The following is a 72,089-nucleotide window of genomic DNA, read 5'->3' as shown; positions in this document are numbered from 1 at the left end:
TTTCCTTGGTAATTTCCTCAATAGTCGGTTCATCAGCATGGCTTTCTTGAGGGATTTCCTCAGCATGAGCAGTTTCATCAGCTGGTTCTCCAATCAGAGGCTGAGGAGTTGGTACTGGAGGGACAACCTTCTTGTTGTAATCATCAACTGCGTCAGTGGAAAAATTGATGAAGGTGTTTTTGAGACTTTGACGATCAGAAAGCTTAGAGTACTTGTCAGTCAAAGTCTTCAATTCAGCCTGTGTTGACACAAGGGCATCAGGCGTCAGGTTGAGGAGATTCTGGCTGAGGAATTTCTCCTTTTTGAGCTTTCCAACCTTGGCCTGTTTGGCTTGCTGCTCCATCCACTTGGCCTCATTGATGATTGTGGCCACCATGTGGCTGATGCCTGGGGGAAGCTTCAAATCATCAATTGGAGTGTTGAGGCCCTCATACCAGATGTTTATGTAATCCAGGAGGAGTTTTGGGTCCATGGCCAGAGGAATGGAACTTCCAGAAGCTTGACCTACCCTCTCTTGCTTGTTTCTGATGATGGCTTGCAGAGTGTCATCATCAAATTCATCACTACCTTCTGATGCAGAAGGGACCTTGATGATTTTGCTTGGGCTTGGTCTTATTCCTCTCCCAGTAGTGACCTTAGTCTTCAGGGCAGTCGGTGAAGAGTTTGTCTCAGAGCTTGTTGCAGACGGGACTGAGGAGCTGGAGACAGCGGACAGTTGCTTCACTATTGGCTTCTGTTCAGGCTTATAAGGCTTTGGTGGTGCTGAGGGTTTTGGTGCTGAGGGTTTTGGTGCTCATGATGGCGGAGTTTTCTGAGGCATTTTCTCTTGAGGCTTTGAAGCCTTTGGTTTTAATGGCACAAACTTTATTTTAGGAATGGTCGTACTAGAAGTCTCAGCTGCAGAGGAAGTGGCGGCAGTTGCAGCAGCAGCAGATTCTTCATTGAACTTCCTCACAGCAGCTTCTTCTTGCTTCTGAAGCTTTGACAAGTGTTTTGACTTTTCCTCAGGATAGTCATCAATTGTCTTGAGGCTTGAGGGATGTGCTTCATGATAATCCTCAAGTGGAGGCCGTTTGCCAAGAGGCTTCAGAGCGAATTTCTTTGCATATTTGGGAGTGACGAATGTGTACTCTTTCCACTCCTTAGCCCATCGGCGTTCTATCTTTTGAAGCCTGATCTTTCTATTGGGCATAGATTCTTGTTCATCAGGAGTGCAGTATTGCAAGTATATATCCTCAGGGATATCTATGGCAGTGTTCTGCTTGAGTTTCTTGCCACCCTTTTGCTTCCTTTAATCCTCCATTTTGTTCAGCTGAGGCTTTTGTTGAGGAAATTGAACTCTTGAGGATTCTGATGAAACTTGCAGATTTTCTTCAAGAAATGCTGCAAATGTGTTAAGTTCATGAGAACCTAGAGATTCATCAGCTCACATGTTTGTACCTGTGAACAGAGTATAGTTGCGAGGAATTTGGAGAGGTCATTTGCGTTCTCAGATTTGATGAAATGAAACAATTTGACAGTTGAGGAATTTGACCAGTGGTTGAGGAATTCGTCTAAGCATACTGTTCTTGGGTTCCAGAGTTGTACTGATCCGAAAATTCGCACAACTGAGGAATCTCGTGAAAATCTTAGATGCTTAGTGAAGTTCATCAATAGTTGGGTGATAGGCAGTGTTTGAGGAAAAATAAACTGATGGATACTTGAGGAAAAACGGATTTCACATCTCTAAGGTAAAATAGTAGATCAAGCGAGCTGTAAAAATAGGGTTTTTATTTACCCTAGATGGCGTGCACGAAGAACACAGAAGGAGTAGCAGTAGATGGAGCAATAGGTTGGAGCGAAGTCATCAGCATAGTCATCAGTCGAGATGGTGTTATCATTTTCTTCAAGGTTGAAGATGGACTTGCTGACGAATGTGGTTGCAAGTGCAAGGCTAGCCTGTGCAGATTCTGAGTCTTCATCAGAACCCTCCCCTTCATCACATTCCTCGGATTCTGCCTAGGAATCCATTTCCTTGCCAATAAGTGCCCGAGCCTTTCTGAAACTTGTCTTCTTGTGCGATGAGGACATTGAAGATGAGTATTTTGAAGGTTTCTTCTTTTTCTTTGAGTCATCAGAACTTTCATCCTTGTATTTCTTTTTCTTTGATTCCTTTCCCCAACGAGTACAATCAGCAATGTAGTGACCTGATTTCTTGCATTTGTGGCAGTTCTTTTCTTGTAGTCCTCAGATGAAGATTCTGATTTCCTCATATCTCTTCTTGAAGATTTACCGAACTGGCCATGTCGTGTAAACCTCTGGAATTTCCTCACGAGCATTGCAAGCTCCTATCCAAATTCTTCAGGATCACCAATGCTACCATCCGAGTCTTCTTCTTCAGATGAGGAAATTGGTTTGGCCTTCAGTGCACGTGGTCTAGAATAGCTTGGTCCATATAGATCTCTCTATTCTTCTTGTTGGAATTCACGAGTATTGAGTCTTTCGAGTATATTAGCTGGATCAAGCATCTTGTAGTTTGGTCTTTCTTGAATCATCAGAACTAAAGTATCAAATGAAGTATCCAAAGATCTTAGCAGTTTCTTCACAACTTCGTGATCTGTAATGTCTCGAGCTCCTAGTGCTTGCAGTTCATTTGATATGTTAGTGAGGCGATCAAAGGTATCTTGGCAGCTTTCATTGTAAAACCTCTTGAAGCGATTAAAGCGATTGCGAAGAACATCAACACGAGAATCACGCTGGGTTGATACTCCTTCATTAACTTTGGATAGCTGTCGGGACCCCGATCCTAAGCCATAGGAATCCAGCCTGTAACACATCGCATCTCTTTGTGGTCTCACGCACGGTTAACTCCACGGCTGCAGCCTTACCTTAGCCGGGACCGTTTGCGTCTCTTGACTCACGTATGCGATAGTGTCGCTAGCAATCCAATGTCAAAGAACCCGGATCAACATGTCTAGTCATAAACCAAAGTGGCAGTACCGCACAAGGACAGGCATACATGACCCAACAAAGCAGGTGTCGGTCATCAGCGAATGTAGACAAGTCGTAGCAAGCTACGAGGACTCCATTACATCGCGTGACATTTCCCCAAAGGGGACAGACACAGCAGCAAAGAAGGACACATGCCGGTCAACCAATGTGTCCGGAGCAGTAGCGGACTACCAAGGCTCGTTGGATCACAAAGGGGCATTTCCATGTAAGGAGTGCTACTAAAGTTCACGACTAGGTAATCGAACCCCATACATATCAAGTAAGACACACGTAAGCATGGCATACCAATATGTATAGATACATCGATGGCATCACAACATAACCATAAACATACAACCTTTATTTAAGAGGATCGGAAGAGCCACACACATAATATTACACATTAAGGTCTCTCGACCCATAATAGCAGTCATACAAATACAAGCCAGCGAAAGAGTTATAAACTGTCTGGGTACAGATAGGGCAACTAGTAGGCACGTCGCCTGACTATACTACAGAGCCGACGTAGGGCCAGATCGTAGCTGGGACACCAACTACTCGTCGTCGTCGATATTTACGAAGAACCCTCCGTTAGGGTCATTAGCAACCTCTGCAACATTTATTAAGCAAACATGAGTACGAAGGTACTCAGGAAGACTTTAGGAGAACTAACTACTCATGCAAGGTATCAAAAGGTATTGTGGGGTTTGAGGCGGAAAGCCAGCATTTGACTCGTGGCTAGACAACTTGCATTTTGAAATTAGTTTTGACAACTTGATTTCTCGCACACGAGTCCACTAACACCACAACAATACACTATCGTGGAATTATTCCGTCTCCATACGGAAATGCCGTCCACGACACTCACGCTTATCTTGACAATTTTATGAGTAGCCATTGAAGTTATCTATGAACAACATATGTCTCCAAGTAGTCCATATCCGCGGACGCGGCTATTCGAATAGATCATAACCCTGCAGGGGTGTACCTCGTCACACACGCTCTCGCCACTTATCGCCATGTGCACGTCATGCACCTCGGCAACCTTCAAGCGGAAGCCCAGCGAGGGAGTTGGCCACGACCGTTAACCACACTAGTACCTAGTCCAGGTTTATCGCCTATCTGAGAGTAACCCGTACGGAAGTCCGGCCGGGGTTTCCGCCACGGCCTCAAACGATGTGCTCAGGGTTCCCAAGCCCACCATCCGGGTGCCACTTGGTACACCGTGCCACTGCCTACCGCATCACAGCCCACCTCTCAGGTCAGCACCATGCACGGCCTCCAACATTACTATAAACACCGGAAACTACTTGCAACTCCTGGACCGAGTACTACGCGATTAATAGGCCGAGCGGGGTCATTTTTCAGGGCCCAGCATGTGGTAGTATCTAGTCTTGGATTACATACACGGAACTCAGTTCCTAAGGACGGTTCCAATGAAACAACCCGCCATGTACTCCTACACAGCCTTTCACCGGTACCTTTACCAAATCAAGTTCAACACACAACCTTTGCTCATCAAACACATTTCACAATTCTATTCATCTCCCAGATGACAGACCATACACAACTCTAAGCATAGCATGCATAGCAGGATAAGGCACATCATAGCTCAAGCTACTACCAGGTATTCTAGGTTGCAAGGTTTGGCTATTTACTGTGACAAGGTTAAGTCATGCAAAGGAAGTGGGTTCAACTATCATGGCAAAAGCAGTTGAAGCATTTGATCTTAAATGCAATAAATAGGTGCGGGAGCAAGAACATGGGATTTATCGGGATGATCAAAAGGGTTGCTTGCCTTGTTGCTCAGAGGAGGAACGATATCCGTCAGACGGATATTCGGTGGAATCCGGGGGTGCGGAGCCTACCGAAATGAATGGCAACATTCAATAACAATCATATGCACTCAAAATGATGCATGAGCATGGCATGAGAATGCACGGTGATAAGTTATTATTTTCAACATGTAATAGGTTTAGAGTTGATTTGAATCACATACGAATAGCAATTCAAACGGGTATTCTCGGATACCGGTTTAATAGATTCGACCTGATGCTCGGTTCATCTTGATGTTAACATGCATGAATTGTCATGTTATGATACTGATTTATAATTAGGGCAGTGTGTGATCATTGCAAATATAATGAAATTTGAATATTTTTGCAAATTCCATTTATAAGGTGATTAAAAGAATTGAATTATTCCTTATTTCACAATTTAGGGTTCTGTAACTTCTTCAAACATAGTTGAAAATATCATAATCAGAATCCTTGAATTTTTCTGATACTTTTTCATATATAAATTATTTTCATTGGAGGTACAGATTAATTTCTATGATTTTTACAATTTTTAGCAATATCCTGAATTAGTTTTAAACTGGAAATTCTATTTATTGCATCAGGCTGACGTCAGCAGGTCAGCCGACCTGTGCAGGTCAAACCTGACAGGGGGGCCCCACTGGTTAGCCTCTCTGGGACTAATCCCGCGCTGACCAGCCCCTAATTGGGGTTTGACCAGGCGTGGGGCCCTCTGGCAGCGACTGAGGGGAGGGCGATTACGCCCTAATGGTCGGCCACGTCAGCGGCCACCGGAGGGTGGTCGCCGGCGACCAGACCCGCGGCGGAGGGCTCGCCGGAGGCGACCTAGACGGCGCTGCACAGCACCAAAACGCACGCGGTTTGCAGCTACACCATGCTCGCGAAGTGGCCGATCTGGCAGGACCATCTGGGAGGCTAGGGTCACCGGAAGAGGCGTCGGCGACGAGCCGGAGCGGCGGCCGAAGCTTGGGCGTCATCGGGGGCTTTGAATCAGAGGGATCTACGCTCGGTTCTTAGCTGCTACGGCATCTACGCGTCGTCCTGGAGCTGCTGGTGGCCTCGGAAGGACGAGCTGATCATCGGAGGGCTACCGGCGACGAGCGGCAGCAGCGGTCCTCGTCGGGCTCCGGTGAAACTAGAGCTAGAGGAGAGGATCTACGGGGAAAACTTAGGGGAAACGACCGCATGCTCACGGGAGTGCAGAGCAGAGCTTAGACGGCTCGGGGAAGGCCTGGGGGCGACGAATCGACGGGAGAGGTCCGGCGGCCGGAGGTGGAAGACGACGGAGTTGCGGGCGTTGCAGGGCTCGAGGAAGCTTCGGCTTCTGCAGAGATGACCAGGGCGACGAGGCGGAGCCAATGGCGTGCTCTGGGAGGGAAACCTATGGCCAGGGGCACGGGCAGCTCGAGCTCGAGCTCGGCTCTAATGGCGGCAGCAAGTAGGGGGAGGAGATCCGGGAGGAGGAGGAGAACCGAGGCGGGGAATGGATAGGGGAGGCTCTCGGAAGCTTATCCCCGTCGTCGCCAGCGCGAGGCGGCGGCCAGGCAGGCACGCAGGTGCGTGGCCGCGCCGGAGGAGGCGGCGGCCACCTCCTGCTGCCTACTGGCGCGAGGGAGGGGACCAGCGGGGAGATGGGCCGGGCCAGGCTTGGGCGACAGGTAAGCTTTTTCCCATTTTCTCTGTTTTTGTTTTTCTGTTTTGCTAATTATTGTATTGCTAATTAATTCAGCTCCAAAACAAAAAGTAAGAACTATTTTAGACCTCCTGAAATATTTGTTATAATATCCCCACTCATTTCCAAGGTTTTCAACATTTTTGGAAAATTATAGTTTCTGATTTCAATTTTTAAATTTGAAACCAGTGGCTTTTGCATTTATTTAAAATACTTAAAGTGTCAGGAAAATAGTTTTCTCCAATGCCCATTTACTTTCATGATTTATCAGAAAGTTTGAACATTTCTTGAGGCCATTTTGGGTTCATTGATTTTGAACTAGTTTGAGATTTCCTTTAAATGAAATGGTGGCTAGGGTTTTGAGTTTTTCCTTTGCCACTTTGTTGTTTTTGTTGAAACTTCTTAGATGCAAATGCAAAGAAGACATGAGCACAATGCTATCTTGCTTAAGGGTTAGGGATGTGACAACTCACCCCCACTCAAAAGAATCTCGTCCCGAGATTTAGAAGTCGTCGGGAATAACGCAGGATACTCAAGTCGGAGACGATCCTCTCTTTCCCAAGTTGCCTCCTTTTTAGAATGATTTGACCATTGAACTTTAAGAAACTTGAGGTTTCGACGTCGAGTGGTACGCTCAGCTTGATCAAGAATACGCACGGGGTATTCTCGGTAAGAAAGGTTATCTTGTAGATCAAGAGTTTCGTGGTCCACTTCACGGATAGGATCCGAAAAGCAACGCCTGAGTTGCGAGACGTGGAAAACGTCATGAACCTTGGAAAGATGCGGAGGAAGTTCCAACTGGTAGGCAACTTCTCCTCGTTTGGCAAGAATGCGAAAAGGACCAATGTAACGAGGAGCCAATTTGCCCTTGATACCGAATCGATGGGTACCCTTCAAAGGTGTAACCCGAAGGTAAGCTTTCTCGTCAACTTCAAAGGTCATAGCCTTATGATGACGATCATATTGGGTCTTTTGACGAGACTGGGCTGTTTTCAACTTTTCACGAATAATGCGAACCTGCTCTTCTGCATCCTGGATCATATCCGGGCCAAAGAGTTGCCTCTCTCCGGTTTCTGACCAATTAAGAGGGGTTCGACATCTTCGTCCATAGAGAACTTAAAAAGGAGCTTTGCCCAAGCTTGATTGATAACTATTGTTATAAGCGAATTCAGCGAATGGAAGGCACTTCTCCCAGTTCATACCGAATGAAATAACACAGGCTCGGAGCATATCTTCTAGGATTTGATTCACTCTTTCTACTTGACCACTTGATTGAGGATGGAAAGCAGTGCTAAAAGATAAGTGAGTCCCCATGGCATTCTGAAAACTTTCCCAGAAGCGAGAAGTAAAGATACTTCCACGGTCCGAGTTAATTTCTAGGGGAACACCATGAAGAGACACTATTCGAGAGATATATAACTCTGCTAGTTAGCTAGCTGTTATACTCTCACGAACAGGAAGAAAATGAGCCACTTTGGAAAGACGGTCAATGACCACAAAGATAGAATTATTTCCTTTCTTGGTCTTGGGAAATCCGGTAATGAAATCCATGCTAACTTTATCCCATTTCCATTCAGGAATAGCTAAAGGTTGAAGGGTGCCAGCAGGCCTTTGATGTTCTGCCTTAACTCGGCGACAAACGTCGCAGTTAGCAACGAACTCAACAATTTCTCTCTTCATCCTAGTCCACCAGAACCTCTGGCGTAGGTCCTGACACATCTTAGTACTACCGGGATGAATGGTGAGAGGAGAATCATGAGCCCCCTTAAGGATTAACTGCCTTAGCTGTGGGTTCTTAGGAACCACTAAACGATTCTGGAAGAACAGAACACCTTGATCATTCATGGAGAATTCTTTAGCGTTTCCGCTAAAAATATTCTCCTTGATCCGTGATATACCCTTGTCACGCTTTTGGCCAGCTATAATTTGATCCTTAAGAGTAGGCTTCGCCACCAGGGTGGAAAGGAATCCTTGAGGAACAATATGAAGATTCAACTTCCGAAAGTCCTCATGGAGATGTGGTTGACTTTGTTGTAGCATCAAATTGTTACAATAAGATTTACGACTTAGTGCATCGGCCATAACATTGGCCTTCCCCGGGGTGTAAGTTATCCCTAAGTCGTAATCTGAGATCAACTCAACCCACCGTCTTTGCCTGAGATTCAAATCCGGCTGGGTGAAGATATACTTCAGACTTTGGTGATCAGTGAATATTTCGCAACGATTACCCAAAAGGTAATGTCGCCAGGTTTTTAGTGCATGGACCACAGCTGCAAGCTCAAGGTCATGTGTGGGATAATTATCCTCATGTGGACGCAACTGTCGAGATGCGTATGCGATCACATGACGATCTTGCATGAGAATGCAACCTAATCCTTGTCGCGAGGAGTCGCAATAGATAACAAAGTCCTTAGAAAAATCTGGTGGTAGCAACACAGGTGCGGAAGTCAGGCGTCTTTTCAGTTCCTGAAAACTATGCTCAGACTATGGTGTCCACTTGAACCTTTTATCCTTCTTGAGGAGTTCGGTTAGAGGCTTTGCAACCTTGGAGAAATTCTCGACGAAGCGGCGACAATAGCTCGCTAGACCAAGAAAACTCCTAACTTGCTTAACCGATTCAGGTTGAGTCCAATCAAGGACAGCTTGAACTCTCAAGGGATTGACAGCAATACCCTTACCAGAGATTACGTGGCCTAGATAGGTCACTTCTGGTAACACGAATTCACATTTTGAAAATTTGGCATAAAGGCGATGCTCTCGAAGTTTCATCAATACCAGCCTTAGATGCTCGGCATGTTCTTGTTCATTCTTCGAGTAGATGAGAATATCATCGAGGTATACCACGACGAATTTATCCAAATACTCCATGAAGATTGAGTTCATCAGCCGAGAGAAGGTGGCTGGGGCATTGGTTAAACCGAAGGACATAACGGTGTACTCATATTAGCCATAAAGAGTAACGAAAGCCGTTTTTGGAATGTCCCTGTTCTTAATCTTGATTTGATGGTATCCCAACCTCAAGTCCATTTTGGAGAAGACTGAGGATCCAGCGAGCTGATCGTACAGATCGTTGATCCTGGGGAGCGGATACTTGTTCTTAATGGTGACCAGATTAACTGGTCGGTAATCTACAACCATCCGATCCGTTCCGTCTTTCTTCTTGACAAAGAGGACGGGACAAGCCCAAGGAGAAGAGCTAGGACGAATGAAACCCTTGCTCAAGGCCTCATCTAATTGCTTCTTAAGTTCGGCTAGCTCTAGGGGTGCCATCTTATAAGGTCTTCTGGCTATTGGGACAGTTCCCGGAACAAGATCTATCACAAACTCTACATCTTTGTCAGGTGGAATTCCTGGCAGTTCCTCTAGAAAAACATCCGGGAAGTCACGGACTACCGGAATGTCTTCAAGTTCCGGAAGAGGGTTGGCATTTAAGGAGTAGAGCTGGCATTTAAGGAGTAGAGACATTTACTATCTCACCCGAGGAATGGGTAAGCTGGACATTTCTAGATTGAGTATCAATCTTGGCATAGTGAGCTGACATCCAGTCCATGCCCAAGATGATATTAATATCCGAAGATTTCAATGCTATCAATGAGGCTAGAAAAACTAGCCTGTCTACTAGAATTTCATTGTCATAGGTTATCCTAGAGGTTTGCCATTTACTACCAGGGGTTTGAACAACCAATGGAATTGGCATATCACAAAAAGACATGTTATGCAACTGTGCATAACTTTCTGAAATGAAGGAATGAGAAGACCCAGTGTCAAAGAGAACGGACGCTGGGTGATGATTAACAAGAAGCGTACCCAGCATGACGTCGGGATCCTGTGCACCTTCTTCTGCTGACACATAGTTCACACGGCCACGTGCAGGAGTTGGCTTCACGTAGAATGCTTTGCCCGACTTGGCTTGCCCGACGGACTTTCCGGGTTGCTTGGCACCCACATTCTGAGGACACTCACGGGAATAATGCCCTGGTTCTCCACACTTGTAGCATATCACCTGGTTGGCACGTGGTGCAGCATTGCTAGCTGGACCACCATAAGCTTTTGCTGGAGGGTTGGCCTGATTCGTTTGAGGCGCCATGTAGGATGGCCTCGGAGTGTATCTTGGCGGTAGAGAACTGTTTGGAACCCACAGCCTGCGTTTTGGAAACGCGGAACCAGAAGACGAGCCGAAGTCACGGGAGTGCTTCCTTGTGGCTTCGAAGTCAGTATGACCAGTCTCGGCACTGATCGCCTTGTTGACTAGGGCTTGAAAGCTTGCACACTCATGGAGGTGCAGATCACGACGGAGCTCAGGGCTCAGACCCTTACGGAATCTTGCTTGCTTCTTGGCGTCGGTAGACACCTCCTCTGTTGTATAGAGGGCGAGGTTACCGAACTCGCGGCTATAGGCATCCACAGACAACTTGCCCTGAGTGAAGGCACATAACTCCTCTCTCTTTCTGTCCATCAGGCCCTCTGGAATATGGTGCAGACGAAAAGCTGCACTAAAGTCTGCCCATGTGGCCACTGGTTCAGCGGGACGCATAGCTTCAAAATTCTCCCACCACAGATTGGGGGGTCCCTCCAGAAAATACGCCGCAAAGGTCACCTTGTCGGCCTCAGACACATTCGCCGAGCGAATCTTGCGTGAGATGCTGCTCAGCCAGTCATCAGCATCGAGGGGATCGATGGAATGATGAAACTTTGGAGGATTCAGCTTCACAAAGTCATTGAGGGACACTGCAGCATTCCTAGGCTGTCGAGCCGTATTCTGCTCAATACGCTCTAGCAGTGGTTGGTCTCCCTTTTGTTTCTTTCTGCCTCAAGCATCACTTCTACCAGAGAAGGTGGGTGAGGCAGGTCTTCCTGCGACGCTTGACTACCCTCACCTTGCTCATGAGCAGGGGCACGGTTCAACCTGGTGAACACCATCCTGACAAACAAACTCATAGCTTAGACCAATATCATATCAATACTAGCTATGGATTAAGAATGTACTGAACACACGGAATGCGGAAATGAATATCCGAACAACATGGTAACAAGCCACTGCTATATATACACCATGGTTCATACACACCCTTACATAGTTCAGTACAAACTTAACCGAAGAGCAAACTACTAAAATGGTGGAACTACTCATCAGAGGCTTACAAGCTTCCTATACATTATTTATCTAGGCCTCCGGAATTCATCTCACATTACTACCATACTTCACAAGTCACGCAGGACTGTGAATGTACGGCTACTACCATACTATCCTTCCGCTCACAGCTCAGGCATCCGCATAGAACATCTCATAGAGATTACCTCCATGACCTGGAAGCTCAACCTGCGGATCAGGAAACACTCTAGCCTGAGATCCCTGGGATCCATAAGGACACGGATGTGGCCTTGGTCCCCTGACTGGTGGTAAGAGGGGTCCCCGAAGAGGTGTGACTCCTCCTATAGCTGGCCAGTCAACGTGAGCCGGAAGATGGGTCCTAACAGGGTTCAGCATCTCCATCTCTCCATACCCTGTCTGGACTACCGGTGCCAGCTGCGTCAAAGCTGTCCACAGACGGGCACGGGTAGCATAAAGCTCCATGCGGAGAGCACGAGCATCCTTGTCTCTGTTCTCTAGCATCTCAACAGTGAACTGCAGAAGTGGATCCTCCATAGAAGAATCAAAATAGACTCCACTGAGGTATCCCTCTTCACCAGACTGAGAGGCCGGAACATAGCAGAACTCTGAATTCTGCAGCAGTGCATGTCTCGCTCTCATAATAGTCAGCATTGAATAGGCAGCATCCTGTACTGTCATGTCAACGGTGACCCCCAACCCATAGGACCAATGGATTGGCTTCTCCGCTTCAGGGTAGTCTGGGAATACCCTAACAGTGCAGATGTACTGGCTCTGGTTGAAGTCTCGGTACTGTTCCTCTACCGTGTACTCGGGGTACCAGCGGTAACCGCACACCGGCATCACCCTGACCAGCATGGCCGTATGACCCGGTACATCAATGCACCTGGTCAGACGTACCACCTGACGAGAAGGATAGCCAGGCATCTGTAATAGAGAGTAATGCAAAAGCATTAGAGCTCCGAATGAAAAATTGGGCAGCATAACGGCTGTGAATGCTCAAAAACAAATTTTGAGACAACCCAAAATGGAATAGCGTAACCACTCAACTATCAAGTTCAACTCTCTGATCATCAAACTTACTTCCTGCTTCCTAGGAATAAAAGAAACCCAATATCTCTCGACCCGTAGTCCTATAAGCTACCGATCAGAACACGAGCCTAGGAGAAGATGAGTAACCTAGTCCTTAATTCCCGCAGAAAAGACGAGGATGACCAGGATAGAATATCTTGAGAAGAGAACAAGAGTGTTACGTTCCCTTCCACAAACAATTCCCCTATATATAACTAAGAAATTCTAGACTCAACTTCGACCAATTTGGCTTAGTAATCCTACAGTCAGTCAGGCTCTGATACCAACGCTGTCGGGACCCCCATCCTAAGCCATAGGAATCCATCCTGTAACACATCGCATCTCTTTGTGGTCTCACGCATGGTTAACTCCACAGGTGCAGCCTTACCTTAGCCGGGACCGTTTGCGTCTCTTGACTCACATATGCGATAGTGTCGCTAGCAATCCAATGTCAAAGAACCCGGATCGACATGTCTAGTCATAAACCAAAGTGGCAGTACCGCACAAGGACAGGCATACATGACCCAACAAAGCAGGTGTCGGTCATCAGCGAATGTAGACGAGTCATAGCAAGCTACGAGGACTCCATTCCATCGCGTGACGTTTCCCCAAAGGGGACAGACGCAACAGCTAAGAAGGACACATGCCGGTCAACCAATGTGTCCGGAGCAGCAGCGGACTACCAAGGCTCGTTGGATCACAAAGGGGCATTTCCTTGTAAGGAGTGCTACTAAAGTTCACGACTAGGTAATCGAACCCCATACATATCAAGTAAGACACACATACGCATGGCATACTGATATGTATAGATACATCGATGGCATCACAACATAACCATAAAAATACAACCTTTATTTAAGAGTCTCGGAAGAGCCACACACATAATATTACACATTAAGGTCTCTCGACCCATAATAGCAGTCATACAAACACAAGCCAGCGGAAGAGTTATAAACTGTCTGGGTACAGACAGGGCAACTAGTAGGCACGTGGCCTGACTATACTACAGAGCCGACGTAGGGCCAGATCGTAGCTGGGACACCGGCTACTCGTCGTCGTCGATGTCTACGAAGAACCCTCCATTAGGGTCATTAGCAACCTCTGCAACATTTATTAAGCAAACATGAGTACGAAGGTACTCAGCAAGACTTTAGGAGAACTAACTACTCATGCAAGGTATCAAAAGGTATTGTGGGGTTTCAGGCGGAAAGCCAACATTTGACTCGTGGCTAGACAACTTGCATTTTGAAATTAGTTTTGACAACTTGATTTCTCGCACACGAGTCCACTAACACCACAACAATACACTATCGTGGAATCATTCCGTCTCCATACGAAAATGCCGTCCACGACACTCACGCTTATCTTGACAATTTTATGAGTAGCCATTGAAGTTATGTATGAACAACATATGTCTCCAAATAGTCCATATCCGCGGACGCGGCTATTCGAATAGATCATAACCCTGCAGGGGTGTACCTCATCACACACGCTCTCGCCACTTATCGCCATGTGCACGTCATGCACCTCGGCAACCTTCAAGGGGAAGCCCAGCGAGGGAGTCGGCCACTACCGTTAACCACACTAGTACCTAGTCCAGGTTTATCGCCTATCTGAGAGTAACCCGTACGGAAGTCCGGCCGGGGTTTCCGCCACGGCCTCAAACGATGTGCGCAGGGTTCCCAAGCCCACCATCCGGTGCCACTTGGTACACCATGCCACTGCCTACCGCATCACGGCCCACCTCTCAGGTCAGCACCATGCACGGCCTCCAGCATTACTATAAACACCAGAAACTACTTGCAACTCCTCGACCGAGTACTACGCGATTAATGGGCCGAGCGGGGTCATATTTCAGGGCCCAGCATGTGGTAGTATCTAGTCTTGGATTACATACACGGAACTCAGTTCCTAAGGAGGGTTCCAATGAAACAACCCGCCATGTACTCCTACACAGCCTTTCACCGGTACCTTTACCAAATCAAGTTCAACACACAACCTTTGCTCATCAAACACATTTCACAATTCTGTTCATCTCCCAGATGATAGACCATACACAACTCTAAGCATAGCATGCATAGCAGGATAAGGCACATCATAGCTCAAGCTACTACCAGGTATGCTAGGTTGCAAGGTTTGGCTATTTACTGTGACAAGGTTAAGTCATGCAAAGGAAGTGGGTTCAACTATCGTGGCAAAAGCAGTTGAAGCATTTGATCTTAAATGCAATAAATAGGTGCGGGAGCAAGAACATGGGATTTATCGGGATGATCAAAAGGGTTGCTTGCCTTGTTGCTCAGAGGAGGAACGATATCCGTCAGACGGATATTCGGTGGAATCCGGGGGTGCGGAGCCTACCGAAATGAATGGCAACATTCAATAACAATCATATGCACTCAAAATGATGCATGAGCATGGCATGAGAATGCAGGGTGATAAGTTATAATAGGTTTAGAGTTGATTTGAATCACATTCGAATAGCAATTCAAACGGGTATTCTCGGATACCGGTTTAATTGATTCGACCTGATGCTCGGTTCATCGTGATGTTAACATGCATGAATTGTCATGTTATGATACTGATTTATAATTAGGGCAGTGTGTGATCATTGCAAATATAATGAAATTTGAATATTTTTGCAAATTCCATTTATAAGGTGATTAAAAGAATTGAATTATTCCTTATTTCACAATTTAGGGTTCTGTAACTTCTTCAAACATAGTTGAAAATAGCATAATCAGAATCCTTGAATTTTTCTGATACTTTTTCATATATAAATTATTTTCATTGGAGTTACAGATTAATTTCTATGTTTTTTTACAATTTTTAGCAATTTCCTGAATTAGTTTTAAACTGGAAATTCTATTTATTGCATCAGGCTGACGTCAGCAGGTCAGCCGACCTGTGCAGGTCAAACCTGACAGGGGGGCCCCACTGGTCAGCCTCTCTGGGACTAATCCCGCGCTGACCAGCTCCTAATTGGGGTTTGACCAGGCGTGGGGCCCTCTGGCAGCGAGTGAGGGGAGGGCGATTACGCCCTAATGGTCGGCCACGTCGACGGCCACCGGAGGGTGGTCGCCGGCGACCAGACCCGCAGCGGAGGGCTCGCCGGAGGCGACCTAGACGGCGCTGCACGGCACCAAAACGCACGCGGTTTGCAGCTACAGCATGCTCGCGAAGTGGCCGATCTGGCAGGACCATCTGGGAGGCTAGGGTCGCCGGAAGAGGCGTCGGCGACGAGCCGGAGCGGCAGCCGAAGCTCGGGCGTCACCGGGGGCTTTGAATCAGAGGGATCTACGCTCGGTTCTTAGCTGCTACGACATCTACACGTCGTCCTGGAGCTGCTGGTGGCCTCGGAAGCACGAGCTGATCATCGGAGGGCTACCGGCGACGAGCGGCGGCGGCGGTCCTCGTCGGGCTCCGGTGAAACTAGAGCTAGAGGAGAGGATCGACGGGGAAAACTTAGGGGAAACGACCGCATGCTCACGGGGAGTGCAGAGCAGAGCTTAGACGGCTCGGGGAAGGGCTGGGGGCGACGAATCGACGGGAGAGGTCCGGCGGCCGGAGGTGGAAGACGACGGTGTTGCGGGCGTTGCAGGGCTCGAGGAAGCTTCGGCATTTATTTAAAATGCTTAAAGTGTCAAGAAAATAGTTTTCTCCAATGCTCATTTACTTTCATGATTTATCAGAAAGTTTGAACATTTCTTGAGGCCATTTTGGGTTCATTGAATTTGAACTAGTTTGAGATTTGCTTTAATTGAAATGGTGGCTAGGGTTTTGAGTTTTTCCTTTGCCACTTTGTTGTTTTTGTTGAAACTTCTTAGATGCAAATGCAAAGAAGACATGAGCACAATGCTATCTTGCTTAAGGGTTAGGGATGTGACAATAGCCTTTCCCAGATAAGTTTCGCTGAGCCCAAAGCACTCACTCTGAGAATCAAGTGGCTTGAATTTCTTCACATCAGCGGCAGAGATAGTAGAACTGATGATAGGGACGCCATGTTCCACAATATACCAGAGATCGTTGTCAATAGCTGGTAGATGCATTTGCATTTTGGTCTTCCGGAAGGGAAAGTCCTTTCCTTCGAAAGTAGGACAGGCTGCAGTAACCTTAATCATGCCTGCACTCGACATAACTAAAACTCCAGGTGGTTAAACCAAAATCACACAGAACAAGGGAGTACCTTGCTGTGATACCAATTGAAAGTCCGTTATATCGACTAGAGGGGGGTGAATAGAAGATTTTCAGAATTTCATCACTAAGGAAATCCCTCACTGATGACTAACTTACAGCGGAAACAACAAAGGATCAAGAGTGCAAAGTATCACTAGAGCAGTTTTTCAGGATGAAGAAGATGAAAACAGTTTGCACAGTACGCAGGCACGCAGAAAACAGATGACGATTAACTCGCGTGAAGAATTAGTGGTTGTGGAATTTCAGAGAAAGTCTTCAACAAATTCTTCAAACAGTAACAGTGAAAAGCATCAACACACAATCTGAGGAATATAAAGAGTTGAGGAAATAGAAACTGTTTCACAGTGAAGACAGTGGTTGATGACCCAGTTCCAACTGCTGTGACAGTTGTAGATCTAGTTTGGAGCGGCTTGGTACTGAAACCAAAGGACACACAGTCCCGGGACACACAGTCCCTACCGTATTCTCCTTGGGCTAAGAACACACAGTCCTCGCCCAACACTCGTGGTAAGTCTACACGACAGACCTCCAAACCCTCACAAACTTGGTCACCTGGCGATCCACAATTGATTGCTGGATTGCTCTAGACCATGACGCCTAACCGTCTGGAGGATGCACAGTCCTCAAAGGTAAAAGGCTTCAGTCCCACACAGGAACAACTTCTTCAGTGATGCTCAATCACTTGGTTTTCGGTTTGTGGTTTGGTGTTTGGGGTATTTCCTCACTGATGAATTACTCTCGAAGACTGTGAGGAACTTGGATTGCTCTTATGACAAGTGTCAGTTTCTAACGGAGAAGCCAACCAGCTAATGGTTGGGGGGGGGCGGATATTTATAGCCTGGGAGCATCCCGACATGATTTGACATTAATGCCCTTAAATAATATGACCGTTGGTGTGGGTAAGACCAATGATGTGGCGTGGCTATCGATAACGGTCGGGACCCTCAACTGTGAGAGTCTTCATGTCTCTCATATTCCTCATTTGAGGCTTTTGGTAGGATTAGGCTTGGGTTGAGCATCATGAGGAAATTCATTCCAATGTGTTACCTCGACCCCCTTTAACAGTACGATGTTCCTATTACTCAAGTGTGAGGACACACCGAATTCCTCAATTTCAATATCTTCATGAGGAATATCAATTTCATCACAAATTCTTCGTGATTCAATTCTTCAACTAATAGATCCTGTGTACACTCAAGAACACATATGATATTTGAAAATCCCCGGCAACTTATAGAACCTATAAGTCTTCAAACCACCAAAATCACTAAGGGGCACTAGATGCACTTACAAACTCACTGGCACCGGAGGAATACCTTGTGTGCATCAAACGTCACAACGTAACTGGGTGACTATAAAGGTGCTTTACAGGCATCTCCGAAGGTGTCCGTTGAGTTAGTATGGATCAAGACTGGGATTTGTCACTCCGTGTAACGGAGAGGTATCTCGAGGCCCACTTGGTAATACAACATCACACACAAGCCTTGCAAGCAATGTGACGAAGTGTAATAATATTTAAGGGCATTTATGTCATAATATTTAAGGGCATTTATGTCAAATCATGTCGGGATGCTCCTAGGCTATAAATAGCCGCTCCCAACAACCATTAGCTGGTTGGCTGCTGCGCGAGAAACTGACACTTGTCATTTAGAGCAACCCAAAGTCCTCAGAGTCTTCGAGAGTAAATCATCACTTAGGAAATACCCCAAACACCAAACCATAACCCAAAAACCAAGTGATTGAGCATCACTGAAGAATTTGTTCCTGTGTGGAACTGAAGCCTTTTACCTTTGAGGACTGTGCATCCTCCATACGGTTAGGCGTCATGGTCTTGAGCAATCCAGCAGCCAATTGTGGATCGCTGGGTGACCGAGTTTGTGAGAGTTTGGAACTCTGCCCTGAAGACTTACCACGAGTGTTGGGCGAGGACTGTGTCCTTAGCTCAAGGAGAATATGGTAGGGGCTATGTGTCCATGGACTGTGTGTCCTTTGGTTTTAATACCAAGCCACTCCAAACCAGACGTACCGCTGTCACAGCAGTTGGAACTGCGTCATCAACAACTGCCTTCACTGTGATACGGGTTCTATTTCTTCAACTCTTTCAATTCCTCAATATTGTATGTTGAAGATTTTCATTGTCTCTATTTAAATAATTTGCTGAAGACTTTGTCTGAATTTCCTCAACCTCAAATTGTTCACGCTAGTTAATCCTCACCTGCTTACTCTATGCTTGCGTACTATGCAAACTATTTTTCATAATACTCATCGACAAAATTGATGTAGTAATACTTTGCACTCCTGATCCTTTGTTGTTTCCGCTGCAAGTTATTCATCAGTGAGGAATTTCCTCAAAAGGAATTTCCTCAGTGATGAAATTCTGAAAATCTCCTATTCACCCCCCTCTAGTCGATATAACGCACTTCACACCAACATACTACTAAATGCGGATAACTTGGAGGATAATGTGAACCCATGCCATCTGCCTTAACCTACACACTTTCTGACTAGGAAGCGTCCTAGATCGCATGTTCGTTCCCGGTGAACTCTTCTCCGGACTCGAGTTCTTCCATGCCTGGCCAATTAAATAACTGGTGGAAAGCCAATGAGTACTTTGAATGTACTGCAAGCAACCCGTGATATTGAACAAGGCAATAACGAAGTATGACATAATACTAGTATGCTGATTTTTCCGGAAAGCTAATTTTTCCTAGTGCAACAACCTGATCAAATTCTTGGGCGACATGCAACACAAGGCATACCGGTAACCCGATGAACAGGTTAAAAATATCAATATCAACTGGGGGTCGGACATCCCATGTCCACCGATCATGCCAAGTCACCCGACTTAGTTCGAGCATCATGTTTCCCCATGTCACCATATTTTCCTCATACTGACCCACACACACTTGGTTTATGCGAAAATGACTGGACAGGGTTTAAGAAGCAGCACCCAACTGTCCTTGACTGTGGACATGGCTTTTCGAATAATTTTACACTCTGCATAGTTTGCAGCTGCACCCACAAGACTCGTGGAACTTCTGTGTCCTTCATGACTTGCGGTATATAACATACCCAAGGTAAGCGCCCGAACAATGCCTTTCCCATGGTGACACTTGCTACGTCTCAAACGTATCTATAATTTTTGATGGTTTCACGTCGTTATCTTGTCTTCTTTGGAAGTTATATGTACCTTTTATAAATTTTTTGGGACTAACTTATTAATTCAGTGCCAAGTGCCAGTTCCTGTTTTTTCCGTGTTTTTGACTCTTTTCTTATATGATTTTGGAACTGAGTCCAAACGGAAGAAAAACCCCGAAATGAATTTTTCCCGAACGGAACAAGATCAGGGGGCCATTGGGCCAAGCCAGGTGGGCTCCAGGGAGCCGACAATCCCCCACTCCGCCACCAGGGGGAGGAGGCGGTGGGCAGGCTTGTGGCCTTCCTGGCCGCCCCCTGACCTAGATCTTTGGCCTATATATTCCCAAATATTCAGCAAAAAATCAGGGGAGCCTTGAAAATACTTTTTCGCCGCCGCAAGCTTCCATTTCCGCGAGATCTCATCTGGAGACCCTTCCCGGCGCCCTGCCGGAGGGGACTTTGGAGTTGGAGGGCTTCTTCATCATCATCATCGCCCCTCCAATGACTCGTGAGTAGTTCACTTCGGACCTACGGGTCCGTAGTTAGTAGCTAGATGGCTTCTTCTCTCTCCTGGATCTCCAATACAAAGTTCTCCATGATCTTCATGGAGATCTATCTGATGTAATCTTCTTTGGCGGTGTGTTTGTCAAGATCCGATGAATTGTGGATTTGTGATCAGATTATCTCAGATATATATTTGAGTCTTTGCTGATTTCTTATATGCGTTACTCTTTTCATATGGACTTAATACACTAGATGCATGCTGGATAGCGGTTGACGTGTGGAGTAATAGTAGTAGATGCAGACAGTATTGGTCTACTTGTTTTGGACATGATGCCTATAGATATAATCATTGGATAGATATCGTCATGACTTTGAGAGGTTCTATCAATTGCTCGACAGTAATTTGTTCACCCACCGTCTACTTGCTTTCATGAGAGAAGCCACTAGTAATCACTACGGCCCCCGGGTCTATTCACCTCCATCGTTTACACCTCCTCTTTTACTTTGCTTTGTTACTTTGTTGCTTTTAGTTCTCCCTTGGCAAACAATCTATAAGGGATTGACAACCCCTTCATAGCGTTGGGAGCAAGTTTTTGTGTCTGTGCAGCATCTTGAGGTAGTCCTCCATTGGATTGATACCTTGGTTCTCAAACTGAGGGAAATACTTATCAACGCTACGCTACATCACCCTTTCCGCTTCGAGGGAACACCAATGCAAGGCTCCTAGGCCATGGGGGAAATACTTTGCATACTTGCCTAGGAAGTCCCTTAAGGCGTAGCCGCAGCTGAAGAATTCCTGGCGCCGTTATCGAGGAGGAGCACGTCAAGATAATTTCCCGACAACGTGCCTATTTCTGGCGCCATTGGAAGGTCTTTTGTTGCAGTAGCAGAAGTATTTCTGGCGCCCTTGCTGGGGAGGAGAAATCAAGATCTGTCCAAGTAGGTCTCACAAACTCATCTCTTGCATTTACTTTTGTTGCCAGTTGCCTCTCGTTTTCTTCTCCCCCACTTCACATTTGCTATTTTCATTTTCCTTTCTCCTTCGCCGTTTTCTTTTTCCTTTGCCGTTTCCCTTTGCCGGTTTTCTCGCTTTCTTGTGTGCTTGTTTGTTTGTTGAAGTACTCATAGCTGAAAACACCAAACTTTGCGACTTCTCGATCCCTAATAATAATGATTTTATTAGTTCTCTGATTGCTCCCGCCACTAGTGCGGAATTGTATGAAATCGACGCAGCTTTGCTGAATCTTGTTATGAAAGAGCAATTCTCTGGCCTTCCTAGTGAAGATGCCGCATCCCATCACAATACCTTCATTGAGCTTTGTGATATGCAAAATAAAATAGATGTGGATAATGACGTGATTAAGTTGAAACTTTTTCCTTTCTCGTTGCGAGATCGCGCAAAAACTTGGTTTTCTTCTTTGCCTAAAAATAGTATCGATTCTTCGTATAAGTGCAAAGATGCTTACATATCCAAGTATTTTCCGCCGGCTAAGATCATCTCCTTACGTAACGATATCATGAATTTCAAGCAACTTGATCATGAACACGTTGCACAATCTTGGGACAGGATGAAGCTTATGATTAGAAATTGTCCCGCTCATGGCTTGAGTTTGTGGATGATTATACAAATCTTTTACGTTCGCTTGAATTTCGCTTCTCGCAATATCTTGGACTCCGCCTCAGGTGGAACATTCATTGAAATCACGTTAGGAGACGCTACAAAACTCCTAGATAATATCATGACCAACTACTCTGAGTGGCACTCTGAAAGGTCGCCTGCTAGCAAAAAGGTGCACGCTATAGAAGAGATTAACTCGCTTAGTGCTAAGATGGACGAGTTGATGAATTTGGTTGCTAGTAGAAACGCTACCGTAGATCCTAATGACATGCCACTATCTTCTTTTATTGAGAGTAGTAACGCTAGTTTGGACGTGAATTTTGTTGGTCGGAACAATTTTGGCAACAACAATGCTTTTAGAGGGAACTATGTTCCTAGGCCTTTTCCTAGTAACTCCTCTAACAATTATGGAAATTCCTACGGCAACACTTATGGAAATCACAACAAATTACCCTGTGATATAGAGAGTAATATCAAAGAGTTCATCAACTCTCAAAAGATTTTCAATGCGTCCATAGAGGAAAAACTACTCAAAATAGACGATTTGGCTAAGAGCGTTGATAGGATGTCTTGTGATATTGACGCTTTGAAATTTAGATGCGCTCCTCTCAAGGTCAATTTGGATGAAACTTTGAAAGCTATGCGTATCTCCATTAATGAGAGCAAAGAAAGAACCGCCCAAATTCGCGCTAGACATGAATGGTTTAAAAGGGTGCGTTCTAGTGATGCAAATCACGAAGATCTTAAAGTGCTTGGTGTGTCTCCTCTTGAATCTTTGTTTTCGCGTGTCAAACATACTTATGAAGGGGCTGGATATGAATCCACTTTGGTTGAAAAATGCCCCAATGATTCGGAGTCCACCTATCTTGATGATAAAGGTGTGGAGACTGGAGTAGAAGAAGTCAAAATTTTGGGTAGTAATGAAACTCCCACTTTGGATTTCAAGGAATTCAATTATGATAATTGCTCCTTGTTTGAATGCATTTCTTTGATGCAATCCATTGCAAACTCTCCACATGCTTATAGCCAAAGCAAAGCCTTTACCGCGCATATCATAGATGCTATGATGAAATGTCTTCAAGAGAAGCTCGAATTAGAAGTCTCTATACCTAGAAAACGTCATGATGAGTGGGAACCTACTATCAAAATCAAGATCAAAAATTATGAGTGCAATGCTTTGTGTGATTTGGGTGCTAGTGTTTCCGCGATTCCAAAGTATTTATGTGATATTCTTGGTTTTCATGAGATTGAAGAATGTTCTCTTAATTTGCATCTTGCGGATTCTACTGTCAAGAAACCCATGGGGAGGATCGATGATGTTCTTATTGTTGCAAATAAGAACTATGTACCCGTGGATTTCATTGTACTTGACATAGATTGCAATCCTTCATGTCCCATTATTCTTGGTAGACCTTTGCTAAGGACTATTGGTGCTATCATCGATATGAAGGAAGGGAATATTAGATTTCAGTTTCCTTTAAAGAAGGGCATGGAGAACTTTCCTAGAAAGAAAATAAGATTGCCTTATGAATCTATGATGAGGGCTACCTATGGTTTGAACACCATAGATGACTATACGTGATTCCATCACTTTTTGCCTAGCTACGGGGCTAAACAAAAGCGCTTGTTGGGAGGCAACCCAACGAATTTATCCTTTTTCTTTCTGTTTGTGTTTTCCACACTTTCGTAATTCTGTTATGATTGTGTTTTTTGTGTTTCCTTTTGCGTTTGTGCCAAGCAAAACCGTTATGATTAGTCTTGGGGATGATCGTTTGGTCATGCTGGCAAAGACATAAACTTTCTTCTCACGAAAAGAATTTTCATTTTTTTCTGTAAGAGATTTTGAATTGATTCTTTTTACTGCTGATTTCTACGCGAATTCTTCAGAGTTTCATAATTGGTCAGAATTTTTTAAGTACCAGAGGTATACGAAATATACAGATTGCTACAGACTGGTCTGGTGTTAACAGATTATGTTTTTGTTGTGTTGGTTGCTTATTTTGATGAAACTATGGATAGTATCGGGGGGGTATTAGCCATGGAAGATTGAAAATACAGTAACCCAAAATCAGCATAAGTGGAATTTAAGTTTGCTACAGTACCTAAGGAAGTGGTGGTTTGCTTTCTCATACTAATGTTATCACGAGTTTCTGTTTAAGTTTCGTGTTGTGAAGTTTTCAAGTTTTGGGTGAAGTTCTTATGGACAAAGAGATAAAGAGTGGCAAGAGCTCAAGCTTGGGGATTCCCAAGGCACCCCAAGAGATTCAAGGATGTCGTAAAAGCCTAAGCTTGGGGATGCCCCAGGAAGGCATCCCCTCTCTCGTCCTCAATCCATCGGTAACGTTACTTGGGGCTATATTTTTATTCACCACATGTTATGTGTTTTTGCTTGGAGTGTCTTGTATCGTAGGAGTCTTTTATTTTATTTTTGTCACAATCATCCTTGCTGCACACCTAGAGAGAGAGACATGCACACACCGTGATTTTGTCGAGCTTCACTTATATATTTTGGTAGACAATTTAGCTCACATGTGCTTCACTTATATCTTTTGAGCTAGATACTTTTGCTCTATGTGCTTCACTTATATGTTTTAGAGCACAGTGGTGCGTGGCTTGGTAGTTTATCTATGCTTTGAAAGTAGTCTCAAAAGGGGTAGTTATCCAAAGGGATACGAAAACTTCCACCTTCATGTGCATTGAATAGTTAGAGAAGTTTGATTCATCTCAATTAGTTTTGAGTTGTGGTTATGGTAATATTGAAGTCATGCTAGTAAGGTGTTGTGGATCTAGAAATAATTGTGTTGAAGTTAGTGATTCCCGTAGGATGCACGTATGGTGAACCGCTATGTGATGAAATCTGAGCATGATTAGTATATTGATTGTCATCCTTTGCGTGGCGGTCGGGATCGCGCGATGGTTTATACCTACCAACCCTTCCCCTAGGAGTATGCGTTGAATGCTTTGTTTCGATTACTAATAAAACTTTTGCAACAAGTATATGAGTTCTTCATGACTAATGTTGAGTCCATGGTTTAGATGCACTTTCACCTTCCACCATCACTATCTTCTTAGTGCCGTGCAACTTCCGCTGGTGCACAAAACCCACCATTAGCCTCCCTCAAAACAGCCACCATACCTACCTACTATGGCTTTTTCAAAGTCATTCCGAGATATATTACCATGCAACTACCACCATGACATGTGCCACCACGTCTACATTGCCTTTGCACGATCGTAAGATAGCCAGCATGATGTTTCCATTGATGTCTATGCCATGCTAGATCATTGCCACGGTACACTACCGAAGGCATTCCATATAGAGTCATAGTTTCTCTAATTTTGAGTTGAAAGTGTGAGGATCATCATTAATGGAGCATTGTCCCATGTGAGGAAATAAAAGAGGCAAAATAAGCCCACACAAACAAAGAGGCCAAAGAGCCCACCAAATAAAAAAATGAGAGAAAAAGAGAGAAGGGACAATGCTATCACTTTTTCCACACTTGTGCATATTAAGCACCATGATCTTCATGATTGAGAGTCTCTCGTTTCGTCACCACCATATAGCTAGTGGGAAATTTTCATTATATAACTTGGCTTGTATATTCCAATGATAGGCTTCCTCAAAATTGCCTTAGGTCTTCGTGAGCAAGCAAGTTGGATGCACACCCACTAGTTTTCTTTAAGAGCGTTCACATACTCGTAGATCTAGTGCATCATTTGTATGGAAATCCCTACTCATTCACATTGCTATCTATTGATGAGCATCTCCACAGCTCATTGATATGCCTAGTTAATGTGACTATCTTCTCCTTTTTTGTCTTGCAACCTCCACCATATTCCACACCACCTATAGTGCTATAACCATGGCTCACGCTCATGTATTGCGTGAGAGTTGAAAAGGATTGAGAAAGTAAAGGTGTGCAACAATTACATGGCCAATACGGGGGTTGTGCATGATTTAAATTCGTTGTGCAATGATGATAGAGCATAGCCACACTATATGCTTTTGTAGGGATAACTTTCTTTTGGCCTTTTTATTTTGAAAGTTCATGATTACCTTGCTAGTTTTCTTGAATTATTATTGTTTCCACGTCAATAGCAAACTATTGTTTTGAATCTAATGGATCTGAACATTCACGTCACATAAGAGGAATTACAAAGGACACCTATGCTAGGTAGCATGAAAGCATCAAAAATTCATTCTTTATCACTTCCCTACTCGAGGACGAGCAGGAGTTAAGCTTGGGGATGCTTGATACGTCTCAAACGTATCTATAATTTTTGATGGTTTCACGCTGTTATCTTGTCTTCTTTGGAAGTTTTCTGTACGTTTTATATTTTTTTTTGGGACTAACTTATTAATTCAGTGCCAAGTGTCAGTTCCTGTTTTTTCCGTGTTTTTGACTCTTTTCAGATCTGATTTTGGAATGGAGTCCAAACGGAAGAAAAACCCCGAAATGATTTTTTCCCAAACGGAAGAAGATTAGGGGGCCTTTGGGCCAAGCCAGGTGGGCTCCATGGAGCCCACAAGCCCCCACTCGGCCACCAGGGGGAGGCAGCGGTGGGCAGGCTTGTGGTCTCCCTGGCCGCCCCCCGACCTAGATCTTTGACCTATATATTCCCAAATATTCAGCAAAAAATCAGGGGATCCACGAAAATACTTTTTCGCCGCCGCAAGCTTCTATTTCCGCGACATCTCATCTGGAGACCCTTCCCGGCGCCCTGCCGGAGGGGACTTTGGAGTTGAAGGGCTTCTTCATCATCATCATCGCCCCTCCAATGACTCGTGAGTAAATCACTTAAGACCTACGGGTCCTTAGTTAGTAGCTAGATGGCTTCTTCTCTCTCTTGGATCTTCAATACAAACTTCTCCATGATCTCCATGGAGATCTATAAGATGTAATATTCTTTGGGAGTGTGTTTGTCGAGATCCAATGAATTGTGGATTTGTGATCAGATTATCTATGATATATATTTGAGTCTTTGCTGATTTCTTATATGCATGATTTGATATCCTTGTAAGTCTCTCAGAGTCTTGGGTTTTGTTTGGCCAACTAGATCTATGATTCTTGCAATGGGAGAAGTGCTTGGTTTTGGGTTCTACCATGTGGTGACCTTTCCCAGTGACAGTAGGGGCAGCAAGGCACACATCAAGTAGTTGCCATCAAGGGTAAAAAGATGGGGTTTTTATCATTGGTTTGAGATTATCCCTCTACATCATGTCATCTTGCCTAAGGCGTTACTCTGTTCATATGGACTTAGTACACTAGATGCATGCTGGATAGCAGTCAACGTGTGGAGTAATAGTAGTAGATGCAGACAGTATCGGTCTACTTGTTTTGGACGTGATGCGTATAGATATAATCATTGCATAGATATCGTCACGACTTTGCGCGGTTCTATCAATTGCACATAAGTAATTTGTTCACCCACCGTCTACTTGCTTTCATGAGAGAAGCCACTAGTAAACACTACGGCCCCCGGGTCTATACACATCCATCGTTTACACCTCCGCTTTTACTTTGCTTTGTTACTTTGTTGCTTTCAGTTCTCACTTGGCAAACAATCTATAAGGTATTGACAACCCCTTCATAGCGTTGGGAGCAAGTTTTTGTGTTTGTGCAGGATCTTGAGATACTCCTCCATTGGATTGATACATTGGTTCTCAAACTGAGGGAAATACTTCCCACCGCTACGCTACATCACCCTTTCCGCTTCGAGGAACACCAACGCAAGGCTCTAGGGCAACGGGGGAAATCCTTTGCATACTTTCCTAGGAAGTCCCTTAAGGCGTAGCCGCAGGTGAAGGATTCATGGCGTCGTTACCGGGGAGGAGCACGTCAAGATAATTTCCGAATAGCGTGCCTATTTCTGGCGCCATTGGAAGGTCTTTTGTTGCCGTAGCAACACTAAACAAAGAGTCTACTCGTTGGTGCCATCCCACATGATGTACATCATACGAGCCTCTCTCTTGATCATATTATCCATGAGGGTACACAACGGTGTGCTCGAAACCTGTAAAAACAGCATGGTCACCATACCTTGCACGACCCCGTCACGAGAGTGAACACGTCACTCCCTCCACTTGTAATGCAAGCTCTCTGGTAGTATCGACCAAGGAAATGAACAATGCCCCATCCCGTAAGGGGTATCGTGGTCGCAAATGTAAGGTTGGGATGGTCGACAAATCTTAAATCTAATCCCATTTCCGGAACCACACACACAAAACATTTCTTGGTACACCACTTATTTCTCAAGTGGTCATCCATCTCAACACCATCAGCCTCGAGCATTAGTGGCACCTGACAAGGTTTTTGAAAAGCCTTTCTAACACACCCTTCATTTTCACTATGCATATTCATGTCCCTTCTTGCGTAGAAACTACTAGGAACTAACTACATCCCACATGCACAACCCTCTTATGTGGTAAGGTCATGCCCAAATGCAGGTTTCAATGAGGTGTTCTTCGGGGACAACCCAACAAGGGGTGTCTCCGATCCAACAAGAATATATGCATAAGTAAGGCATCATATGATATGCAAGCAAAGGTTTCTTAGGCATGGTCAAAGGGTTGCTTGCCTTGGTCAGCAAAGTGTTCGAGGTCTTCAAAGTCTTCTGGTCCAACTCCTTCGTCAACCACGTGATCTATCGTCGCGGTAGTAATAGCAATAATAAGAATCACAATGAACACAAAACACAAAACTCACTCCTAAAATGTTACACTACTCTATAAAATACTAACTTCACATCTAAAAATATTTGCTTCTCGTTTTGGAGTGGAAAATACTCAAAACTAGGTTTTAAAATAAAACAATGTATACAATTTTTGTAAAAATTACACAAGTAGTATTACTACATACTACTCATTTTTACAAGATTTATGGTGGAAAAATTATTATATTTGGGGGAGTATTTATACCTATGGATTTTTTGGGAAAAGCTAGAAAAAAGGACTCACCACCCTGGGCCACACTCGGCCAGTAGTTGGGCCAGCCAGCCAACCAACCAGCCAGCCAGGCAACCCAGGTGCATGCGCACCGTCAGGTTTGAACCTGACGCGTGGGGCCCTATGGCCAGTGACACAGATAGAGGGAGAGGGAGAGATACTGAGGCCGATATGTGATGTCACCCACTTAGGGTCGTCTTCAACATCATGACAGGAAGGGGGAGGAGCACGCCGACATCATCTCCGTCGATGGCGAGGGGAGATGAGCATAGGAATGGACTCCTCGCACTCTCGCCGTTCAGATGATGGTCGAGGGAGTGGTTGAGGTGGCCGGAGTCATCGGTGAGGAGAAGGGCATGGCTGAGGATGTCAGGAGGTGGTTGGTGTTGATGCTCAACGAAGGGGAAGGAGTGGGAAAGAGGTGGAGCTGAAGCTAGGGCCTGCTGCGGTCATGGTGGAGGTGGAATGGATGCTGGACTAGGTTTGTGTCCCGAGATTGATGGGGCCCTGACGCGGCAGCGCCTCGGTCGATCTCGAGGACTCGTGCTCGGGGAGCTCAAGTGGGGTGATTGGGTCAACGATTGAAGGTGAGAGAGGGGTTCCAGAGGTGGAGAGAGAGGCCGAGGTGGCCTTTATATAGGTGGGACACGGTCAACCAAAAGGTGGTGCGCTAGTGAGGCCGTGACAATGGCTACAGGAGGAGAGGAGGCTGGGGAATGAGCCCACGGTCTTCGTGGGTGCGGCTTACGCCCAAAGAAACAGACAGAGGAGGGGCACGTCGCGGAGCTGGCACCGGTCGTCTTAGCAGTCAAAGCCAGATAGCTTGTGGGCGCGAGTCCTAGCCGGGGCTGGCCTCCTTTGGCTCGAGCATGCAATGTGACGCGTCTAGAGCGCAGTTTTGGCATGCCACAACATGCTAGCGTGCTCTGGCTCCCCCCACCGTGTGTAGTAGTGCCTCGGGGCTTTGGATATGCCCGTGGGATACTATGGAGCCGAGGAGAGACGTGGAGGTCAAAGAAAAAGTGAGAGGCAGTCTTTGCCAGTGCTGAACCAAAAAAGGAATTGGGATTTTGTCTTTCTCCAATTGAATTAGATATGGGTCTCTCGGCTGCAGATGTGGGGCTAACCCATAGACCTTTGGAAAAGGTTTGGAGTGAAGGAAGAAAGTAGAAGGGGTGAAAGTAGCTGGTTTACTAAATCACTTGAAGGTGTTTGATGTAGTTTTGAGCAAGTTAAACCTCACCAAATGTAGTGAGAATTAACAGGATTAAATGATGCATAAAAAAATTAGGATTCACCTAGTTTAAGCTCATTTCAACAAGGTTGAAAATGTAGACATGGAAAACCCTAGAAATGGGCAGAATCAGATTTCTGTGAACCAAGGTGAGTAAACCAGCTCCCACAAATGCACACATTGGCGTGCCATCCTTATTTGGAGGATGGATCACTCCTCCAAAGTTTGAGAGCAATTGAGCAAACTTTGCAATTTTGAGTTGTTCCAGCTTGATTCATGAAAACAAGGGTTTCTGGTTTATTGGGTGAACCAAATCACCTTGGATGAGGATGAAACTTTGCAAGGTGACCTCATGAAACATGTGGGGTATGCTAGAATTTTCCTGGGATTTATTAAGAATATTTCCTTTGGAAATACTTCAATAGATTAGAATAGGCACAAAGGGTTTTGAGGGGGTTTTGCCATTATTATGAACATGACCATGTGTTGAAACTCACATATATGGAAAATATATGTCCTCTGAGTTTCCCTAAATTCTCTTAAGTATTTTTAAGGTAGGAAAATATTTTATCCATATGAAATACCGTTTGTGGCCTCAAAAAAGGGTATTTAAGTAAAATAGGAAAATAATTTTTAATATAATTATTTTGTGGTTTTGGAAAGTTCTTTTAATAATAGAATCCAAGAAAAATCTTTGGGGCAAAACATCTCTCCTAAATTAAGGACTTGTAGAGCAAATCCCAGTTCAAGGGTTTTGAAGCTTTAAAGATAAATAAATGCCTATTTATTGAAATAATATTTTATTAAGGATAGTTTCTGATCCAATACACATGGCATGATCATTTGGCAAAGGTTTGGGGCCAAAGATAGGAGTTTTTTGAAAGAAAGTAGTTTTGGTGAATTAAAAGACAATCAAGCACACAAGGAACTTGGAATCAAATCAGTCATCACAATCACTTAAAAAGTTTTTAATTGGTTCCAAATTTTGTAAAACATAATACTACAAAGTGGTACAAACACAGGGTGTGACAGACCTACCCCCTTACAAGAATCTTGTCCCCGATATTCCTAGGCTAAGCGCTAAAAAGATAAGGGAACTCGGATCTCAGGTAGTCTTCACGCTCCCATGTTGCTTCTGCTTCGGTGTGGTTGCTCCACTGGACCTTGAAGTACTTGATAATGCGGCTTTGAGTGTGAGGCTCGGCTCCATCCAGGATACAGATCGGTCTCTCATTATAAGTAAGGTATGTCTGAAGGTCGATGGCATGATGATCGATGTCCTTCTAGAGGTTCGGAAGGTTGGTGATTTGGAAGCACTTCCGGAGTTGTGACACGTGGAAAATGTTGTGCATACCCGAAAGTACGAAAGGTAGCTCCAGCTGGTAAGCAACTTCTCCTCTCCTTGCGGTGATCTTGAAGGGCCAAATATATCTCCATGCAAGTTTCCCCTTGTTGTGGAAATGCTTCGTTCCCTTGAGAAGCGTGACGCGGAGGTATACGTTGTCTCTGCTGTTGAGTTCCACTTCATGACTATGTGAGTCAGCATCGCTCTTCTGTCGCGACTTGGCAGTTTCTAGATGTTCGTTGACAAGTTGGACTTGCTCTTCGACTTCACGGAGGATGTCTAACCCGAAGATTAGTCCTTCTCCGCTATCTGACTAGTTGAGGGGTGTGTGGCACTTGTGTCCATACAACACCTCAAATGGTGCCATGTGAAGGTTGGACTAATAGCTGTTGTTGTAGGAGAACTCGGCGAAGGGTAAAAAATCCTCCCATTTGGCCCCTTATTCCAAAACACAAGCGCAGAGCATATCCTCGAGTATCTGATTTACTCATTCCGTCTGTCCACCAGTGCGAGGGTGAAAGGCAGTGTTGAAGGAGATCTTGGTTCCCATGGCTTCTTGAAACTTCTTCGAGAATCTTCAGGTGAACCGCATGCCTCGGTCAGACATGATCTCTTTTGGAACTCCATGAAGACTCACGATGTGGTTCATGTAGAGGTTGGCTAGCTGGCTACCATCATAGGTGGTATTGACGGAAATGAAGTCGGCCACCTTGGTTAGGTGATCTACAATGACCCAAATGGAGTCATGTCCTTTGCTTGATCTGTGTGGACTGGTGATGAAGTCCATCCCAACCCTATCCCAGTTCCAGCGTGCAATTGGTGGTCGGCCTTGATCCAGTGGCATATGTCGCACTTAGCGACATAGGAATCTATTTACCTCTTCATTCCATGCCACTAGAACCTTGCCTTGAAGTCTTGGTACATCTTGGTTCCTCCAGGGTGAATAGAATATGGGGTGTCGTGTGCTTCTTGCAAGATTAGATAATTGAGCTCGGCTTTGTTGGGTACGCAAATGCGGGTCCCAAGCCACACAACTCCCTGTTCGTCCATGGAGAATCATGGGGCCTTGCCATCCTTGATTTTCTTATGGATACCTTCGACGGTCTCGTGTCCCTTTTGGGCCTCCTTAATATCGTCCATCAGTGTACTCTTCACTTCGAGGTTGGCCAGGAATCCTGGTGCAACTAGTTCCAACCAGAAGCTCTGAAGTTCTTCATATATGGTGGGTAGACTTTCCTTGATCTCAACATTCAAGGTGCGAGACTTTCTGCTCAAGGCATCCGCTACTACGTTGGACTTTCCGGGGTGTTATTGAATACTAAGGTCAAAATCCATAATCAACTCCAGCCATCTCCATTGCCTCATGTTCAATTCCTTTTGAGTGAAAATATACTTCAAACTCTCGTGGTCGGTGTATATCTCACATCGCTTCCCAGAAGGTAATGTCAGCATGATTTCAAGACATGAACCATTGCTGTCAATTGAAGATTGTGAGTGGAGTAGTTCTCATCATGGGGACGCAACTTTCGAGACAGATATGCGACGACCCTGCCTTCTTGTATTAGGACACCATCGATCCTAGTCCTCGATGCATCACAGTATATCACAAACTCGTTGTGAATATCATGAGTGGCCAGAATTGGGGTTGTTGTCAATCTTTTCACGAGCTCCTAGAAGCTTTCTTCGCACTTCGGTGTCGACTCAAACTTTTTTCCCTTTTTCAGGAGTTGAGTCATATGTTGGATGATGCTAGAGAATCCTTCAACGAACTTGCGGTAGTAGCCCGCGAGTCCAAGGAAGAGCTAACTTCCATCCCATTGGTCAGGGATCTCCACTTCGTCATTGATCTAATATTGAACCGTGAGCCGTCATTACATGACCCAAATATCCAACTTCATGGAGCCAAAATTTGCATTTGCTGAACTTGGCATAAAGTTGGTGCTCTCGAAGGTTTTCTAACACCATCCTCAAGTGCTGCTCATGCTCTTCTTTAGACTTGGAGAAGATGAGTGTGTCGTCGATGAAGATGATGACAAATTTGTCCAGATACTCCATGAAGACTTTGTTCCTGAGGTACATGAAGTAGGCTGGCGCATTGGTTAACCCAAACGACATGACCACCCACTCGTACAGGCTGTATCTAGTTACTAATGTCGGCTTCGGATTATCTTCGTGTCGTATCTTTAGTTGGTAGTACCCAGACATGAGGCCGATTTTGGAGAATACTTTGGCACCATTCAACTGATCGAACATGTCTTCAATCTTGGGGAGTGGATACTTGTTATTTATCGTGACTTTGTTGAGGGAACGGTAGTCAACACAGAGCCTGATAGTTCTGTCCTTCCTGGAAAATAATAGAACGGGTGATCCCCAAGGAGAGGCACTAGGGAGAATAAATCCTTTCACATGCTGCTCGTCCTGTTGTTTCTTCAACTCTGTCGATTCGTTAGTCCCCATCCTATATGGCTTCTTATAGATCGCTCTCTATTCGGGCATTAGTTCAATAATGAACTCGATGTCTCGGTCGGGAGGCATCCTGGTCAGTTCGTCAGGAAAGACATCCGGGTACTTGCAACCACTGGCACATAGCCCAACTCAGTTTCGGAAAGGCAATTAACGTGAGGGGCTTGAGTGGAGGCGGGTTTGGGAACATACTTGACCTTGACTCCTTGGTTGCTGATCATAGTAATAGTCCTCTTGGCACAGTCCAATACTCTTTGGTGCTTGGCTAACCAGTCCATACCAAAGATCACGTCCAAGCCTGCAACTTAAGGACGATAAGATCTGCTACGAAGTCTACCCCGTTGATGTTGATCCCAACTCCTCTACGTCCTATATTGGTCCTCTATACATCACCTGGAGTTTGTACCAACATATGACCATTTAGGAATGTAGGCTTCAAGACACTCTCCATCGCAAAATTTTGGGTCACAAAAGAATGCGAAGCACCACACTCAAACAGTTCTGTTGCTGGAGTTGAGTTGCCAAGGAATGTACCTAGTAAGCAATTCGGGTTCTCCCGGGCTTCCTCGGCGGTGTCTTTATTCACACGACCCTTGTTGTTGTAGGGCGGGTTGCGGGGAGCTTGGTTCCTGGTTGGTGCTCCATGACCTTGCCCTTGATTTGGTGCATTGGGATGCGGTACATTGGGCTTCTTGGTGGGGTAGTGCTTCGAGATGTGTTTGGGTTGACCACACCCAAAGCAGGTGACTCACCCGAAGTTGTTGGTATTTCCACCATTGTTGTTGCTGTGAGGGTTGTATGTCGGCTTGGAGTTGGCATATGGCTGAGGCTAGTAGCTCGGTCAAGGTGCAGGAGTCGTGGGGTTTTCAGGCTGATAGCTTGGCCATGCTAGGTTGACTGCCATGGGAGAGTCTTGTGGTTGTTGGAACCACCGATGTTGATCATCTTGCACTTGGCGTGTCTTCGATGGCATGAAGCTTATCTTCAAGCATGAGGGCCTTAATCACAAGATAGCAGAAGGTTCAACAGTCACAAACAACAAGTTGGTATTGCAGAGACTGTTGGAGCCCTTCCATGAAGCGTTCTATCTTGGCAGCCTTAGTGCTGACATCATCAGGTGCATACCTCGATAAGAGGTTGATACTATGCATGTACTACTTAACTAAGAACTTCCTCGCTTCAGCGCACGAAACTCCCGCTTCTTGATAGCCATCATCCCAGTTGGAATGTGGGCACTACAGAATACTTCCTTAAACTCAACCCAGGTGACAACATGCTCGCCTTGCATGACCTTTAATCCATTGCACCAAGCTCTAGCGGTATGTAACGACTAAGATGCGACACTTTCCTTATTTCGGGGCGAGGCCTCAAAAGGGGAAGAGGCGAATCTAAGTGTTTCGCAAGCAGGATAAACATTCCAATACATAATGGATGGAAGAGTAATAAGATTTGGCTTACACTCGCCACAAGCTAAATTACTGAGTCTCACAGTCATACATTATTCAAATGGAAAACAGGGTCCGAGTACGGACATGATAAACGACAAAAGCTAATGCTATCCTGCCTTGCTAGGCCCACGATCACGACCAAGTGCCTCTAATCCTTGGGAACGTCTGCATCTAGGGTACCTATACCTGTGGTTGGTTGTAGTAAACTCTGACCCACGAGGACTCAGCAATCTCGTGACCTTGGTATCGAGTCTAACTAAGTTAGTAGGAGAGGTTGGGGTTAGAGTCTGAGTTTGCAGCATCCTAAGCATATATGGTGGCTAACTTACAAAGAACAGAAATAAGTTATGGTGGTCTATGTAAGACGGTCGATATCTAAGAATGATCACTAAGTGATCCTCAACACCTACTTACGTCATTCATAAGCCCCACCATGTTCTCGATCTGAGAAGGGATTCTGAAAAATAGCCACGCTTATGCACATAGTTGGCAGATTTTTATTTAAGTTACTTTAAGTTGTCTAGAACTGGATGTTATAGAATACCCATGTTCACCACATAACCGCGGGCACGGCCTTTCGACAGATTTAACCGTGAAGGGGTGCTCCAACTAGTCCATCACAAATTACCACAGGCCGCATAGTAATCCTCAACTATGAAACTCACTATTTCGTCGGATTCCTTAGAGGAAAACCTCAACTCTGAGAAGACCCAAAGTCTCACAGGAATCCGAATGCACAAGATATATTGCTAAGGTAAGACAAGTCTAGCAAGACCACGCGACGTGTCAACGAACCTGATAGGAGCTGCGTATCTTGTTCTCAGGACACAACATATAAGCTAGTGTACTGGGCATGATAGATATCTCCCAAGGTGCCCTTGGTTGGCCCCGCACAGTGCTCTAGTTTGGACCAACACACATGAGGAGCACTGGCCCAGGGGGGTTGATTAGATTCCTCGGGGTAGCTATTCCCAATGCCTTTTATTATTAAGTTGTTAGCAAAATAACACGAAAGTTTGGTCTTGCCACACAAGCCTTAACATTAAACGATTTATCTAGGGGGTCCCCATAACAACCCCCATCGTGTTAGGAGCGCTTAGTTATGGAATAAAACACTGGTAGACGATACTAAGGCGGCAACAGCGAAACAAATCACCCAGTAAAAGGCTAGGCGTTCCGCTATTTTACCAGGTATATATGTGCATTAATTAAAATAGCATTTAAATAAGATGATATCAATTTCCCATGTTATCACGTGGACCAGCTTGCACCTGCAACTCGTAACGCTAATATAATGGTTGAGCAAGCCTACTTAGCGAGACAATATTTGCTAGGAGGGGAGGTGCTTGATGTTTCATGGCAATGTTTTGTGGCCTATATATCATGTGGTAGGCAGAAAAGATATAACGATGGAATCGAATGAACGAAACATAACAAAGCTAGAAACGGTGTCAAGGTCATGATCATCTTGCTTGTGATATCTTCTGAGAGGAACTATTCCTGATCTTCCTGCAAAAATTCACCGGACTCCTCAAACTCATTTCCGAACCCAGTAGCTACGGAAATGAAACAAACATCTAATAAGCACCAGCAAGACAGTATGCAACAATTAAAATGGTGCATGCGTGCACAAATTCTAAATATGCACAAAAACAATCCTACTCACATAACCAAGTGCCACCTCATCACAAAGTGACACTTTTACAGCATTGCTCAAATCTGGAATTCGGTGCCACCATTGGATTCCTGAGGTTTTTCTATCCCAAAACCATATATTATACTGCTTTATATGCATGCATAAAAACATCACACAACAGAAAGGAAAATATACACAAGATCAAACTCTACTAATGTCAAGAACGGGAATTGTTCTTGAACCTACCAAATTTGGTATATCCTCCTCTAGAAATATTCCAGATTGGAGATACATCACACAAAACCAAAAAATAATATACACATAATCATCAAGGGGGTCGCACTGGTCATACTCACTAGGGCCCCTAAAGCATGCCAAGTGGACCCTCGGTCCACGTGTCACTCACACCACACACACACACAGCTAAAATGGAAAAGGGGGAAAATGGGGCTTGGTGGGGGTCGAACCAACCACCTACCGCACACGCACACACACACAACTCCCTATCACTTGGCTAAGCCAGTGTAGCTGCCCTATCACGGGTAGCACAGCACCTATACCAGCCCTGCCACTAACCGGAGGATAATATCCAGCAAAATAAAAGAGGTGCAAGGGGGGACTCGAACTCGTGCCCTGCTGCGAGAGAGGTGGCTCTCTGCCACTACGCTAACAAGGTACTGTTGATTTCATAGGGCCATAGGCAAGGTAACCCTGCTGTGAAAGCTGCCACGCGAAAAATACTGAAACCCAAAGGGGCGCTGGCTCTCGAACACACGACCTCAAGGTCGCCGCGCTCGCATCGGACCAGTCGAGCTACGAAGGGGTTTCTTCCTAGGCAGGGACACCACGCCAGATGATAACATAACCGGGGGTTCTCTCTCTGAAAGCAGAGGAGTGTCGGCGACGTGCTGCGCTACGATTTATTGTTGCTTCCTACAGAGCTGCTGATGCACTACAAACTGTTGCTGCTCCTCTACAACATACTTCTGCTGCTACTAGGCACAACACTGCTGCTGCTACAAGCTACTACCTGCTGGTGCAACTCTGGCAAGGCTTTGAACATGGCGGAATGGCGACGGCTAATATTGGAGAGGGGAGCGGAGGAGAGCGGATTGCACTCACCTAGGGTTGAGAGGGGAAGCAGATAGGAACGACATGACATCGATGTGCAGGAGGAGCTTGCCGAAGAGGAAGAAGACTGCCGGCCGTCGTGGACGTCGGGGAAGGAGTCCCTGTGCCCAATCTCTGTGAAAATGGAACCGCGCCAGGGCCATCTTGCTCCTAGCAGGGTCGGGGAGGAGGCCAGGCCGACGCTATGGTGGTGTCGAGCTCAAGCCCGAGCTGATCATGGAGACGACGGTGCTCTGCTCGTCCCTGACGACGCAAGAGGGTAAAATAGGGGGAGACGAGAGAGGCTAGGGTTGGATAGGAAGGAGGAGGCTAAATAGACCAACCCCCGAGGCATAGGGCCGTGGATCTCACGGGAAAGGAGGATCGGCGCCTCTCCATGGTGTCGTACGCACTGACATCGATAGGAGGATAAAGACGGACGCGAAGGTTGTCTCTGGGCCAAAACAAACAAGCATGGGCATGGATCTCTCTCTCACTGGATTGATCCTTTGCAAATAAAAAATAAAAGAGATTTTTGTTAAAAGACACAGGCCAAAATAAAAGGAGTATTATATATATATATATATATATATATATATATATATATATATATATATATGGGCTTCTAAAATGTTGCCACTATTTATAAGAATAAGTGGGACGTTTTAGGAGACCAAAATTAAATGCCTTTATTTTTTTCAAATGGGCTCTATTTTAAATAAATAAAAATAAAATAAAAATAAAACAAAGGGGTTTCACTCCACAAACAACAACAGGATTTTTAGGAAAATATGAACCTTTTTATTGGGCCAAAACTAAAGGTTTTGAACTGCCACAAAATAATTGGAAGGGGGGTTTTTTGAAGTCATGGTGCAACAAGGGTGTTTTTGAGATGAACCTTGTTACACCCACACCACATAACCATCACATGCCACTCTCACACATTGCACTCCACTCAAACACCAAGGTGCAAGACAAGCAACACAAGACAAAGACAAATGATGATGCCATGCATGATGCCATGATGCACATGAAATGATGGCACCATAACTCATATCACTTGACATAACATCACAAGGTTGCCTTACAAGGAAATATCTACAAGGGGGGGGGGGAGGAATTGCATTGGCGCTGTCACAACTCTCCCACACTACAAGATGATCTCAACCCAAGATCTAGGGTTGTAAGAACTCTTGGAATTCAGAACGGAGGTGGTCCTCATGTTCCCAAGTGGCTTCTTTGTCTGAATGATGTGACCATTGCACTTTCAGGAACTTGATTGAGTTATTGCGGGTCTTGTGCTCAGTCTCTTCAAGAATAGCTATAGGATGCTCACGGTAGGACATGTCAGGTTGGAGATCGATATCTTGAAGATCATCTCTGCACTCGGGAGTCTTGAAGCTTCTTCGGAGCTGAGAGACATGGAACACATCATGAACATTGGAGAAGTTGGATGGAAGCTCTAACTGATATGCAAGATCACCTCTCTTGCCAACAACTTTGAAAGGACCAACAAAGCGAGGACCAAGATTTCCATTGATGTCGAAGCCTGAGTGCCCTTCATGGGAGACACTTTGTGATACACAAAATAATCAAGGTGAAAAGTCATGTCATGATGCTTGCTATCGTAGTAGCTCTTCTGATGGGACTGAGATGCTTTGAGATTATCCCGAATGACACGACACATTTCTTGTGCTTCAACAATCATGTCATTTCCAAAAATATGGTGCTCCCTAGTATGAGACCAATCGAGCGGGGTACGACCCTTCCTGCCATATAGAATCTCGAATGGAGCCTTGCCTGAGCTTGCTTGGAAGCTATTGTTGTATGAGAACTGAGAAAATGGAGGGCAGTCTTCCCACTTCATGCCAAAAGAAATGACACAAGCTCTAAGCATATCTTCAAGGATCTGATTGACTATGCCAACTTGGCCACTTGTCTGAGGATGGAAAGTTGTACTAAACGGATCTTAGTACCCATCGCAGTCTGAAAGGAATCCCAGAAATTGGAAGTATAGATGCTTCCACGATTTGACGAAATGAGCATAGGAACACCGTGCAACTACACTATCCTTTACGTATACAAATCGGCAAGCTGAGTTGCCGAGATAGACTCTTTGACCGGGAGGAAATGAGAAACTTTGGTCAACTTGTCGATGACGATGAAGATTGCATCGTTGTAGCTCTTGGACTTCTGAAACCTAGTGAAAAATCGATTTCCACATGATCGAATTTCCACTCGGGTACAGGCATGGGATGAAGGAGGCCTGCTGGACGTTGATGCTCCGCCTTCACTCCATGACACACATCACACTCGTTCACGAACTGAGCAATTTCACGTTTCATGCGAGTCCATTAGAAGGCCTGCTTCAGATCTTGACACATTTTGGAGCTACCTGGATGTATCGAGAGGAGGGAATTATGGGCTTCATCCATAATAACTTTCTTGAGCTCTCCTTTCAGAACGACAAGGCGGTCCTCGAAGAACAAGGTATCTCTGTCATCAACACGGAAGCACCTATATTTGGGAATGCTCTTTGCCAAGCCAACCTTAACTTCGTTCACCATACCATTACGAAGTTGAGCTTGGCGGAATTGGTCTTCCAAGGTAGGAGAAATTTGGACATTAGCAAGAAATCCATGAGGTACTATTTCAAGGTTGAGCTTCCTGAAAGATTCACAAATATCAGGCTGGAGAGGCTTCAGAATGAGACTGTTGCAGTAAGCCTTTCTGCTCAAAGCATCTGCAATGAAATTTGCTTTGCGTGGAGTGAAGTCAATGCTCGAATATAGTCTTGGATCATTTCCACCCAACGAGTTTGCCGAAGATTGAGACTAGGTTGGGTGAAGATGTATTTGAGACTCTTGTGATCGGTGTAGACTTGAACCTATCTGCCCAACAAGAGGTATCTCCAAGTCATCAAATCATGGACCACTGCCGCCAACTCAAGATCATGAGTGGGATAGTTCTTCTCACTTGGATTCCAATGCCTCGAGGTATAAGTTACCACCTCTTGCATCAGGACTGCAATAGCTTGATAAGGCTTGGAATCATCAGGAGGCATCACAGAGCACTTGATAAGGCTTGGAATCATCAAGAGGAGTCAAGACTGGAGTTCAGGTGACCTTGTGAGTGTATCGAAAGCTAATTGACACTCTAGAGACCAGACAAACTTCACACTCTTCTGAAGAATGTTAGACAGATGCTTAGCAATCTTAGAGAAGTTCTCAACGAACCTTCTGCAATAGCTTGCAAGCCCGAGAAAGCTTCGAGGCTGCTTCGCATTCTGAGGAGGTTCCCACTCAACAATGGAGTTCACCTTTGTAGGATCAACTTTGATGCCCTCAGCAGAGATGATGTGTCCAAGGTACACAACTTCCTTCAACCAGAATTCACATTTGGAGAAGTTTGCATAGAATTTATGCTCTTTTAGCTTATCAAGCACAAGCCGAGGATGTTCTTCATGATCTTCCAGTTTAAAAAAAGACCAGAATGTAATCAAGATACACCAAGACAAATTCATTCTTGAATAGGCAGAAGATATAATTCATCATCCGAGGAAAGGTCGGAGGAGCATTGGCGAAACCAAAAGACATCACTGTGTACTCATAAGAGCCTAATCTTGTCCTGAAATCAGTCTTGAGAATATCTTCTTCGCGAATGCGGATCTGATAATAGCCCATCCGGAGATCAAGATTAGAGAAAATCTTGGCCCCTTTCAATTGCTCGAACAATTCATTGATGTTAGAAAATGGATACTTGTTTTAGATTATTTTCATGTTCAATGGATGGTAATCGATATAGAGTTGGTCTGTGCCATCCTTCTTCTTGACAAACAGAAAACCACTACCCCAAGGAGATGAACTTGGTCTGATCAGACCCAACCATTCTTTCTCATCAAGCCACTTCTTCAACTCTTTCAACTCTTTGGGACCAAGTTTGTAAGGACGCTTGCACACCGGTTCAGTTCCAGGTTCAAGCTCAATTACAAACTCAACTAGCCAGTGCGGATGCATTCTTGTCAATTCTTCTGGAAAGACATCTTCATACTCACAGACCACTGGAACTGGACAAATGGGAGAGATCTCACCCTTCTCATTGAGGGAAAACAGACGGATCACATCCTCCGAAGGATGAGTCAACTTGACTTATTTTGCTTCACAATCAATAGATGACTTGTTCATCGCCAACCAATCCATGCTAAGGATCGGATCAATATCCGAATTGCCAAGGACATAAGGAGATGCCAGAAAGGAATAATTGCCCGTCTTGATAGAGACATTTGGAATTACTGATGTTTCCTTCATTGCCAAACCAGGAGAAAGCACACCCAAAGGTCTACTCAGCATTTCTGAAATGAAATCATGCATAAGAGAAAATGGTCTAGACATGAAGCAATGTGATGCACCAGAATCAAACAAGATCTTTACAGAAACAAAATTAACCAAGATATTACCCATGATCACATCTGAGGAATTCTACGCTTCAACTGCATTTACCATGTTCACCCTTGCAGTCTTGGAGTTGAACTTCACCATTGCATTGCCTAGAGGATTGAGTGGAGAAGGAGGAGGAAGATGATGCTTGTTGGTACACTTGTTAGAGTAATGACCCTTCTGACCACACGTGTGACAAGTCACCTCTGACAGTGGACGGAATTGCACTTGAGGATTTCCTGGCTTCTGCTGCTGAAATCTTTGCTGGAAAGCTTGGTTGGGTGGGTGGGAAGAACCACGACCACCAGACTGCTTGAACTGCTAAGGCTGCCAAGGAGGAGGAGACACCCAATATTTTTGTTTCTTTTGAACCACCTGAGTTCAGGACGAGGAACTGGAATCTCTAAAACGCTTCCTTGAGTTCTCAACTTTGAGCAAAGGCGCCTCAACCCTAAGAGCCAAATTGTAAAACTGGTCGAACTCGAGAGGATCGTGCAAGGAAAGGGCCAGCTGCAAGTCTTCCTTCACACCACCTCGGAACTGATAAATTTTTCTCTTCTGATCTGGAATGTCATGTTTAGCATACGACTCAGCTCCTCGAACTCCACATTGTACTGGTACACATACGAACCTACTTGCTTCAAGCGCCTGAATTTCTCACGCATCTCTTCCACAAAACTTGCTGGAATATAGTGAGCCCTAAAATCTCTGCAGAAATCATTCCAGCTGATCACTCTGTCACCTCTGGAATCCTTCAATTGCTGCCACCATTCTGTTGCCTGCCCATTGAGATGAAATGTTGTACAAACTTGACAAAGTCCTCTGGTCGCACATTACTGCACTCGAAGTGCTTGTTCATGTCATGAATCTAGTCATCCGCATCAAATGGCTAGTGACAGGAGGTGAAGGACTTCTGTTGGCTCGCCAAGACTTGATTCAGAGTTGCATACTGTTGTCCACCATTGTTGAAATTACCTTGATGGTGTTGGTTCGTCTCTTGCAACAACTGGAGGAACATCTGAGTGTTTGCATTCGTTGCCGCCATCACAGCTTGCCATGCCTCAGGAGGAGGAGGCGGTGACGGAGGGGGTGGTGGAGGATCAGCATTCTCACGACCCGGATTCTGGCGACTTGGTGGAGCCAACATAGAGATGGACAACAACGTTAGACTAGAGATGAAAATTCAAAGATTAAGTTGATTCAATGGACAGAAATATCTTGTCGGTGCACTAAAGACTGGGGTCTCCTGTGCCCCAGACTTGTGCACGGGTGCGGGCAACACCCTTGGCGGCAGTACGCGAAGAAGGTTGATGGAAGATATAACCCAAGCTCACCAAGGCCACACCCCTCCAAAGGTGTGAAGAACAATCCCAAGCCACAAGGCCCCGGTAAGGCCTCCTTGCCGGGAAGACCCACAAGGCCCCGGCAAGCCCTCCTTGTCGGGTAGACACACAAAGGCCCCGACAATCCCTCCTTGCCGGGAAGACGTCCAAGGCCCCGGCAAGCCCTCCTTGCTGGGAAGATGGGTTAGGCCCCCGGAAATGACTCCAGGCCGGCAAGATCCCTTCGCCCACAGGTGTCATTCTTGCCACTATGCCACCGACTGCCACCGCTTCAGTGCATTCCTCATGCGCCAGCACAAAACCTAGGTGTTGAAACACCTGGGTACATGTCGATGCCACAATGATGCAGGTCAGGGGGGCCTGACAAGGCATTTACCGCCCCTGACACTACGATAGATAGATAGCGGTGAACCCTGTTCACTACGCGACTCGTGAACACACTGCAGAGCACCGTTGGTGACCCCTTTGTCTATAAAAGGAGGCCCAAAGCTTAGTTCTAGGGGTTGGACCTTTTGGGGTTTAGACTCTTTGATCACTAGTCAAAAGGCAATCAATGTAGAAAATAACCATACAGTAAGCACCCAATACATCAAACAAAGCAGGAGTAGGGTTTTACGCGCTAAGTGGCCGGAACGTGGGTAAAAAACCTTATCGATGCTGATTGCTTGTTCTGCTCTTGGCGCCACGTCTCTCCCTCTGCTGAACGATCAAGGGATTCTTGGAGGTTCACATAGGTGTCATTTTCCCGACATAACTGGACAAGAATTCTTAGCAAATGCACTCGAACTATAATTAGTAAGAATGATTCCTCAAAATAACTCCGACAACATCTTATCGAAAAGCCACTTGTAAATGACAAGTATAAGATAGAATTGCTCGGAACAAATATATATTCCCACATACATCTGATGAAAGAATTCCTAAGTTACTAATGGAATTCCCACCTAAGAACTTCTGAAACTTCTGGTCATGCAATCTGGTCCACGGGTATAAGGAGAAATCATCAATCAACTCCTATACTAACGTGTCCAGTGTATCACATCCGTCAACACATAACCAAAATCTCGGAACCTCATCTACCTCAGACCCTTGTAATCACAACAATACTAAGTATGACGGTACCCCCGAACTCTGTGCACCAGTACTGGGGATGTCGGGCTTATCGCGCCACTACTAGTATTGAAGTAATTTTGAACATCTTCCCTCCTGAGATACTAATAAATCTGAATGATAACGATGGGCTCAAGGATCACCTTGAGCTCAACTCCCCGGAATAAAATCAATACAGCAGGAGGCACAAAGATAGAACTCCGTCACATCGGTATCATATAGATTCCAAACTATCCACATGATACAAAAAAATGAGCGAGAAGATGAGTAGAATCAAAATTTCCTAAGTCGTGAACCTCACTAGATCATAGAAGAGGAGAAAAACGAAACCTACTCTGTGATATAACTAGGACTCAAAATAGTTTTTGCTGGACTCGACTCGGCCAAGTTCGATCAATCAAAGGCTCCTATGGTCGTAAGGCTCTGATTACTAACTTGTAACGACTAAGATGCGACACTTTCCTTATTTGGGGGCGAGACCTCAAAAGGGGAAAGAGGCGCATCTAAGTGTTTCACAAGTAGGATAAACATTGCAATACATAATGGGTGGAAGAGTAATAAGATCTGGATTACACTTGCCACAAGCTAAATTAAAGAGTCACACAATCATACATTATTCAAATGGAAAGCAGTCCGACTACGGACAAGATAAACAACAAAAGCTAATGCTATCCCTCCTTGCTAGGCCCACAATCACGACCAAGTGCCTCTAATCCTCGAGATACGTCACATAGAGTGTGCCGTTGGCCTCGTCGAACTCCCACCTCAGCTAGGTATCCTCGGGAACATTTGCATCTTTGGTACCTGTATCTGTGGTTGGTTCTAGTAAAATGTGAGCCACGAGGACACAACAATCTCATGACCTTGGTGTCGAGTTTGCAGCATCCTAAGCATATATGGTGGCTAACATAAGAAGAACATAAATAAGTTATGCTGGTCTACGTAAGACGGTCGAGATCTAAGAATGATCACTACGTGATCCTAAACATCTACTTACAGCATTCAAAACCCCACCGTGTTCTCGATCAGGGAAGGGACTCTGAAAGAAACAGTCACGGTTACGCACACAGTTGGAAGATTTTTAGTTAAGTTACTTTAAGTTGTCTAGAACCGGATGTTAACAGAATCTCCATGTTTGCCACATAACCGCGAGCACAGCTTTCCGAAAGATTTAACCCTGTAGGCCGTATAGTAATCCTCGACCACGAAACTTGCGATATCGTCGGATTTCTTAGAGGAAAACCTCAAGTGTAAGAAGACCCAAAGTCTCACCGGAATCCCAATGCACAAGATATATCGGTAAGGTAAGACAAGTCCAGCAAGACCACCTGACGTGTCGTCAAACCCGATAGGAGCAGCGTTTCTTGTTTCAGGACACGACGGATAAGTTAGTGTACACGGCCTGATAGAGATCCCCCAAGTTGCCCTAGGTTGGCCCCACACAGTGCTTTGGTTTGTACCAACACTCATGAGGAGCACTGACCCAGGGGGGTTGATTAGATTCCTCGGGGTAGCTATTCCCTATGCATTTTATTATTAAGTTGTTTGAAAATTAACACGAAAGTTGGGTCTTGCCAGACAAGCCTTAACACTAAAAGATTTATCAAGGGGGTCCCCATAACAACCCTGACCATGTTAGGAGCGCTCAGTTATGGAATAAAACACTGGTAGCCGAAACTAAAGTGACAACAGCGGAACAAATCACCCGGCAAAATGCTAGGCCTTCCGCTATTTACCAAGTATATAGGTGGATTAATTAAAATAAAATTTAAATAAGATGATATCAATTTCCCATGTTATCACATGGACGAGCTTGCACCTGCAACTAGCAACACTAATATAATGGTTGAGCAAGCCTACTTAGCCAAATAATATTTGCTCGGAGGGGAGGTGTTTGAGGTTTCATGGCAATGTTTGATGGCCTATGTATCATCTGGTAGGCAGAGAAGATATAACGATTGAATCGAATCAACGAAGCATAACAAAGCTAGAAACATTGTCAAGGTCACGATCATCTTGCCTGTGATATCTTCAGAGTGGAACTTTTCCTGATCTTCCCGCACGAACTCACCAGACTCCTCGAACTTGTTTCTGGACCCACTAGCTACCAAAAAGTAACAAAAACATCCAACAAACACCAGCAAGAGAGTATGCAACAATCAAAATGATGCATGCATGCACAAACTCTAAATATGCACAGAAACAATCCTACTTATATAACCAAGTGCCACCTCATCACAAAGTGACACTTTTACAAAACTACTCAAATCTGGAATTTAGTGGCACCATTGGATTTGTGGTGTTTTTATACGCCAAAACCATATATTATACTGCTATATATGCATGCATAAAATCAACATAGAACAGAAAGGAAAATCTACACACGATCGAACTCTACTAATGTCAAGAACAAGAACTGTTGTTGAACCTGCCAAATTTAGTATACTCCTCCCGGGGAAATATTCCCGATTTGGAAAAGCATCACAAAACAAAAAATATATACACATAATCATCAGGGAGGTCCCACTGGTCATACTCACCAGGGCCCCTAGAGCATGCCACGTGGACCATGGGCCCACCTATAACTCACACCACACACACACACACATAACTAAAATGGAAAAGGGGAAAAATGGGACTTGGTGGAGGTCGAACCGACCAGCTCACCCACACACACACAACTCCCTACCACTTGGCTAAGAAAGTGTAGCTTTCCTATTAGGGGTAGCACACCACCTATACCAGCCCTGCCACTATCCAGAGGGAAAAGATCCAGTAAAATAAAAGAGGCGCAAGGGGACTCGAACCCCTGCCCTGCTGCACGAGAGGTGGCTCTGTGCCACTACGCTAACGAGGTACTGCCGATTTAACAGCGCAACAGGCAATGTAATCCTGCTGTGAAAACTGCCACGCGAAAAATATCGAAACCCAAACGCGGCGTTTCGTCTCGAACCCACGACCTCACGGTTGCTACGCTCGCATCAGACTAGTGGAGCTATGAAGGGAATTCTGACCAGAGAGGGTCTCCACACGAGATGATAACACAACCGAGTGTTCTATCTCTAGTGGAAGAGCAGCGCCAGCGACGTGCTGCCGCTCTATGATCTGTAGCCATTGCTGCTGCCTACCGAGCTGCTGCTACGCTATGAACTGCTGCTGCTGCCTACCGAGGTGCTGCTACACTATGAACTGTTGTTGCTCATCTACAACATAATGTTGCTGCTACTACGCACCACACTGCTGCTCCTACAAGCTATTACCGACATGTGCAACTCCAGCAGGGCTTCGAACACGCCGCAGCGATGACGGCCAATACCGGAGTGAGGAGCGGAGGAGAGCGGACTGACATCACCTTGGGTTCAGAAGGCAAGCGGAGAGGAACAGCGTGACGTCGAGGTGCGGGAGGAGCTCGCCGGAGAGGATGAAGACCGCCGGCCGTCATGGACGCCGGGGAAGGTGTCCCTGCACCCGATCTCTGCAAAAATGGAACTACGTCGGGGTCCTTTTGCTCCTGCAGGGCCAGGGAGGAGGCGAGGCCGATGCTACGCCGACGTCGAGCTCGAGCCGGAGCTGATCTTGGCGACGGCGGCACGATGCTCGTCCCTGACGGCTTTAGAGGGGAAGAGAGGGGATAAGGGAGAGGCTAGGGTTGTATAGGAAGGAGGATGCTAAATAGACTGACCCCCAAGGCATAGGGCAGTCGATCACAGGGGAAAGCAGGATCAGTGGCTCTCCCTGGCGCCGTACATAGTGACGTCGAGAGGAGGATGAGGATGGACGCGAATGTGGGCTCTGGGACAAAACAAACAAGCATGTGCTTGGCTCTCTCTCTCACTGGATAGCTCCTTTGAAAATAAAAGATAAAAGATATTTTTGTTAAAAACCAGAGGCCAAAATAAAAGGAGGAAAACAAAAATAAAAATAGATTTGGCCTTCTAAAATGTTTCCACTGTTTATAAGAATAACTGGGACATTTTATGAGACCAAAATTAAATGCCTTTATTATATTTTCAAATGGGATCTATTTTAAATAAATCAAAAGAAAATAAAAATAAAACCAAAGGGGTTTCACTCCACAAACATATAGGTACTTTTTTATTAGGTCAAGCCACAAGGTTTTAAACTGCCACAAAATAATTGGAAGGGAGGAGTTTTGAAGTCATGGTGCAACAAGGGTGTTTTTGAGACGCACCTTGTTACACCCACACCACATAACCATCACATGCTACTCTCACACATTGCACTACACTCAAACACCAACGTGCAAGACAAGCAACACAAGACAAAGACAAATGATGATGCCATGCATGATGCCATGATGCACATGAAAGATGACACCATAACTCATAACACTTAACAAAACATGACAAGATTGTCTTACAAGGAATTTATAAGGGGGGAGGAATTTCATTGGGGCTATCACACGGTACCTCCGAGACAGTGAGAGGCATAAAGAACCTTTTCACGATCGTTAGTGCAGTTGATCAGTGCAAGGAGGTCCTTGATGGTGCGGATCTAGTCATAGACATCCAAAGTCTCGGTTGTCTCGGTGAAGGTTGCGACATCTTGAGCTTGCGTTGGTTTTCCCTTGGAGAGGAAAGGGTGATCCAGCGAAGTAGATAAGTATTTCCCTCAGTTTGTTGAGAACCAAGGTATCAATCCAGTAGGAGGAACAAGCAAGGCCCCAATAGTAGTACCTACACAAATAATCAAACACCTGCACCCAATGCTATAAAGCGGTTGTCAATCCCTTCACAGTTATTTGCAAGGATGAGATCTGATAGAGATAGATATAAAAGATTGTGGAAACAAAACTAAATAAATTGCAACAAAGTATTTTTTTGGTATTTTTGGTTTATAAATCTGAAAATATAATATGGAAAATAGACCCGCAGGCCATAGGTTTCACTAGATAAAGGCAAATAATACGGTGGGTGAACAAATTACTGTCAAGCAATTGATAGAAAAGAAAATAATTATGAAGATATCTAAGGTGATGATTATGCATATAGGCATCACGTCCGTATTAAGTAGAACAAAAAGATTCTGCATCTACAACTATTACTCCACACATCGACCAACTCCTCCGTGCATCTATAGTATTAAGTTCATGAAGAATAGAGTAACGCATTGAGTAAGATGACATGATGTAGAGGGATAAACTCAAGCAATTTTATGAAAAACCCATCTTTTTACCCTTGATGGAAACAATACAATATGTGCCTCGCTACCCCTACTTTCACTGGGTGAGTACACCGCAAGATTGAACCCAAAACTAAGCAATTTTCGCATTACAAGAATTACCAATCTAGTTGGCCAAACCAAACCAATAATTCGAAGAGACTTGCAAAGATATGAAATCATGCATATAAGAATTCAGAAGAGACTCAAATAATATTCATAGATAATCTGAACATAAACTCACAATTCATCGGATCCCGACAAACACACGACAAAATAGTATTACATCAAATAGATCTCTATGAAGATCATGAAGAACATGGTATTGAAGATCAAAGAGAGACAAAAAGCCATCTAGATACTAGCTTTGGACCCATAGGTCTACGGAGAATAGCTCACACATCATGGGAGGGGCAATGGAGTTGATGTAGATGAACTCCGTGATCCATTCCCTCTCCGGCAGATTATCAGAAAAGGCTCCCAGATTGGATCTCTCGGGAACAGAGGCTCCGGGCGGTGTAAAAGTATTTTTGTGGCTCTTTTTGGCAATACGGGAATATTTAGGAATTTATAGGCCAAGAAATAGGGTTAGGAGACCTGCAGGGGGCCCACAAGCAAGGGGGTGTGGCCACCCCCAGGGCACGCCCTGAAGGCTTGTGGCCTCCCAGCATGTGCCTTCCCCCTACTCCAAGTCTGTTAGGTGTCTTCTGGTCCAAGAAAAATCTTTCCGGAGATTTTTTTCCATTTGGACTCCATTTAATATTCCTTATCTGCAATATTCAAAAATGTGGAAAAAACAGAAACTGGCACTAGGCTCTAGATTAATAGGCTAGTCCCAAAATTAATATAAAACATCATATTAATGCATATAAAACATCCAAAACAGATAATATAATAGCGTGGAACAATAAAAAATTATAGATATGTTGGAGACGTATCAAGCATCCGCAAGCTTAATTCCTGCTTGTCTTCGAGTAGGTAAATCACAAAAACAGAATTTTTGATGTGGAATGCTACCTAACATATTTATCCATGTAATATTCTCTAATGTGGCATGAATATTCAGATCCATAATACTCAAAACAAAAGTCTAATATTGACACAAAAACAATAATAATTCAATAATACTAATAAGGTAATTAGTTCTTTTCATAATAAAATGGTCTTAGAAAGTTATCCCTACAAAATCATATGGTCTGGCTATGCTCCATCTTCACCACACAAAGTGTCTAAATCATGCACAACCCTAGTGAAAATCAAGCAATTGTTTCACACCTTTTATGTTCTCAAACCTTTTCAACTCTCATGCAATACATGAGCGTGAGCCAAGGATATAGCACTATAGGTGAAATAGAATGTGGTGGAGGTTGCAAAAAGAAAGAAAGAAGATATTCTCACATCAACTAGGCATATCAATGGGCTATGGAGATGCCCATCAATATATATTAATGTGAGTGAGTAGGGATTGACATGCAACAAATGCACTAGAGGGAAGTGAGCCTAGCTCACTTGGCTAGTGGAGTGGATGTACAACCCAGCCACCCACGTTCAAGTCCCCACGGGAGCGAATTTGGGTTCTTATTACAAAAAAAATCATTGTGCGGGGTTTCCCTTATAATTTTCCTTCAAAAAAACAAATGCACTAGAGCTATAGGTGTATGAAAGCTCAAAAATAAAACTAAGTGGTTGTGCAAAATATGTAATACCACTAATTATATCAAAAGTGACAAAATAGGAAACTATCTATGAAGAACATGGTGCTACTTTGAAGCACAAGTGTGGAAAAAGATAGTAGCATTGTCCCTTCTCTCTTTCTCTCATTTTTTTCTTTTCGTTTTTTCTCCTTTTTTTGTTTTTTTGAATGGGCTTCTATGGCCTCTTTTATTTATTTTGTATGGGCTTCCCGGGTCTCTTTTATTTTTTGTGAAGTCCAGACACTCATCCCATCTTGTGAGGGAATCATAGCTTCCATCATCCTTTTTCTCAAACGATACAATGCTCTAGTAATGCAAATCATCACCATTTTATTTACTTACAACTCAAAAGATTACAACTCGGTATCTAGAACAGAATATGACTCTATAAGCAATATGGAAGTGATGGTGCGTGTCATAAAAATGAGACGGTGGTGTTGCATGGAAATATATCGCAGAATGGCTATGAAAATGCCATAATATGTAGATATGGTGTCTGTTTTGAGGAAAATATATGACAACAGTTTTGAGGAAGGTGGGTTTAATGTACCGGCAAAGGTGCACGGTACTAGAGAGGCTAGCAAAGGTGGAAGGGTGAGAGCGCGTATAATCCATGAATTCAACATTAGTCATAAAGAACTCACATACTTATTGCAAAAGCCTATTAGTTATCTAATAAAAGTATTAGACGCATGCTCCTAGGGGAAGGTTTGGTAGAAGTTATTTATTGCGCGATCCCGATCTCCACACAAAGGTTGACAATCATTAAACAAATCATGCTCTGACTTCATGACATAACAGTTCACCATACAGGCATGCTACGGGAATCACAAGCTTTAACAAAAGTATTTCTTGTAATTCACAATTACTTACTAGTATGACTCTCATATTAGCATCTTCATATCTCAGAACTATATGCAAGGAATCAAACTTCTCATCATATTCAATGAACTTAATATGTAAGTTTCTAGTATAACCCCCTTGGATGCCTATTATATTAGGATTAAATTCATAACCTAAACTAATTACCATGTTGTTCAAAGAACTCTTAAAATAATATAATTGTAGTACTTGAGTTTAATAATTTCTATATAACATAACACCGTCGTGCTCTAAAAGATATAAGTAAAGTACTAGAGCAACATTGCCTAGCTCAAAAGATATAAGTGAAGCAGAAAGAGTATTCTAATAAATTCATGATTCAACGTGTCTCTCACTCAAAAGATATGTGCAGAAAGGATGATTGTGGTGAACTAAAAAGTAAATACTCATATCATACAAGACGCTCCAAGCAAAACACATATCATGTGGTGAATAAAAATATAGCCTCAAGTAAATTTACCGATGGATTGAAGACGGAAGAGGGGATACCTTCCGGGGCATCCCCAAGCTTAGGCTCTTTGGTATACTTTAATATTGCTTGGGGTGACTTGGGCATCCCCAAGCTTAGTCTCTTGCCACTCCTTATTCCGTAGTCCATCAAATCTATACCCAAAATTTGAAAACTTCACAACACAAAACTTAACAGAAAACTCATGAGATCCGTTGGTATAAGAAAAATAAATCCACACTTTAGGTACTATTGTGAACTCATTATTTATTTATATTGATGTAATATTTACTGTATTCCAACTTCACCATGGTTCATACCCCCGATACAACCCATAGATTCATCAAAATAAGCAAACAACACAAAAGAAAAACAAAATCTGTCAAAAACAAAACAATCTGTAGCAATCTGTTTGCTTCGGATACTTACGTAAGTTCCAAACTTCTGAAAAATTAGGAAAATCTGGGAAATTTGTAAATCAAACTTCTGTAAGAAATTCATATCAAAAGCACGTTCAAGTGAATTTTCAAAATTCCTGGACTGAGAGCGGAAGTTTCTGTTTTTGAGCGAAATCAAATTGCAAACACCGTAGACCATGAAAAAGGTCTTACTTGGATAAAACACTAATTAAAACAAGAAAACATAATTATTAAAGAGGTAATAACGTGTGCAGAACTAAAAAAAGAAGCAAAAACAAAAGCATGAAAATAAAATTGGGTTGCCTCCCAACAAGCGCTATTGTTTTATGCCCCCAGTTAGGCATGAGGATTTCAATGATGCTCGCCTAAAAAGTAGTAACTAAGATATTCTAAAGAGCATCATGAATAGCATGAAGAACACATTTAAGTCTAACCCACTTCCTATGCATAGGGATTTTGTGATCAAACAATGTATGCGAACAAGAATCAACTAGCATAGGAAGGAAAAACAAGCATAACTTTTTAAACAGATAGAGAAGAAACTTGATATTATTGCAATATGTAAAAGCATATGTTCCTCTCTCATAGTAATTTTCAGTAGCATCATGAATAAATTTAACAATATAGCTATCACATAAAGTATTATTTTCATGATCCACATGCACAAAAGTCTTACAATCTTCCAAGGTAGTGGGATTAACATTAACTAAAGTCATGACCTTTCCAAACCCACTTTTATCAAAAAAAAAAGATTGAACACTCTCCGAATATGTGGGATTCTTTTTACCTAAAGTTGTCACTCTTCCAAACCAAGTTTCGATATCATATTCATCAATATTATTAAATAAATTATCAAGATCATAAGAAGTATTATCACCCCAATCATGATCATTGCAATAAGTGGTGGTCATGGCAAACTCATTAAATATAGCATCCCCAAGCTTGTGGGTTTTCATATCATTAGCATAATTGATATTAATAGAATTTATAAAAATATAATTGCAATCATGCTTTTCATTCAAGTAAACATAATGAATCAGTGCATCACAATTTTCAGATTAACGAATCTCCAGCAAAACTTCATGGAGATAATCAAGTACACTGAACTCACTAGCAATTGGTTCAACATAATTGGATCTCTTGAAAAGATTAGCAAGTGGATGAGTATCCATATAAATAGATTTTTAGCATGAAAAGATGCAAGCAAATAGAAGGCACATGGTAACACAAGTAGACAAAAAGAGATCCGGCGAGAAAAAGGCGAATAAATTGGCAAATTGGTGAAGTGGGGGATAGGAAAACGAGAGTCAAATAATGTAAATGCAAGAGATGAGTTTGTGATGGGTAATTGCTAAGCTTGATCTTGCTATATATCCTCCCCGGCAACGGCACCCGAAATACTTCTTGCTACCTCTTGAGCTGGCATTGGTTTTCCCTTGAAGAGCAAATTACTGTCGAGCAATTGATAGAAAAGCAAATAATTATGAAGATATCTAAGGCAATTATTATGCATATAGGAATCACGTCCGTATCAAGTAGACCAAAACGATTCTGCATCTACTGCTATTACTCGACACATTGACCGACTCGTGCCTGCATCTAGAGTATTAAGTTCTTGAAGAACAGACTAACGCATTAACTAAGATGAAAACCCAATATTTTTACCCTTGATGGCAACAATACAATACGTCCCTCGCTAACCCTACTTTCACTGGGTGAGGACACCGCAAGATTGAACCCAAAATTAAGCACTTCTCCCATTGCAAGAATTACCAATCTAGTTGGCCAAACGAAACCAATAATTTGAAGAAACTTGCAAAGATATGAAATCATGCATATAAGAATTCAGAAGAGACTCAAATAATATTCATAGATAATCTCAACATAAGCTCACAATTCATTGAATGTCGACAAACACACCGCAAAAGAGTATTATATCGGATAGATCTGCATGAAGATCATGAAGAACATGGTATTGAAGATCAAAGAGAGAGAAGAAGCCATCTAACTACTAGCTATGGACCCGTAGGTCTGTGGTGAACTACTCACGCATCATCGAAGGGGTAATGGAGTTGATGTAGATGCCCTCCGTGATCAATTCCCTCTCCAATGGATTACCGGAAAAGGCTGCGAAATTGGATATCTCGGGAACAGAGGCTCCCGGCATCGTAAAAATATTTTCGTCGCTCTTTTTGGCGATATGGGAATATTTGGGAATTTATAGGCCAAGAAATACAGTTAGGAGACCTGCAGGGGGCCCACAAGCTAGGGGCACGGTCACCCCCTAGGGCGTGCCCTGCAGACTTGCGGCCTCCTGGGAAGTGCCTTGCCCCCTACTCCAAGTCTCCTCGGTGTCTTCTAGTCCAAGAAAAATCTTTCTGAAGATTTTGTACCGTTTGGACTCTGTTTAATATTCCTTATCTGCAATATTAAAAAAACGTGGAAAAATAGAAACTGGTACTAGGCTCTAGACTAATAGGTTAGTCCCAAAAATAATATAAAAGAGCATATTAATGCATATAAAACATGCAAAGCAGATAATATAATAGCATGGAACAATAAAAAATTATAGATACGTTGGATACGTATCAAAGGTCGGGGGCGAAGTCCTCATGAATTCCCACATAGTGGAGTGACCATTGTCGTTCCAACCCTGTTGCGGGTTGTTCACCAGGACCCGAGCCATCTGCTGGATAGCGGCATTGTTAGCTTGACATTTCTCTCGAAGAGCTTGAAGAAACTGAGGCATGGTCAGGTTCTCCGGACGAGGCGGTGGTGGGGGAATGTCACCTTGTTGCTGCTCCTGTTGAGCTCCAGCTTGAGCAGACCCACAGCTCCTGGCTGCTGCCTAGAGTTGCCAGTGCTGGGGTTGTCAAAGGAGCTCTTGCGAGTAGCAGTCACCATCTTGTTTGGAGAAGCCAAGTCAACAATTGGAATAGACGAACGAATAACACAAGAGGGGAACGTGTCTAAATAGGGGAGGGGGTTGGTAAGTTGCAAGTGTGTCAAACAAAAGGGCCGAAAGACCAAGCACATGACCATTAAGTAAGATAGGGATGTAGCCATTGACATGCTGCCTAAGGCAAAAGTGCGGCTTGCATTGAGACACAAACAAAAAAGAAAACAACAAGAACACATGGTTTCATCTAAACCATTACACGGACTCGACTTGGCATGAGGAGTTCCTAGCTTGTCCTAGACTAGGGGTTCTTGGACTTAAGTAGTGGAATGCTCGATCTCGGACTCACGGTCCTTTGGGTCTTCCTCCTCATCGTCGTCTGCGCGGGCATCATCTCGTGTCGAGGATGTCGGGGAACAAGGAGGTCCATCCCAACGATGCTGCATCGGGGGAGCGGTGAAGAGGTCTCGATACTCCTTGGAACTCATGCGAGGATGCCGAATGGGGGTGACCATAAGCTCTGGTATTCCTCCTCTGTATGCGACTATAGGTTGTCCATTTGGGGCTCCATCCTTCTTGATCTGGCATGTATTCATCTTCGCTTGACGGAGTAGCTCGTGGATGTGGTGAAGTTCCAGGTGGAGCTTCACTGACTCCTTGATCAGGTTGTGAGCTAGACTGTCGGTGGGGAGGCTAAAGTACGTCTGGAACCTGAGCGGTGTTCCTTCTTCCGGGGATGGGGTCAACGTCCAACTCCCGCTAAACTCGTCCTGAACAAAAGGCAAGTGATGGGTAGCCGGTTTGTTGGCCATCTGACGAAGGATGTCGTGAAGGTGGATGAGCGCTTTCCGCGCCCCTGTCTCAACTGCTACTACGAGAGTCTCCATTCGCGGTCCTTCAAAGAACCAACCAGTGGAAGAACTAGCTTTAGTTTTTGAGAGGGGCTTCGTCTCATCTGACGTCCATGCTATCTAAGGCTTCCTACAGTCACGATGGCTGTGATACCAGCTCTTTGGGGACCCTGACTTGTAAGTCGAGATCGCCGAATGCACGTGTCGAGTGATCAAGAGATCAATGCTCACTGAACACACAGATACAGAATAAGAAGAGTCTTACATCCATATATAGCGTGTGATACAAATAGGGCCATTAGGGACAAGTCATTACATAAATATAGCCTCAAAGGCCGACACACCAACATAGTATTGAATGCGGGTAACTTCGAGGATTACTTGAACCCATGCCATCTACCTTAACTTACACGCATTCTGACTGGAAGCGTCCTAGATTGCATGTTCGTCCCCGACGAACTCTTCTATGAACTCTGGTTCTTCCATGTCTGGCCAACTAAATAACAAGTGGCAAGCCAATGACTACTTTTAATATACTCGCAAGCAACCCGTAATATGGGACAAGGTAATAATGAAGTATAACATAATACTAGTATGGTAATTTTTGTGGAAAGATGGTTTTTCCTAGTGCAACAACTTGATCAAATTCTTGGGCGACATGCACCACAAGGCACATCGGTAACCCGATGAACATGTTACATATATCAATATCAACTAGGGCCTAGGGGTCAGACATCCCATGTCCACCCATCATGCCAAGTCACTCGACTTAGTTCGAGCATCAGGTTTCCTTATGTCACCATCTTTTCCTCATACTAAGCCACACACACTTGGTTTATGCAAAAACGACTGGACATAGTTTAAGATGCACCACCCAACTGTTCTTACCGTGGACACGGCTATTCGAATAGTTTAACACTCTGCAAAGGTTGAGCGTTGTACCCACAAGACTCGGGGAACTTCCGTGTCATCCACGACTCGCGGTATATAACATACCCGAGATAAGCACCCAAACAATGCCTTTCCCATGGTGACACTAAACAAAGAGTCCACTGGTTGGTGCCATCCCTCATGATGTACATCATACGAGCCTCGCTCTAGATTATATCATCCATGAGGACACGCAATGGTGTGCCCAGAAGTTGTCAAAGCAGCATGGTTGCCATACTTGGCACGACCCCGTCATGAGAGTGACCACGTCACTCCCACCACTAGTAATGCGGGCTCTCTGCTAGTATCGACCAAGGTAATCAACAAGGTCGCGTCCCATAAGGGGTATTGTGATCGCGCATGTAAGGTTGGGACGGTCGACAAATCTTAAATCTAATCCCATTGCTGAAACCACACACACAAAACCTTTCTTGATACACCACGTTTTCACAAGTGGTCATCCATCTCAACACCATCACTATCGGTAACACACCCTTCATTGTCACTAAGCATACTCCCGTCCCTTCTTGCGTAGCAACTACTAGCAACTAACTACATCCCACATGCACAACCCTCATCACTGGTAAGGTCATGCCCAAATGCAGGTTTCAACGAGGTGTTCTTCAGGGACAACCCCACAAGCGGGGTCTCGGATCCAACAGGAATATATGCATATTTAAGGCATCATATGACATGCAAGTAAAGGTTTCGTAGGCATGGTCAAAGGGCTGATTGCCTTGTTCATCAAAATCTCCGGGGTCTTCGAAGTCTTCGGGTCCAACTCCTTCGCCAGCCACGTGTTCTATCGTCGCGATATTAATAACAATAATAAGAATCACAACAGAAACAGAACACAAAACTCACTCTCAAAATGTTACCCAACTTTATAAAATACTAACTTCACATCTAAAAATATTTGCATGTCGTTTTGGAGTGGAAAAGGTTTTGAAAGCTATTTTCACAAAGGTTGAAAATACTCAAAACTGGGTTTTAAAATAAAACTATGTATAAAAGTTTTTGTAAAAATTACACAAGTAGTGTTATTAAATACTACATTTATTTATAATATTTATGGTGGAAAATAAATAAATTTAGGGGAATATTTCTCCTTGTGGGATATTTTGGCAAAAGACAAAAAATAAAAAAATAAAAAGACTCGCCAGCCCAGGCGCGCGTGCGCTGTCAGGTTTGAACCTGACGAGTGGGGCCATGTGGCCAGTGACTGAGAGAGGGGGAGTGGGAGAGAGTCTGAGGCCGACACGTGGGGTCACCCTGTCAGGGTCGTCTTCAACCTCGTGACAGGAAGGGTGAGGAGCTCACCGGCGTCATCTCTGTTGATGGCGACGGGAGATGAGCACAAGAACATACTTGTCATACTCCCGCTGTTTGGATGAGGGTCGAGGGAGTGGCTGAGGTGGGCGGAGTCACCGGTGTCGAGGAGGCCACGACGGTTGGTGTCGGGAGATTGTTGGTGCCCACACTCAGCGAAGGGGAAGGAGTGGGAAAGAGGTGGAGGTGAAGCTAGGGCATGATGCGGTCACGATGGAGGTGGAATGGAGGCTGAAGTGGGCATGTGTCCCGAGATAGATGAAGCCCGGACGCGGCGGCGCCTCGGTCGATCTCGAGCACTGGTGCCCGGGGAGCTCGAGTGGGGTGATTGGGTCATTGATTAAAGGTGAGAGAGGGGTTCCAGAGGGATAGAAAGAGACTGGGTGTCCTTTATATAGGTGGGGCGCGGTCCACCGAAAGGTGTTGCACCGGCGACACCATGGCAACAACTAGAGGAGGAGAGGAGGCTCGAGAATGATCCCATGGTCTTTGTGGGTGAGATTTATGTCCGAATGAACGACTGAGGAGGAGTGGGGCAAGCTCTTTGGCGCGTCGCGGTGGCAAGCGCCACCTGACCGCTTCGGTTGTGCGCGGGCAGGCGTCGCCAAGGGCAGGAGAAACGGAGAGAGGAGGGCCCCGACACGTGATGCCCTCCGTGATCAATTCCCTCTCCGGTAGATTACGGAAAAGGATCCCAGATTGGATCTCTTGGGAATAGAGGCTCCTAGCGGCGTAAAAGCATTTTCGTTGCTCCTTTTGGCGATACGAGGATATTTTGGAATTTATAGGCCAAGAAATAGGGTTAAGAGACATGCAGGGGAGCCACAAGCCAGGGGGCAGGGCCACCCCTCAGGGCACGCCCTGTAGGCTTGTGGCCTCCCGACAAGTGCCTTGCCCCTACTCCAATTCTCCTCGGTGTCTTCCGGTCCAAGAAAAATCTTTCCGCAGATTTTGTTCCGTTTGGACTCCGTTTAATATTCCTTATCTGCAATACTCAAAAACATGGAAAAAACATAAACTTGCACTAGGCTCTAGATTAATAGGTTAGTCCCAAAAACAATGTAAAAGAGCATATTAATGCATATAAAATATCCAAAACAAATAATATAGTAGCATGGGACAATCAAAAATTATAGATACGTTGGAGACGTATCAAGCATCCCCAAGCTTAATTCCTCCTCATCCTCGAGTAGGTAAATGATAAAATTAGACTTTTTGATGTGGAACACTACCTAACATATTTATCCATGTAATATTATCTAATGTGGCATGAATATTCAGATCCATAAGTCTCAAAACAAAAGTCTAATATTGACACAAAAACAATAGGACTTCAAGCATACTAATAAGGCAATTGCCTCCTATCAAAATAACACGGTCTTAGAAAGTTATCCCTACAAAATCATATGGTCAGGCTATGCTCTACCGTCACCACATAAAGAATCTAAGTCACGCACAACCCCGGTGAAAATCAAGCAATTGTTTTACACCTTTTATGTTCTCAAACCTTTTCACCTCTCATGCAATACATGAATGTGAGCCATGGATATAGCACTATAGGTGGAATAGAGTGTGGTGGAGGTTGCAAAAAGAAAGGAATAAGATACTCTCACATCAACTAGGCATATGAACGGGCTATAGAGATGCCCATCAATAGATATTAATGTGATTGAGTAGGGATTGCCATGCAACAAATGCACTAGAGCTATAAGTGTATGAAAGCTCAAAAAGAAAAATAAGTGGTTGTGCAAAAGATATAATACCACTAGTTATATGAAAGTGAAAAATAGGAGACTCTCTATGAAGACCATGGTGCTACTTTGAAGCAAAAGTTTGGAAAACGATAGTAGCATTGTCCCTTGTGCGTTTCTATTTTTTTTCTTTTTCTTTCTTGGATGCGTTTCTATGGCCTCTTTTGTTTTAGTTATTATGGGCTTCGGTGGCCACTTTTATTTTTTGTAAAGTCTGGAGACTCATCCCAACTTGTGAAGGAATCACAGCTTCCATCATCCTTTTTCTCACACGGGACAATGCTCAAATAATGCAAATCATTACACTTTTATTTTCTTAAAGCTCAAAAAATTACAACTCGATATCTAGAACAAAGTTTGACTCTATGAGCAATATGGAAGTGTCTCACATCCCTAACCCTTAAGCAAGATAGCATTGTGCTCATGTCTTCTTTGCATTTGCATCCAAGAAGTTTCAACAAAAACAACAAAGTGGCAAAGGAAAAACTCAAAAACCCTAGCCACCATTTCAATTAAAGGAAATTTCAACTAGTTCAAAATCAATGAACCCAAAATGGCCTCAAGAAATGTTCAAACTTTCTGATAAATCATGAAAGTAAATGAGCATTGGAGAAAACTATTTTCTTGACATTTTAAGCATTTTAAATAATTGCAAAAGCTACTGGTTTCAAATTTAAAATTTGAAATCAGAAACTATAATTTTCCAAAAATGTTGAAAGTCTTGGAAATGAGTGGGGATATTATAACAAATATTTCAGGAGGTGAAAAATAGTTTTTACTTTTTGTTTTGGAGCTGAAATAATTAGCAAAGCAATAAATAGCAAAACAGAAAACAAAAAAAAAAGAGAAAATGGGAAAAGTCTTACCTGTCGCCCAAGCCAGGCCCAGCCCATCTCGCCGCTCGTCCCCTCCCTCGCGCCAGTAGGCAGCAGGAGGTGGCCGCCGCCTCCTCCGGCGCGGCCACGCACCTGCGTGCCTGCCTGGCCGCCGGTTCGCGCTGGCGACGGCGGGGATAAGCTCCCCAGAGCCTCCCCTATCCATTCCCCGCCTCGGTTCTCCTCCTCCGCCCGGATCTCCTCCCCCTCCTTGCTGCCGCCATTAGAGCCGAGCTCGAGCTCGAGTTGGCCGTGCCCCTGGCCATAGGAACCCCTCCGCGAGCATGCCATTAGCTCCGCCTCGTCGCCCTGGTCATTCCTGCAGAAGCCGAAGCTTCCTCGCGCCCTGCAACGCCCGCAGCGCCGTCATCTTCTTCCTCCGGCCGCCGGACCTCTCCCGTCGATTCGTCGCCCCCAGGCCTTCCCCGAGCCGTCTGAGCTCTTCTCTGCACTCCCTGTGAGCATGCGGTGGTTTTCCCTAAGTTTTCCCCGTCGATCCCCTCCTCTAGCCCTAGTTTCACCAGAGCCCGACGAGCACCGCCGCTGCCGCTCGTCGCCGGTAGCCCTCCGATGTCCAGCTCGTCCTCCCGAGAGCACCAGAAGCTCCAGGACGACGCGTAGATGCCGTAGCAGCTAAGAACTAAGCACGGATCCCCCTGTTTCAAAGCCCCCGACGACGCCCGAGCTTCGGCCGCCGCTCCGGCTCGTCGCCGACGCCTCTTCCGGCGACCCTAGCCTCCCCAGTTGGTCCTGCCAGATCGGCCACTTCGCGAGCTTGCTGTAGCTGCCAATCGCGTGCGTTTTTGTGCTGTGCAGCGCCGTCTAGATCGCCTCCAGCGAGCCCTCCGCCGCGGGTTTGGTCGCCGGCGACCACCCTCCGGTGGCCGTCGACGTGGCCGACCATTAGGGCATAATCGCCCTCCCCTCAGTCACTGACAGAGGGCCCCACGCCTGGTCAAACCCCAATTAGGGGCTGGTCAGCGCGGGATTAGTCCCAGAGAGGCTGACCAGTGGGGCCCCCCTGTCAGGTTTGACCTGCACAGGTCGGCTGACCTGCTGACGTCAGCCTGATGCAATAAATGGAATTTCCAGTATAAAAATAATTCAGGAAATTTCTAAAAATTGCAAAAATCATAGAAATTAATCTGTAACTCCAATGAAAATAATTTATATATGAAAAAGTATCAGAAAAATTCAAGGATTCTGATTATGCTATTTTCAGCTATGTTTGAAAAAGTTACAGAACCCTAAATTGTGAAATAAGGAATAATTCAATTCTTTTAATCACTTTATAAATGGAATTTGCAAAAATATCGAAATTTCATTATAAATGCAATGATCACACACTGCCCTAGATATAAATCAGTACCATAACATGACATTTCATGCATGTTAACATTAAGTTGATTTGAGCATCTGGTCGAATCAATTAAACCGGTATCCGAGAATACCCGTTTGAATTGCTATTCGAGTGTGACTCAAATCAACTCTAAACCTAAAACATCTTGATTATAATAACTTATCACTTTGCATTCTCATGCCATGCTCATGCATCATTTTGATTGCATATGATTGTTATTGAATGTTGCCATTCATTTCGGTAGGCTCTGCACCCCCGGATTCCACCGAATATCCGTCTGACGGATATCGTTCCTCCTCTGAGCAACAAGGCAAGCAACCCTTTTGATCATCCCGATAACACCTATGTTCTTGCTCCTCCACCTATTTATTGCATTAGGATCAAATGCTTCAATTGCTTTTGCCACGATAGTTGGACCCACTTCCTTTGCATGACTTAACCTTGTCACAGTAAATAGTCGAACCTTGCAACCTAGCATATCTGGTAGTTGCTTGAGCTATAATGTGCCTTATCCTGCTATGCATGCTATGCTTAGAGTTGTGTATGGTCTGTCATCTGGGAGATGAGCAGAAATGTGGAATGTGTTCGGTGAGCAAAGGTCGTGTGTTGAACTTGATTTGGTAAAGGTACCGGTGAAAGGCTGTGTAGGAGTACATGGCAGGTTGTTTCATTGGAACCGTCCTTAGGAACTGAGTTCCGTGTATGTAATCCAAGACTAGATACTACCACATGCTGGGCCCTGAAATATGACCCCGCTCGGCCTATTAATCGCGTAGTAATCGGTCCAGGAGTTGGAAGTAGTTTCTGGTGTTTATAGTAATGCTGAAGGCCGTGCATGGTGCTGACCTGAGAGGTGGACCGTGATGCGGTAGGCAGTGGCACGGTGTACCAAGTGGCACCCGGATGGTGGGCTTGGAAACCCTGCGCACATCGTTTGAGGCCGTGGCGGAAACCTCGGCCGGACTTCCGTACGGGTTACTCTCAGATAGGCGATAAACCTGGACTAGGTACTAGTGTGGTTAACGGTCGTGGCTGACTCCCTCGCTGGGCTTCCGCTTGAAGGTTGCCGAGGTGCATGACGTGCACATGGCGATAAGTGGCGGGAGCGTGTGTGACGAAGTACACCCCTGCAGGGTTATGATCTATTCGAATAGCCGCGTCCGCGGATATGGAGTACTTGGAAACATATGTTGTTCATAGATAACTTCAACGACTACTCATAAAATTGTCAAGATAAGCGTGAGTGTCGTGGACGGCATTTCCGTATGGAGAATGATTCCATGATAGTGTATTGTTGTGGTGTTAGTGGACTCGTGTGCGAGAAATCAAGTTGTCAAAACTAATTCAAAAAGCAAGTTGTCTAGCCACGAGTCAAATGCTGGATTTCCGCATGAAACCCCACAATACCTTCTTGATACCTTGCATGAGTAGTTAGTCATCCTAAAGTCTTGCTGAGTACCTTCGTACTCATGTTTGCTTAATAAATGTTGCAGAGGTTGCTAATGACCCTAATGGAGGGTTCTTCGTAGACATCGACGACGACGAGTAGCTGGTGTCCCAGCTATGATCTGGCCCTACGTCGGCTCTGTAGTATAGTCAGGCCATGTGCCTTCTAGTTGCTCTGTCTGTACCCAGACAGTTTATAACTCTTCCGCTAGCTTGTATTGTGTGACTGATATTATGGGTCGTGAGACCCTTAATGTGTAATAATATGTGTGTCGCTCTTCTGAGCCTCTTAAATAAAGCTTATATGTTTATGGTTATGTTGTGATGCCATCGATGTATCTATACATATCGGTATGCCATGCGTACGTGTGTCTTACTTGATATGTATGGGATTCGAATACCTAGTCGTGAACTTTAGTAGCCCTCCTTACAAGGAAATGCCCCTTTGTGATCCAACGAGCCTTGGTAGTTCGCTACTGCTCCGGACACATTGGTTGACCGGCATGTGTCCTTCTTAGCTGCTGTGTCTGTCCCCTTTGGGGAAATGTCACGCGACGTAATGGAGTCCTTGTAGCTTGCTACGACTCGTCTATGTTCGTTGATGACCGACACCTGCTTTGTTGGGTCATGTATGCCTGTCCTTGTGCGGAACTTCCACTTTGGTTTATGATTAGACATGTCGATCCGGGTTCTTTGACATTGGAATGCTAGCGACACTATCGCATACGTGAGTCAAAAGACGCAAACGGTCCCGGCTAAGGTAAGGCTGCAGCCGTGGAGTTAACCGTGCGTGAGACCACAAAGGGATGCGATGTGTTACAGGCTGGATTCCTATGGCTTAGGATCGGGGTCCCGACAGCGTTGGTATCAGAGCCTGACTGACTGTAGGATTACTAAGCCAAACTGGTCGAAGTTGAGTCTAGAATTTCTTTAGTTATATATAAGGGAATTGTTTGTGGAAGGGAACGTAACACTCTTGTTCTCTTCTCAAGATATTCTATTCTGGTCATCCTCGTCTTTTCTTTTGGAACTAAGGACTAGGTTACTCATCTTCTCCTAGGCTCGGATTTTTGGATCGGTAGATTATAGGACTAAGGGTCGAGAGATATTGGGTTTCTTTTATTCCTAGGAAGCAGGGAGTAAATTTGATGATCAGAGAGTTGAACTTGATAGTTGAGTGGTGACGCTATTTCATTTTGGGTTGTCTCAAAATTTGTTTTGAGCATTTACAGCCGTTATGCTGCCCAATTTTGCATCCAGAGCTCTAATGCTTTTGCATTACTCTCTATTACAGATACCTGGCGGTCCTTCTCGTCAGGTGGTACGTTTGACCAGGTGCATTGATGTACCGGGTCATACGGCCATGCTGGTCAGGGTGATGTCGGTGTGCGGTTACCGCTGGTACCCCGAGTACACGGTAGAGGAACAGTACCGAGACTTCAACCAGAGCCAGTACATCTTTACTGTTAGGGTATTTCCAGACTACCCTGGAGCGGAGAAGCCAATCCATTGGTCCTATGGGTTGGGGGTCACCGTTGACATGGTAGTACAAGATGCTGCCTATTCAATGCTTACTATTATGAGAGCGAGACATGCACTGCTGCAGAATTCAGAGTTCTGTTATGTTCCGGCCTCTCAGTATGGTGAAGAGGGATACCTCAGTGGAGTCTATTTTGATTCTTCTATGGAGGACCCACTTCTGCAGTCCACTGTTGAGATGCTAGAGAACAGAGACAAGGATGCTCGTGCTCTCCGCATGGAGCTTTACGCTACCCGTGCCCGTCTGTGGACAGCTTTGACGCAGCTGGCACCGGTAGTCCAGACAGGGTATGGAGAGATGGAGATGCTGAACCCTGTTAGGACCCATCTTCCGGCCCACGTTGACTGGCCAGCTATAGGAGGAGTCACACCTCTTCGGGGACCCCTCTTACCACCAGTTAGGGGACCAAGGCCACATCTGTGTCCTTATGGATCCCAGGGATCTCAGGCTAGAGTGTTCCCTGATCCGCAGGTTGAGCTTCCGGGTCATGGAGGTAACCTCTATGAGATGTTCTATGCGGATGCCTGATCTATGAGCGGAAGGATAGTATGGTAGTAATGTGAAACGAATTCCGGAGGCCTAGATAAATAATGTATAGGAAGCTTGTAAGCCTCTGATGAGTAGTTCCACCATTTCAGTAGTTTGCTCTTTGAGTAAGTTTGTACTGAACTATGTAAGGGTGTGTATGAACCATGGTGTATATATAGCAGTTGCTTGTTACCATGTTGTTCGGATATTCAATTCCGCATTCCGTGTGTTCAGTACATTCTTAATCCATAGTTAGTATTGATATGATATTGGTCTAAGCTATGAGTTTGTTTGTCAGGATGGTGTTCACCAGGTTGAACCGTGCCCCTGCTCATGAGCAAGGTGAGGGTAGTCAAGCGTCGTAGGAAGACCTGCCTCACCCACCTTCTCTGGTAGAAGTGATGCTTGAGGCAGAAAGATATAAAAGGGAGACCAACCGACTACTAGAGCGTATTGAGCAGAATACGGCTCGACAGCCTAGGAATGCTGCAGTGTCCCTCAATGACTTTGTGAAGCTGAATCCTCCAAAGTTTCATCATTCCGTCGATCCCCTCGACGCTGAATACTGGCTGTGCAGCATTTCACGCAAGATTCGCTCTGCGAATGTGTCTGAGGCCGACAAGGTGACCTTTGCGGCGTATTTCCTGGAGGGACCCGCCAATCTGTGGTGGGAGAATTTTGAAGCTATCCGTCCCGCTGAACCAGTGGCCACATGGGCAGACTTCAGTGCAGCTTTTCGTCTGCACCATATTCCAGAGGGCCTGATGGACAGAAAGAGAGAGGAGTTTTGTGCCTTCACTCAGGGCAAGTTGTCTGTGGATGCCTATAGCCGCGAGTTCGGTAACCTCGCCCGCTATGCAACAGAGGAGGTGTCTACTGACGCCAAGAAGCAAGCAAGATTCCGTAAGGGTCTGAGCCCTGAGCTCCGTCGAGATCTGCGCCTCCATGAGTGTGCAAGCTTTCAAGCCCTGGTCAACAAAGCGATCAGTGCGGAGACTGGTCATACTGACTTCGAAGCCACAAGGAAGCACTCCCGTGACTTTGGCTCGTCTTCTGGTTCCGCGTTTCCAAAATGCAGGCTGTGGGTTCCAAACAGTTCTCTGCCGCCAAGATACACTCCGAGGCCATCCTACATGGCGCCTCAGACGAATCAGGCCAACCCTCCAGCAAAAGCTTATGGTGGTCCAGCTAGCAATGCTGCACCACGTGCCAACCAGGTGATATGCTACAAGTGTGGAGAACTAGGGCATTATTCCCATGAGTGTCCTCAGAATGTGGGTGCCAAGCAACCCGGAAAATCCGTCGGGCAGGCCAAGTCGGGTAAAGCGTTTTATGTGAAGCCAACTCCTGCACGTGGCCGTGTGAACTATGTGTCAGCAGAAGAAGCTGCAGAGGATCCCGACGTCATGCTGGGTACGCTTCTTGTTAATCATCACCCAGCGTCCGTTCTCTTTGACACTGGGTCTTCTCATTCCTTCATTTCAGAAAGTTATGCACAGTTGCATAACATGTCATTTTGTGATATGCCAATCCCATTGGTTGTCCAAACCCCTGGTAGTAAATGGAAAACCTCTAGGATAACCTATGACAATGAAATTCTAGTAGACAGGCTAGTTTTCCGAGCCTCATTGATAGCGTTGAAATCTTCGGATATTAATATCATCTTGGGCATGGACTGGATGTCAGCTCACTATGCCAAGATTGATACTCACTCTAGAAATGTCCAGCTTACCCATCCCTCGGGTGAGATAGTAAGTGTCTCTACTCGAGTTGCCAAATGCCAGCTCTATTCCCTAAATGCCAACCCTCTTCCGGAACTTGAAGACATTCCGGTAGTCCGTGACTTGCCGGATGTTTTTCCAGAGGAACTGCCAGGAATTCCACCTGACAGAGATGTAGAGTTTGTGATAGATCTTGTTCCGGGAACTGTCCCAATAGCCAGAAGACCTTATAAGATGGCACCCTTGGAGCTAGCCGAACTTAAGAAGCAATTAGATGAGGCCTTGAACAAGGGTTTCATGCATCCTAGCTCTTCTCCTTGGGCTTGTCCCGTCCTCTTCGTCAAGAAGAAAGACGGAACGGATCGGATGGTTGTAGATTACCGACCAGTTAACCTGGTCACCATAAAGAACAAGTATCCGCTCCCCAGGATCAACGATCTGTACGATCAGCTCGCTGGATCCTCAGTCTTCTCCAAAATGGATTTGAGGTTGGGATACCATCAAATCAAAATTAAGAACGGGGACATTCCAAAAACGGCCTTTGTTACTCGTTATGGCCAATATGAGTACACCGTTATGTCCTTCGGTTTAACCAATGCCCCAGCCACCTTCTCTCGGCTGATGAATTCAATCTTTATGGAGTATTTGGATAAATTCGTCGTAGTATACCTCGATGATATTCTCATCTACTCCAAGAATGAACAAGAACATGCCGAGCATCTAAGGCTGGTATTGATGATTCGAGAGCATCGCCTTTATGCCAAATTTTCAAAATGTGAATTCTGGTTACCAGAAGTGACCTATCTAGGCCACGTAATCTCTGGTAAGGGTATTGCTGTCAATCCCGAGAGAGTTCAAGCTGTCCTTGATTGGACTCAACCTGAATCGGTTAAGCAAGTTAGGAGTTTTCTTGGTCTAGCGAGCTATTGTCGCCGCTTCGTCGAGAATTTCTCCAAGGTTGCAAAGCCTCTGACTGAAATCCTCAAGAAGGATAAAAAGTTCGAGTGGACACCACAGTGTGAGCATAGTTTTCAGGAACTGAAAAGATGCCTGACCTCCGCACCTGTGTTGCTACCACCAGATTTTTCTAAGCACTTTGTTATCTATTGCGATGCCTCGCGACAAGGATTAGGTTGCATTCTCATGCAAGATCGTCATGTGGTCGCATACGCATCTCGCCAGTTGCGTCCACATGAGGATAATTATCCCACACATGACCTTGAGCTTGCAGCTGTGGTCCATGCACTAAAAACCTGGGGACATTACCTTGTGGGTAATTGTTGCGAAATATTCAGTGATCACCAAAGTCTGAAATATATCTTCACCCAGCCGGATTTGAATCTCAGGCAAAGACGATGGGCTGAGTTGATCTCGGATTACGACTTAGGGATAACTTACACCCCGGGGAAGGCCAATGTTATGGCCGATGCACTAAGTCGTAAATCTTATTGTAACAATTTGATGCTACAACAAGGTCAACCACATCTCCATGAGGACTTTCGGAAGTTGAATCTTCATATTGTTCCTCAAGGATTCCTTTCTACCCTGGTGGCGAAGCCTACTCTTACGGATCAAATTATAACTGGCCAAAAGCGTGACAAGGGTATATCACGGATCAAGGAGAATATTTTTAGCGGAAACGCTAAAGAATTTTCCATGAATGATCAAGGTGTGGTATTCTTCCAGAACCGTTTAGTGGTTCCTAAGAACCCACATCTAAGGCAGTTAATCCTTAAGGAGGCTCATGATTCTCCTCTCACCATTCATCCCGGTAGTACTAAGATGTATCAGGACCTACGCCAGAGGTTCTGGTGGACTAGGATGAAGAGAGAAATTGCTGAGTTCGTTGCTAACTGCGATGTTTGTCGTCGAGTTAAGGCAGAACATCAAAGGCCTGCTGGCACCCTTCAACCTCTAGCTATTCCTGAATGGAAATGGGATAAAGTTAGCATGGATTTCATTACCGGATTTCTCAAGACCAAGAAAGGAAATAATGCTATCTTTGTGGTCATTGACCGTCTTTCCAAAGTGGCTCATTTTCTTCCTGTTCGTGAGAGTATAACAGCTAGCCAGCTAGCAGAGTTATATATCTCTCGAATAGTGTCTCTTCATGGTGTTCCACTGGAAATTAACTCGGACCGTGGAAGTATCTTTACTTCTCGCTTCTGGGAAAGTTTTCAGAATGCCATGGGGACTCACTTATCTTTTAGCACTGCTTTCCATCCTCAATCAAGTGGTCAAGTAGAAAGAGTGAATCAAATTCTAGAAGATATGCTCCGAGTTTGTGTTATTTCGTTCGGTATGAATTGGGAGAAGTGCCTTCCATTTGCCGAATTCGCTTATAACAATAGTTATCAATCAAGCCTGGGCAAAGCCCCTTTTGAAGTTCTCTATGGACGAAGATGTCGAACACCTCTTAATTGGTCAGAAACCGGAGAGAGGAAACTCTTTGGCCCGGGCATGATCCAGGATGCAGAAGAGCAGGTTCGCATTATTCGTGAAAAGTTGAAAACAGCCCAGTCTCGTCAAAAGAGCCAATATGATCGTCATCATAAGGCTGTGACCTTTAAAGTTGACGAGAAGGCTTATCTTCGGGTTACACCTTTGAAGGGTACCCATCGTTTCGGTATCAAGGGCAAGTTGGCTCCTCGTTACATTGGACCTTTTCGCATTCTTGCCAAACGAGGAGAAGTTGCCTACCAGTTGGAACTTCCTCCGCATCTTTCCAAGGTTCATGATGTTTTCCACGTCTCGCAACTCAGTCGTTGCTTTTCGGATCCTATCCGTGAAGTGGACCACGAAACGCTTGATCTCCAAGATAACCTTTCTTACCGAGAATACCCCGTGCGTATTCTTGATCAAGCTGAGCGTACCACTCGACGTAGAAACCTCAAGTTTCTTAAAGTTCAATGGTCAAATCATTCTGAAAAGGAGGCAACTTGGGAAAGAGAGGATCGTCTCTGACTCGAATATCCTGCGTTATTCCCGACGACTTCTAAATCTCGGGACGAGATTCTTTTGAGTGGGGGTGAGTTGTCACATCCCTAACCCTTAAGCAAGATAGCATTGT

The sequence above is a fragment of the Hordeum vulgare genome, chromosome 4H (assembly GCF_904849725.1).
Source record: "Hordeum vulgare subsp. vulgare chromosome 4H, MorexV3_pseudomolecules_assembly, whole genome shotgun sequence".
Lineage (NCBI taxonomy): Eukaryota > Viridiplantae > Streptophyta > Magnoliopsida > Poales > Poaceae > Hordeum > Hordeum vulgare.
This window is presented reverse-complemented; position numbering follows the sequence as displayed.